A 72,089-nucleotide genomic window follows, 5' to 3' on the forward strand; every position below is an offset into this window, starting at 1 on the left:
TAGACACATTTATGTGAACAAGGAGTGAAAAACGCATTTTAAAATGGGTGATTGCAAGCTATAAATATCAGGATCAGAGTAAATGGGCAATCATCTGTAAAACTACTAATCAGTCAAAATACAGCATTTATCCTGAGCTAACACCAAGAAAGATTCAAGTTAGGTGAACAAATCACAAATCGCTGTTTTTCTTCTTTTTCTTTCTTTTATTTCACGTGGTGAAAATGGTGAAAATCTTTGATTTTTTGATTAGGCGCCTTGATGCCTTCGGGCTTAGTTGCGCGTTTATAAATCCCATTTCATTTCATTTCATTTCATTTCATTTCGAATGTTCATAACATTTCTCTAGCCAATTCTCTAGCCGACACGTGTTTCGTCTGAAATGGTGTTTATCCACAGACTTCTTCAAGGCTAGAACAATGTAATTTTATAATTAAAATCATCAAACATATGTATATAAATGTGATATTATCATAAAGGAGAGCTCTAATTATACAAAGTCCCATTTAAATTGTTTAAACGATTTTAACACTTTTCAACTGATTCGTTTGCACCCAAGTATGAGGTGCTTAGGACAAAAAGGAGGATTTTAACTCCTCAAGAAACAAGGTGTAGAAGTAAAGAGAGAGAAAAAAACCCCATCACCGTGAAACTTCTTTCTTGTCACCCCTACTGCAATGTAGGGGTGACAAGAAAGAAGTTTCACAGGTTGAACTGAGGAAGAAAAGGTACAAATTATTAACATAGCTTTCACCTAACATTATGACCTCTGACGTGGAACACTATTTAATTCGAGCACTTTCTTTACATTTAATTCACATCTTGTCGACTCTAAATTGTGACAGGGCAGACTCACATAATGTCAGCATGTTTAGATGACACGACAAAAATCCGGTGATGGGGTTTTTTTTCTCTCTCTTTACTTCTACACCTTGTTTCTTGAGGAGTCAGAATCCTCCTTTTTGTCCTAAGCACCTCATACTTGGGTGCAAACGAATCAGTTGAAAAGTGTTAAAATCGTTTAAACAATTTAAATGGGACTTTGTATAATTAGAGCTCTCCTTAATGATAATATCACATTTATATACATATGTTTGATGATTTTAATTATAAAATTACATTGTTCTAGCCTTGAAGAAGTCTGTGGATAAACACCATTTCAGACGAAACACGTGTCGGCTAGAGAATTGGCTAGAGAAATTTTATGAACATTCACCACGTGAAATAAAAGAAAGAAAAAGAAGAAAAACAGCGATTTGTGATTTGTTCACCTAACTTGAATCTTTCTTGGTGTTAGCTCAGGATAAATGCTGTATTTTGACAAAAGGGCATTGATTTGATCATGCCTGTTGGGTTTAGAGAGATGGCCTAAACCGTGTCCTTGGAGCTTTCCAGATTGTTCGTATCTTGATTGATATCACTGTGACCCAGCGCAAGTGTAACCCAGCCATCATTTCTTGTATTTACTAATCAGTCAAGAACCCTACAATGATACCAGCTGCTCCCTAGCTGTTTGCCCTCAGAGTGTGATTCTCTAGCCCAGAGGATCCACAATAATCGGTCGAGAGGCTGCTTGACTTTTTTCTTCACGAAGTGTAAACCAAGCTCTTTCGGTGGCATGCTTGAGTAGTTTTTTAGAGTATCCTCTGCATATCATTTGTTTACAGAATGTAGGCGCATGAATTTCAAAATCCTCTTTTCAGGAACAATTTCTACAAATCCGTAGTAGCTGGCCATAAGGCAGAGTGTCCTCCGTATTTTTTTCTGTTGTCTGTTACATATCATGAACTTACAAGTACGCTACATCGAAAAGCAACAGACAAAAATACGATTCGGCACCATAAGAGCTCACACCCTAGAAATCTGAAGGACAGGAACTCAGTAGTGCACCCCAGTAATACCGCTACCAGGTGTGTACATCACCTTAAGGCCTTGCGCCCTTTCACCATCGTACCTATGACCCCAGGCCAACTGGCCTTCTCGCAGGGCTCAAATGCCCTACGTCCTGCAAAGTCAGGGCTTGTGGCTGGCAATCCAGCAACATCACAAGGTGCGCTGTTGCGCAGATCTAAACGGTGCAGCTGACACCAATTGCTGTGCAGCTGTGATCATCACGGGCACTCACTGTGCCCTCCTCTCCCACTCAGGCACTCAATCCCCACTGGAAATTAGGCACGGGCACCACTGGCCCTTGGAACCTCCACCAGGGCCCTAAAACGACTGTGCCCCTTGTTGGAGAAACACGGGCTCTCGAAGCAAAAAATGACCCACTGTGGGGGGCGGGCACCGATAATGTGCCCAACATTCCCCCATCGTAGGAGCGGCCCTCTGTCATGCGGGGCCGCTCAGAGACTGACCATCGACACTGGGAAAAGCACGGGCCCTTCTGGGCCCTCTAGACCCCCACGGGGGCTCTAAAAACAAACAGGCCTCCTCGTCGGAGCGGCCCGCAACAGTGGGACCGCTCAGGACACGGGCACTCACAAGGTGCCAGCATGCAGCCCCACTCACCAGGCTACTCGTGCAGACTCCGTCTCCTCCGTGCGGTTTGCTCCGGAGAGCCACCACTCCTTGGGGACTCTCTCTCCTGCGCTGGACTCCCTCAGCCTGTGCAGCTACACGCGGGGCTCTCCCTCTGCCACGGAAGCTCCGCCGAACCTGCCTCAGCACTTCTCTTCCTTCAGGCTCTTCTTGTGGACGCGAGGGCTTCACTTGAGGAGGCAGAAGTCCTGCCCCACGTCAGGCCTCACGCTGCCCGACTTCCTGCCTGGGCCGGCGGCGGTGATTTTCTCTGCAAACGCGGGGTGGGCACCCGCAAAACTCGATTTCCATAAAGCGGGGTAGGCTTCTGCTTTAGACACAGCATAAGCGGGGTGGGCACCCACATTTTAAGGCACCGATGCGAGGTGGACTCCTGCTCGGTTTTTAAGGCATAAATCAGTGGGGTAGGCTCCCGCTCGATCCCTGCGTCGTGCAGGGGAATCCCCACACCGGGATTCCCTCAGGACACCTCTGCAACCCAGCACTGCGGAGGCCAGGCGCCCCTCTTCTCTGGGCAGATAAGAAATAAAGCACAGCACTCACAAGGCGCTAGAAGTTCGAAATGTCTCCTAAAGTCCTGGAAAGTGAAAAGCGCTCCTAGGGCGCAAGGACCCTCCAGGGTCCAGGGGGCATAGCTGGGCCCAGGGAGGCCAGCACACAGGTCTCTCCAGGAGGGACTTAAGCCCCCATGGTGGTTCCTCCTGGGCCCCAGCAACAGCCCGCCCTCCCAGTCATGAACAGCACACCAGCACATAACTGAACAATTCCATGGGGTCACAACCCCTACATTTATACCACAGAATCTCTGTCTGTAGTGCAGGGCATGGGGGAACCAGATGCAACTGGTTCAGGGTGGATCTGGAGCACTTTGTTTTCCAAGCTCCTCTTCACCTTTGTCAGGTGGGGGCTCGTCATCAGGCACACCACAGGGGGGCGGAGCTAGCATTTACTAGGGTAGGCTCCATTCTATTCAGAGTCAGGAGATTACCCCCCCACTACTCCCAGCACAGATGTCCCATTCAGCCTAGGTCTGACTCACCAAGCCCCTCCTGGAGCCACACACACCTCCCAGCCCCTGTCACTCACAAGTCAGACATGCAATTCACATCAGGCAGGCTGACACATAGCACACAGATATGCCAACTTCTAAAAGTGATATTCCTCCCATAGTCATAATCATAATAAATCTACACCCACCATTGCACAGCATTTATTCTCACCATTTTATACATACTAAACTCGACCACTCTGCTCCTCCCATACCATAATTTACCACTGACACACTCTGCATAGGGAATCCCCAATGCATTCCTATAGGAGGGCAGGCCAATCTCACCACACATACACCGAGAGCGCACGCGCTTTACACTGGACCACAGTGCTAAAGTGCCCAGAGGCCTAAAACCACCAACACCAAGTTACAGACAAGGCAAAATGTTTAGGGGTGAACCTGCCAAAAAGAGCCAAGTCCAACACTCTTGCTATCTCATCCCAGTAATTTCAGAGTGACCAGCATGTTGGATATTTTCTAAAGAGAAGCGGTCCTAATGCAGAAAATATCAAGCCAACCCAAGTTAACTATGTTTGCAAACTTCTGAGTAATTTATATTGGAGTGACTTTTGGGTCAGTGACCTGGAAGGGATGAGGGAATGGAGGGATGTCACATTAGCCCTACATGTAACCCAATATTTACTGACCTATGTTTAATAGCTCAATGCAAAACTAGTAAGATTCCATTGCAACATAAAACAATGTTTATCATTTTTATTTCAGAAGCATATAAGTTCAAATAACCAATTTTCATAATTTGCATTTATACCAACAAACGCAGATGTCATAAAACAAACAATTAAAACTAATACATAGAAGAAAAAAACCAGTCTCTGGTCAACAACAGTTTACAACACAACGTCAAGAAATTATATTACAAAATGGTAACAGCAGAATGTTCAATAAACTTTTGTAAATAACAGGATTATGATCTCCTAGATAGCTTGACGTTCTCGAAACCGGAAACAATCATCATCCTTTCAGGAGATATTTCTTCAACATAATGAAGATTTCTTAATTTTGTGGAACCTTCGTTTTTTTCAAAATTCTTTTTCAAACCATTATGCCCATTTTTAAAAGCAACTGTTTCACTTTACTCTAAACTACAGAATATTCAAGTTCACTCCCCTTTTTTCACAGGGAAACTTACAATGATAAAATTGTCAACGCCCTCTTTTCACTGGAGGAGCTGTGCAGAAAACTTGTTGAACAGTATGTTTAACTCGTTTGTAATGTTACCAAGTGTTTTGCTGTTTTGGAAATGAAGCGGACGGGTTAACTTCATCATTCTCATTGTTGCTAGATCAATGTGACTGCTCTCTTTAATGAAGGTTGAGATATGGAATCCAAGTAAGGGTACAATCTTGTAGTACAAAGACGTAAAACTGTTCACTTGATTCGAAACAATGCAATATGTCCTGCACCACTTTCATTTTTTTCCACTGAGTTAATCACTAGCCGGACACATCTGCTGGTCTTCAAGTTTTCTTTTAAGGGTTGCAACTTCAGCCTCAAGTTTTTTTACATAATCTTTGCTTGCTTTCAATTCCTTCTTCAGACTCTTCAACTCACACTCATAGTCATCCACTTTCGATTGTAGAGCATTCATTGCAACTCTGAAATAAAATTAAGCATTTATCGTTTTGGTGTTAGTATCTTATCAGGCAAGTCACTTTGTAATCCATTCAGTGAAGTACAGGTATGCCCACAGTAACAATAAGTAACACATAACCCTATCAGCTTTTTTAAAACTATGGTTGTCCTAACATATTTCTTGTGCTGTAATCATAAGTACAACCCATGATTTAATGTTTTAAAAAGAATGGGGTACATCTAGTGATAAAAATAAACCAACACTTTAAAATCAAACCAATAAACAAGAAGTAAATGGCAAATTAAACTCATACCAAAATAATATATAAACAATTGTTAAACTGTATAAGACAAAAATACATCAATTAACTCCTTTACTTACTGTAAAATGACAAAATCCTTTTATGACTCTCGGGTGTTCCAGGGTGCTCTATGTAGGAGCTGCCCTCCACCTAAATTTGGGAACTACAATATATATATCCCCCCCCAAAAAATGTTTCAAGGACATTATAGTTAGGAAATAGAATTACAAACCGGCATTAGAAATTCATTGACAAAATGAAAGGTTACAGGTACGCCTTAGTTAGGCTCATATTTCACTCCTACAAAACCACTGAAATTAAGTAGTTATAATTACGATAGCTATCTGTCACTTACGCCCAGCAATGCACTGCTTATGACCTCACATATTACATCACTCACAACATGGTCAATGACATCACTGATGTCCTCTAAAATGACCCCCCAAGCAGTCCCGCACTCAAGAGGTGGTTGCCTGTCTGCCTAAACCAAAAGGTTTTACCAAACAGAACGAGAAAAGTGACCATCTCTACTCACATCGGAGTTTAAGCAATAGGGCTTCACAAATGTGTGGAGGTTGGCCCAAGTTGCTGCTTTAAAGAGGTCAACTACAGCGACACCTCTAGCTAAAGCAGAAGTAGCAGACTTGCCTCTTGTGAAATGAACTTGAATACCTTCTGGAGGTTCTATATGAGCCATGGCGTAGCAGATTTTTATGCACAAGGTGACCCATTTGGATAATGTTCTTTTATTCACCGCTTTTCCTTTAAACTTGCACACATAGCTAACAAACTGCTGAATGTCCTGCCAAATATCACAAGTTCTGTCCACATAAAAGCTAACCGCCCTTTTGGGGTCCAATTGATGAAGCCGTTCTTCCTCTTTAGATGGATGTGGAGAAGGATAGCAAGTAGGAAAAGTGATAGACTGGCCCAGGTGGAAGGGAGTAACAACCTTTGACAGGAGAGCAGACCTGATTCTCAATACCAATTTATCTGCATAGAAAGACATTAAGGAATCTTTCACACTTAATGCCTGCCACCCACTAACACTTCTAGCAGATGTTATGGCAACCAGAAAAATTGTCTTAAAGGTAAGTAGTCTGACAGGACAACTATGTAAGGGTTCAAACGGAGAACACATAAGGTAAGTTAGTACAAAATTAAGATCCCACTGAGTCATGATAAACAGAGTGGGAGGGTATTTGTTAATAAGTACCTTAATAAACCTTAACACTATGGGGGACTTAAACAAGGAAGGTTGATCAGGTAAACAAAGAAATGCTAAAAAAACAAAGAAATGCTAAAAGGGTGGTCAAATATCCCTTAAATGTCGCAACTTCACAACCTTGCTGCGCTAGGTAAAGCGCAAAATGTAAAATATATGACAAATGGGCTTTTAAAGGGTCAATAGAATTTTCTTCACACCACTTTACAAACTTACCTCATCTGCCAGCATAAACAGAAAAGGGGGAGAGAAAAAGAACTCAGGTTGCCCGGTTCAATCTCCAAGCATATAGGTGCAGGTTCTGGAGGTTGGGGGTAGAACCTGCCCCTGTGAGAAGGCCTGCCATGTGAGAGAGACGGAGTGGAGGGCACAGTGAGAGGTGAATAGGGTCTGTGTACCACACCCTTTGCAGCCAATCTGGGGCTAATAATATGACAGGCCCAGTCTTTGCACATTTTCCTCAGAACCTGAAGAATCAAGGGAATTGAGGGAACTCGTGAAACAGCTGGGAGCACCAACTCAATCGAAACAATTCCCCCACTGCTCCCTCCATCGGATACTGGAGGCTGCAGAATGACGGACAGTGCATGTTCGCTTGAGTGACAAAAAGGGCTATCTTAGAGGTCCCCCATAGCCATAAAATGTGATGAACCCCTTCTGGATGGAGAAGCCACTCGTGATCAGCTGAAAAATGCTGTCTGAGACTGTCCTCACGCAGGTTTAGGACTCCGGCTAAGGGATTTGCAATGATGAAAACCTGACGGTCTTGAGCCCAGGACCAGAGTCATAGAGCTTCTCTGCAGAAAGGATACAACCATATTCCTCACTGATTGTTTATATAACACATCGCAGAAGTACTGTATGTTAAGACTTGTACTGACTGACCGCAAATGGAAGGGAGGAAGGCCTTGAGAGCCAGACTTATCACCCTAAACTATGCAACACTCGTTCTTCTGGAGACCAAACTCCTTTGATCTTCAGGTCCCACAGATGAGCTCCCCATCCTAGAGTGGAGGCATCCATTATCACTGTGGCAACCTGAGGAAGAATCTGAAACAGCTTTCCTTGAGACAGATTGCTGGACACACCTTGTGATAAGTTGGCCTGTATATGATGTCCACTATTCTAGTGGGCACCCTGCACCAGTCCAAACAACCCTTATGGTGGTGGTTGTAAAGTCAACCTCATAGACCAGCTATCCTAGTGGTAGCATGGACAAAGCAGTCTTAGGCTAATACTTCAGAGAGCATGTGAAGCCAATTGTTTGACCAATTATAATCCCTTGAATACCAAATGATAGGACACCACACAAGGTGTATAGCAAATATATATGTATTTATTACTAACACAACCCCTCTGCACTCTTTATGAGGTCAGAGTTCGAGATACAGCACAAGTTACTCAATAAGCATACTATAAGTTGCACAACTACAATTCTGCCCTAGGGGCCTCACGAACCATATACTAAGTAAGTGGTATAAGAACCACTCAGAAAAGGTGAGTAGGCCTAGGGCCTAGGAAATCGCTGGGGCTACACTGAACAACCAAGGGATTGGAAGTAGGAGGCCCACGGGAGGCGTGTGCAGTGTCTAAACACACACGCGGGTTTCCATAGAGTTTCAATAGGAACGTAAATGTTACGAAGTCGTAGATTTTAGACACTTCCGGATGGACTACGGGAAAACCCTGTTAAACTAGGACACTTGGATAGTTAATACCCATGGGAGCACCGGAGTACTCGAGTAACCTCAACCCAGGGAAGCCGGGTGCATAGGTGTTCTTTCGTGTCGGGTTTCGTCGCTGTTTCCTGTGGAGCTGCAGGAAAGTGCTGCAGGCGACCTTAAGAAAAGTGTCTGGGTGGATCGGAGTCGAGAAGAACCTGAAAGCAGAGGGGACAGACTCTGGGTCACTAGCCAGTGACCAGGCAGGAACCAGGCGATGTCGAGATGCAATCAGGTGAAGAAGTGAAGCTTGTCTCTGCAGCCACGTGGACCAGGAGGCGTCGATGACGACCAGGCGCTGGATACGAGCTGTCCCACGAAGGATCTAGGTGACTGCGGTGTCGGTATTCGGATTGGACCCAACAAGCCTTGGTAACCGCAACCCACACAGGAAGTGAAGATGGGCTTCTGTTCAGACCAGCAAGGTCTGGGGCGCTTCTCCTACACAGGGAAGCTGGAGCAAAGCTGGAGCAACTAGGCAAGCGTTGTAAATTCAAAGGTTCGTCTTCGTAGGGCTCACTAGCCAACGGGCTAGCAACCGGGAAGACGCGCTGAGCTGAAATGCATGCGCAGGCCCCACGCGGCACTCGTGAGCTTCGGTGCAAATTTCAGGATGTCCGGTCCCACGTCTCTCGTGTCCGCCACGGGTCTCAGCTTTGCTGTGGATGTGGGTCGGAGTCAGAGAAGTCTGGAAGTCCAGTTCCTGTGTCGCTAAGTCTTCGGGTTCTGGCGGGAGCGTCGACAAAGCAAACCGGCAAGTTACTGATGGTGCCTGTTTGCACAGGGTGGTCCCTCCTTGACCACAAGGGAGATGTCTTCAGTCTTCCAGTCGAAATGGAACGTCGAAGGTCCAAGAGTTTGTTTCAGAGTTTCTTTCCAGGATAATCGAACGTCTCTAGCTAGACACAGCTCCTAACTTTATACCAAACTAAGGGGCTGGATTACTTGCTAGTGTAACCACCCCCTGCTAGGCAGGGGGTGGTTACACCCCTTTCTCTTTGTCCACTTTCGCGCCAGAGCTGGGGCAGGAGTGCCCCAGCAACTGGTTTGAACCGGGCTATGCACGGAGCACCTTGTGTGCCCCAGGCAGTGTCTGGAAAAGCATCTTTCCATTGAACCCACCCTGCCCCAATCCACTACAGGCTGTCTGGGGAGGTGCTAGCACCTCCTTCGACAGGAAACCTATTGTCCAGGCCTCCCCTGCCGGAGTTTCGTCCAGCAGCAGGAGGTCAGACTCGTGTCTGTGGCAGCAGCATCCATTTTGTGATGCTGAGGCTCTGTTTAACTTTAACCGGGTAAAGCAGTAACTACATGTCTTCTACCTCTAGCAGGGTGGAATGCTACCCCTGCCGCCAGAACTGGTGGGGGGGAGGGTAGTATTCCAAAGTGTTTGACACCTTACACGACATGTTTTGATAAAGCCAAACCAAAGTTAGCATTAACGAACAAGTTACTTACCTTCGGTAACGATATATCTGTAAGAAACAGTAGTTAGTATTAGATTCCTTACCTTAGAATATCCCCAGGCGTCAGTCTGGATCCGGAAACTTTTGCGTAGCAGTACCCCTGCGCGTCGGTAGGCGTCGTCTGCAGGCGTCCCCTGCGGCTCCGCGTCGTCGGCGTCGTGCGCCGTGATGACGTCGCTGGAGTATATAGACGCCGCCTCCGCGCGCTGACGTCAGTTCTTTGCACACAGCTTTTCCGCGCCAGAACACGCAGAGCCATGTGAGAACCAACACTGGTGCCATTTGAAACTAGGGCCCTGAAAGGGATGTCCTTAACCCTAGGTATCAGTTCGCAGAACGGGGAGGATGGGCGGGGCGGTAAGGAATCTAATACTAACTACTGTTTCTTACAGATATATCGTTACCGAAGGTAAGTAACTTGTTCATCTGAAAGGAACAGGTTAGTATTAGATTCCTTACCTTAGAATAGATACCCCAGCAATACCAACCCCGGAGGTGGGTCTGCGAACCAATACAACCTACACCAGAAAGTCCTGGAGGACCGAACGGCCAAAGAAGCCGTCCCTCCGGACTGGACTGTCCAGGCAGTAATGCCTCGCAAAGGTGTGCAGCGAGGCCCATGTAGCCGCCTGGCAAATGTCCTGCAAAGGGACTCCCCGGCCCAGGGCAGTAGTAGCCGCCGTGGCCCGAGTGGAATGGGCCCTCAGCCCAACAGGAGGCTCCTTCCGAGCCAAAGAGTAGCATGCCTTGATGCAGAGGACGACCCACCGAGAGATGGTTCGTTTCTGTACCGCCCTTCCCTTCTTCTCACCCACGTAGCCAACAAACAGTTGGTCATCCACCCGGAACTGGCGTGTGCGATCCATGTAAAATGAAAGCGCACGTTTTGGGTCCAGACGATGGAGCCGCTCTTCATCCTTCGAAGGATGCGGAGGCGGGAAGAAGGAGGGCAAGGTGATGGACTGCCCAATGTGAAAAGCAGAGACTACCTTGGGCAGGAAAGAAGGTCTAGTCCGAAGAACCACCTTATCAGGATGAACAGACAAGAAAGGAGGTTGAATAGAAAGAGCCTGGAGCTCACTCACTCTCCTGGCAGAGGTGATGGCCACCAGGAAGGCCGTCTTTAAAGTGAGAAGACGGAGAGGACAGGAATGAAGGGGCTCAAAGGGAGCGCACATCTGGAAAGTCAGAACCAGGTTCAAGTCCCACTGAGGCATCACGAACGGAGTTGGAGGATACATGTGCGTGATGCCCTTCAAGAATCTTAACACAATAGGGGACTTGAATAAAGATGGCTGATCAGGTAGCCTCAAGAAGGCGGAAAGGGCAGAAAGATAGCCCTTGATAGTGCCCAGAGCAGAGCCCTGCTGGGCAAGGGAAAGGAGGAAGAGGAGAACCTCAGACAGAGGGGCAGAAAGGGGATCCACAGCCTTTGCTGTGCACCATGCCACAAATCTGTTCCACCGGCAGGCGTATACCGACTTTGTGGAGGGACGCCTGGCTGCCAGAATGACATCACAGACTTCAGGAGGCAAGTCAAATGGCCTCAACTGTGGCCGCTCAATCTCCACGCATGGAGGTGGAGACTGGACAGGTTCGGGTGGAGGACCGTCCCCTGCTGCTGCGACAGAAGGTCCTCCTGAAGGGGCAGACGGATCGAGGGACCGACTGTCATGCTGAGTAGCTCGGGATACCAGTATCTTCGAGCCCAGTCCGGAGCCACAAGGATAACTTGGGCCCGGTCGCGCCTGATCTTCTTCAGCACTCTGGGCAGAAGTGGTATAGGCGGAAAGGCGTACAACAGACCGCAACTCCACTCGCGCCGAAAGGCGTCGCCGAGCGAGTGCCGTCTTGGAAACTCCAACGCGCAAAACTGATGACATTGCGCGTTCTCTTCTGTGGCGAATAGATCTAACCAAGGCTCTCCCCATTGCTGAAAGAGGCCTCTCGCCACGTCCGAGTTCAGACGCCATTCGTGATCCACCGAGCACCGACGGCTGAGTTCGTCCGCCCTGGCGTTCAGAGAACCTGCCAGGTGTTGAACCGTCAGAGTCACGCCCTGACGTTCCAGCCATTGCCAGAGACGCAGAGCCTCCTGGCAAAGGGTCCACGACCCCACACCGCCCTGTTTGTTGCAGTACCACATGGCGGTGGTGTTGTCCGTGAACACCTGCACTACACTCCCGTTGACAAAGGGGAGGAATGCCTTCAGTGCTAGGCGAATCGCCCGCAGCTCCAACAGGTTGATATGGAGCCGGGACTCCGCCGGAGACCAGATGCCTCTGATCTCCGCCTCTCCCAAGTGGCCACCCCAGCCCTGGAGGGACGCGTCCGTCACAACCACGTGCTCCGGTTGGGGAAGGGAGAGGGATCTGCCTCTGACCCAATCGCGGTCCGTAAGCCACCACTGCAACTGTCTCGCAGTGCCCTCCGAGATCAGGACATGGTCGGATAGGTTGCCCTGATGCTGGGCCCACTGAAACTTCAGGTCCCACTGCAGAGCCCGCATCCGCCACCTGGCGTGATGCACCAGTAGGATGCAGGAGGCCATCAGCCCCAGAAGCCGCAGCGTCAACCTGACCGAAACCCGGGATAACGGCTGAAAAATGGGAATCAGAGCCTGAATATCCCGGACCCGCCGTTCCGGGGGATAAACCCGAAACTGCGCCGAGTCGAGAACCGCTCCGATGAAAAGGAGCTTTTGAGAGGGACACAGGTGTGATTTCGGCACATTGATGGAAAACCCCAGCTCGTGCAGGAGGTCTGCCGTCATCTGAAGGTGGTGGACGACTGTCTGGGGCGAGCCCGCCTTCAACAACCAGTCGTCGAGGTAGGGGAAGACTGAAACCCCTAACCGGCGCAGATGAGCTGCGACCACCGCCATCACTTTCGTGAACACCCGTGGGGCGCTGGTAAGGCCGAATGGGAGCACGATAAACTGAAAGTGCTCGTGGCCTACCGTGAACCGCAGGTAACGCCGGTGGGCCGGCAGGACGGGGATGTGAAAATACGCATCCTGCAAGTCCAACGCTACCATCCAGTCTTGTGGGTCTAGAGCAGCCAAGACCTGAGCCAAAGTCAACATCTTGAACTTCTCCTTCCGGAGGAAGCCGTTGACGTTCCGCAGGTCCAAGATGGGACGCAGGCCTCCCTTGTCCTTCTTGGGTACCAGAAAGTAGTGGGAGTAGCAACCACACCCTACTTCTGGCCCAGGAACGCGCTCGATGGCCCCCTTGGCCAAGAGGGCCGTAACTTCCTCCTGCAGAAGTGTCAAGTGGTCCCCCGACACACGGTGGTTCTGCGGTGGCATGGCTGGAGGAGTGGACTCGAAGGGGAGGGCGTAGCCCCTGCGAACGAGCTGCAGCACCCACCTGTCCGATGTTATCGCGCGCCAGCGGGAGTGGTGATGGCGAACCCTGCCACCCACTGGCGTCACGTGAGCCCGAAAGCTCGGACTAGGAAAGCTTGGACGCAGCAGCGGGGGGAGGCGTGGACTGACCTCGCCGCTGGCCTCTACCGCCACCACGGCGGAAACCACGGCCGCCACCGCGCTGGGGAGCGTTCTGCGGCGCGTGGCTGGCAGCACGTGTGGGACTGCCCCTCCCTTGGCCACGAAAGGGGCGAAACGAACCCGTCTGCTGGCGCTGGGTCGAAAGACCCAAGGACTTGGCCGTGACCCTGGAGTCCTTGAAGCGCTCCAGCGCGTGGTCCGCTTTGTCACCAAACAGGCGACTGCCATCAAATGGCATGTCCATGAGTGTATTTTGGACGTCTGGCGAGAAGTTGGCAGATCTCAGCCAAGCATGGCGACGAATCGCCACCGTCGTGGACATGGCCCGTCCCAGTGAGTCGGTCGTGTCCAGACCACAACGGATCGAGTATCGCGCCGCATCCCGGACTTCAACCAAGGCCCGGGTGAGCTTGTCCCGCACTTCCTGGGGGCATTGCGGCAAACACTCTTCGACCGTATCCCACAGGGAGTGGGTGTAGCGGCCCAAGAGGCACGCGGTGTTACAAGACCGCAGTCCAGCGCTCAAAGAGGAAAAGACCTTTTTACCAAATTGGTCATACCGCTTTGATTCCCGATCGGGCGGAGCCGACGGGAATGCGGACTGTGAAGTGGAGGCCTGGATCACCAGACTCTCCGGGGAGGGATGGGTGGATAGGAAGGCAGGGTCGTCCGAGCACGGACGGTGACGCCTGGCAACGTTCCGGTCAACCGGTGCACCAGAAGCGGGCCTGGACCAGGTGCCCAAAAGGACATCCGTCAGGGCCTCATTAAACGGCAGCAGAGGCTCCTGGGGGCATGACTGCGGTTTAAACACCTCGGTCAGAATGTTCGGCTTGACTTTCGCGACGGGGAGCTCAAGGCTCAGGGCCTTGGCAGCCCTCATCAGGACCACCGAATAGGCAGCACCTGCCTCAGACGCCACAGGGCTCGGGGAGACAAACCCAGGGTTGGGCGACTCGTCCAGACCACTGGCATCACCCAGATCACCTACCCAGTCCACATCATACTGGCAGGCACGGGATAAAGGGTCCTCAGACCCCCCCCCAACCCTCTCCATACTCGTCCTCATCGTCGTATTCTGGATCGACGATATAGACCTCGGGGTCAATGGGCCCCATCGGCGCCGGATCCGGCGTCGGACGACGCCGGTCCGACTCCGCGTCAGGAGTCAGAGGAGGAATGGGGGTGGCGCCGCGTGGCGTCGGCACAGGGGACCCGACGCCGGCCGGAACCGACGGCGGAGTCGCTGCACCGCGCGGAGGCGGTACCACGGGTTGGCCCAAAGGAACCGACGCCGGAGAGGCCGGCAGACCAGCCGGCGTCGAACCTGAGGGGCCCAGCGGCGCCGTGGCCGGAGCCACCGGCGGCGCCGTGGCCGGAGCCACCGGCGGCGTCGGGGCAGGAGCACCCGAACCGCTCGGGCCCCCAGACGGGACCGACGGGCCCGCAGGCGCCGTAGGCCCCGCCGGAGGAGACCTCGCCCTCATAGCTATGAGGAAGGCCTCGATCTCCTCACGCGACGCGCCTTCCCCAGGGACCGACGGGTATGGGGCAGACGGCGTCGGCGACCCACGCGGGCCCGCGGGGGTGGGGCCACCCGAACCCCCGGCCGCATCACGCGGGCGTCGGGGGGAGTCGGGGGTGCGATGACGACGCCCCGACTTCTTACGCTTACCTGACGAACCGGAGGAATGATGGCGACTCCCGGAGCGCTCATGGCGGCTCCGCGATCGTTCCTGCGACCGCTCCCTCGACCTCCGACCGGACCGGGACCGCTCTCGACGCGGGGCCGACACTCGGAGCTCGAGAAGCTTGCGGGACCGCTCCCGCCTAGCTTTACCAGTCAAGGCCCGACAGTCGACGCAGGACTCCACGTCGTGGTCCGCGCCCAGACACCGGAGGCAGAGTCGATGGTGGTCGGTGACCGACATCAGGCGGTCGCACCCGTCACAACTCTTGAAACCGGGCATCCTACCAGCACCGTAGAAGATTAAGTAGTTAACAAAAAACTTGGTCAAAAGACCGGAGTACTGCTCTTCGGATCTGCGCTAACTGGCGCGGAAAAAAGAAGAACTGACGTCAGCGCGCGGAGGCGGCGTCTATATACTCCAGCGACGTCATCACGACGCCGACGACGCGGAGCCGCAGGGGACGCCTGCAGACGACGCCTACCGACGCGCAGGGGTACTGCTACGCAAAAGTTTCCGGATCCAGACTGACGCCTGGGGATATTCTAAGGTAAGGAATCTAATACTAACCTGTTTCTTTCAGATCACTAGGATTATAATGCACTTAAGAGTATATGGTATGGCTATATCATAGAACAGCTATAAGGACTTGGTTCCGAAAGCTGCAGACAGGCTCAGCTCATGCTAGAGCACCATCTCACATAAAACCAAGCACTCTGCATTCAGGATTGTCAAGGCCTGCCAAAGGAGTGACTTATAGGTATATACGTGTCTATATATAAGGGTAGATATAGGAATACTATATCTAAGCAAGGGGTGATTACACGAACTTGCCCAAGCTGAGTGATCAGCCTGTGGTGTCAGTTTGGATGGCCAGCCAGGGGTGGCAAGATTCATGCTATAGCCCCTGGTAGGCCTTGGATGCACCTATGCCCTGGGTACCTATGGTACACTATACAGGGGCTCACAAGGTGACCCAATATCCAATTAGATATGTACCTAAAGTACACGGAGTCCATTTTACAGAGAGAGCAGATAGCCTGGGGCCCTGAATAGCAGGATCTCAGGCCAACTAAGTCAACAAGCATTTACAATGCAATGGTCTCGGCATTATTAAAGGGAGAGCTATTGGCATTGCACTCCCTCCTGTCTTCCCTCTTCTCTCCTCCCTTCCTCCCTCCCCCCATCACCTCAACCCTCACTTGTCCCTCTCTCTCAGTCTGTTTCAGTGCTCCGAATGAAGTCTCCCACGTTCGCTCCATCTGTCGCTGTCATTAGAGTGCCGGCCTTATGTGCGCATTTATGTGGCGCTGCCGCCAGACACATACAAACACATACAAACACAAACACACACACACTTCTTACACCCAGAAAAACACAAACAGGGCAACAGAGTGCGAAACACAAAACGAGAAACGTGAGGGAAGTAGCAACAAAAACACAGGCAAACAGTGGCATTTTTCTCTGTTATTGAGAAAGAAAAGCTAGTAATGCATAAAAGTCATACACACAGATAAAGCAGGGCTCGCATGGCATCAACATAGGAATTACACAGTAAAAGGTAAAGGAACACTGCCTAATCTTACCCAAGCAAGCACCGCACGCTAGCATGAGGGAACAGGGTGACAGCAACGATGTATATTCAGGGCTTAGCGTTGGAGAGACAGGGCACTGCATGGATAGAAAGTAGGGACTGGACGGGACGCGAAAAGTGCAGCTTTTAAGGGAGATGGATGGATTAGAAGGATGATGGATTTGTGCATTTCTTTGTTACTGTCATTATGAAATGAGGCATTCATTCCTCCTCAGAGACAGTAATCTCTGCAGATTTCTGTGTACTGTTGACTATGAATGCAGGCGGTATATCTACTGTGACGGTGAGGGAGCCGCCTGCATATCAGGGGAGACGGTATGGATGCTTATAGGGCCCTCGCTCCTTACGTTGCCTAGAACAGTGTTTATTTACATTAGCAGCTGTGCAGGGCTTCCCACTGTGCTCTGTGGATGGGAAATGCTTCCTGCAGTCAGGAGAGAATTACTGAGTCCGCGTACTCGGAGGCACAGAGACCAAAGCCGGCTCCCAAGGTTTTGTGCATTCAGGAGTGCAGCTTTATTTTCCTTGCAGCTGGTTCTGTTAATCACTACACGCTTTTTTCTGTTTTTACCAGACTTTTCTTTCCGAGAGGCCTCAGAGGTAGGCATGGCTCACTGAGTCACCCTTGGTCTGTGTCATCGCTATAGTATTTCTTGTGTCTGAGTTTATCCTTAAAAGCATGATGACAAGAAGAGCAGAAACAATGTATTCAGTTTCTCTCGTTTGGCCATGTCAGAATTTTGCGAGCTGCTGCTGCAGGGTGTGAGCACCTTGAAGAGCATGGTCGAGCAGCTCAGTTCAGCTCCCAGGCTGGGGCCCCATAGATGCAGGGGCCCCAGAGATTAAATGCAGACGGCTCGACACCCTGCCGTGGTACCCCCCGAGAAAGCCTGCCAAGGACAGCTTCCATTCGGGTCACAGTGGTGAAGGCTCATCTGTTGCTTACTGTGGCATAGGGCAGGCAAGCAAGCTGCGCCCTGGAGAATGAATGGACTCTGGCGGAGCCAGAGGATGCAGCAACCCTGCTTCCTATATATCAACTGCCCTCTCCTAGACTCCGGAAATGTCTAAGAACTAAGACACACACTAGTCATGCCTGCAGCGTAAGTGTTTGCATCAGCCAAGCATGTGCCTCTTCCAAACTAATCATGCCACATGTGTGATTACACGCTGTAGTTCAGCAGTTACCAGAATGGACTCCAGGACTTTGCCATTCAGAGGCAGGATACTTGAAGCAGCAGCGTTGGAACTCTTCAGTGTCTACACTTTTGCTTCCTGGGTCTCGCGCTGCATGTGGATGTACACCGGTGTCTCCATGGACGCATCAACGTCACAGCACGGAGTGGCAGAACATTAAGATGGCTGCTAGTTTAGACCCATCAATGTGGAGGTGGCGTAACGGTTATGTGGCCGACTTTTAAACTGAGCACCGGGTTCGAATCTCTGCAGGATGCTCAACCCTTTGTGTGAATGCTAGGAAGAACAAATAAATAAAGATCAATTATGGTGTGCCGCGCTTTATAACAAAACTGAGAAAATAAGTGCAAAACAACTGCATTTATTGTGTATTAACCGGGTTCAAGTTTCTGCGGGATGCTCAACATCGCGTGTGATTGCTATGCCGCGCTTGGAGCACAAATAAACGTACAATTAACACTATAATAAAAAAGCTGGTATCAACAGCAAAGAACAAAAAGAAAACCTGTTTTTATACTCCGTCTCCGGCCAGCCTGTCAAACCCTGAACAAAAGGGCCCGCATCGCTGCCATCACTGCACGCCAGCCCCGGGGGTGGGGGAGGCGGAAGGGGGCAGGAGAAGCATTCCCTGGGTACAATGAAGGGGACGGGGAGGATCCGGGGGCAGCCTGTAGCCGGAGCTCCCACATGAAATAGCTCGCAGGAGGGCGGGAGTGGGGGAACGGGGGCCGAGCCGGCTCCGGTGAGGGGGGTGGCACCTCACACCTGGAATCCCGAAATGAAGACTGCCCTGTCCGCCCGCGTCCTTCCAGGACCTCGTTACAATGCAATGGTCTCGGCATTATTTTAAAGGGAGAGCTATTGGCATTGCACTCCCTCCTGTCTTCCCTCTTCTCTCCTCCCTTCCTCCCTCCCTCACCCCAGCACCTCAGTCCTCACTTGTCCCTCTCTCTCAGTCTGTTTCAGTGCTCCGAATGAAGTCTCCCACGTTCGCTCCATCTGTCGCTGTCCTTAGAGTGCCGGCCTTATGTGCGCATTTATGTGGCGCTGCCGCCAGACACATACAAAAACACACAAACACATACACACTTCTTATACCCAGAAAAACACAAACAGGGCAACAGAGTATAATGAAGGGGACGGGGAGGATCCGGGGGCAGCCTGCAGCCGGAGCTCCCACGTGAAATAGCTCCCGGGTAGGCAGGAGTGGGGGAACAGGGGGCCGAGCCGGCTCCGGTGAGGGGGGTGGCACCTCACACCTGAAATCCCGAAATGAAGACTGCCCTGTCCGCCCGCGTCCTTACAGGACCTCGTTAAACAGAGAGACCAGAATCCAACAACCCGAGGAAGCATGGCCGCTGGAGAGGGAGGGAGGGGTGGGGGCCCGGGGGAGCGGCAGAGCGGAGTCAAAAGCGCGACAGAGGAGATATGTGGCAGAGGGAGGTGCGGGGAGGCGAGAGCGCGACTGAGGAGGGCAGATGAAGGGGGGGAGGCGAGCAGAGCCGAGCAGCTCCTGAAAGCAGAAGGGAGGCCAGCAGCTCAGGAAACACCACCACGTTTCTCCGAGGCGAGGCGGAAATGCCTCGAAGAAACACACAGCCTTTTTCCGGTTCGGGGGCGTGTTTTTGCAGTTGAGTGACCGATGATGTCACTGATTAAAAAATGTTAAAAAACACGCCCCCGAATCTGCTCAAGCCGGGGCTAGAACCGAGTGACGCCCCTCTTCTCCAATGGCTGGCCAGCATTTACGAGGCCAGCCAATGGAGAAGAGGGGCGGGTTCAAGCCCCCATACTGCAACATAAAATCTCGGACTCCGCCTACTGCTTGGGACGCTAGTCCGAGATCTAAAAACCAGCTAAACACTAGGCAAAAAGTTGGGGTAACCATATAGTCAGATATCCACCTTCCTACACACCTGACCATTGACAATCCGCTTCAGTGTCTCTGGATAGCTTGAGTGACTCTGAGATCCCCGTTGTGTTGAAACCACTGCCTGCGGAGCCACCACTGGAGGGCTCTCATGTACCCACATGCATTCGTGACCAACAGAATGCAGGATGCTATTGGACCTAGCAGCCGCAAGACCTTCAGGACTGGAACCATAGCTCCATTCTGAAGCATCGGAATCATAGTCTGAATATCCAAAATCCTGTAAGACGGGTAGGCGCGATTCACTGTATTGTCCAGTACTGCTCCTCTGAACATGGTGCGCTGAAAGGGCTCAAGGTGGGACTTGGGCTTGCTGATGGAAAAGCCCAGGTTAAACAACAACTGAGTTTTCAACTGCAGGTGATGCAACACCAACTCTGGAGAATTGGCTTTGATCAGCAAAGTCCAGCTAAAGGAATACTACTATTCCTCCCCTTCTGATGTGCTGCGACAAACGCCATCACGTTCTTGAAGACTCAAGTAAGGCAACTGGAAGGGATGCAAACAGGTAATGCTGAGACCCCATCATGAAGATGAGAAACTTCATGTGTGATTTCAGAATGGGGATGTGAAAATACGCATCCTGCAAATTGATCAAAATCACCAAGTCTTCCCTTTCCAAAGCAAGAAGCACTTGGGCTGGTCAGCATTTTGAACATTGCTTGACGAACCAGTTCAAAATCCTGATGTCTAGGCTTGGCCGCAATCTACCGTCCTTTTTGGGAATCAGGAAGTACCAGGAATAGCATCCCTGACCCTGCTCCTTCTGTGGAACCAACTCTAGCGCACCCTTTTGAAGTATTGATTTTACCTCATGTTGGAGGAGCAGCAGGTGGTTTTCTGAACAAAAACCTTGTTGAGGAGGAAAGGCTGGGGGGAATTTTTAGAACGATAGGGCATAACTACCAAGGTTTCAGATTGCTATGTATGACATTTTCATAATTAAAGTGAAATTATGAGTGACATTTCAATGACTAGGAGTGATTCTTTCTTGCGAGCGAAATCAAGCAATGAAGACGAGGGTAACATAAATATCAGAAAATGACACCCATTAAGGCAACAAGGTACTCTGAGAACATCTTAAAATTGCTGCAAAGCACCAGAAATGGAAGGGCACAGGTTCGGGGGAAGGGGGTTACGAGTTTCGGCAGATGTAAGAGGACTGCGGATCAACAAGCAGCTGCTTAGGCTTATTTATGCTGGGGCTGAATGAACTAGAAGACTTAACAAAAGTAGTAGAGCGTCTTATTCACAAAACTGTATTTAAAAAACTACTGACTCAACCCTAATAGAAATCATTAACCCTGAGCGGTCCGCTACGGTAGGCACGCCACTAGCCCAGCCTAGCCCAGCCCCAGCCCTGCAGCAAGCAGCACAGATCACCCCACCAGCAGGCTGTCGCAGAACTACACCAGGATTTGCTTACTTAGTGATGCCACTGAAAAAGTAATAGAATCGGCACCGGCCACCACACAGGGTCAGTCACAATGGCAAGGATCCCCCCGACCGGCCCAAAACGAGTTAGTCGTCGCTGAAAACTATAGTGACTCACACACATTAAGACTATGTGTGACTCGGACTGCAGAACTTCAGCTGTAGCAGGTGACAGTAGCTGAAGATGACCGATGGTTCAGGCTCAGCAGCAGAGTTGTTTGGAATCCAGCAGCCGCCGCGGTCCGTGGGGTTGGGTTGATTCCGGTCCCGACATAGGGTCGGAGAGATCAAATTTTTTTAAATAATTACTTCGGTGGAAGTAACGCTCATTGCCACTGCAGCTGCCCACAACTTTATTATCTAAGGAACTGCAGTAACCTGCTCACGCCGCCTCGGGCGGTAGCAGGACGTCCCATGGGCCGCCTAGTAACCTTTGTGTCACAAAACCTCATGTACTGACCAGACATCTGGCTGGTATCTTGGAAGTAGCCATTGGGCGCTGACTCTCCTGATGTGCGTTGTCGGGAATTGAATGATTGTTACATTGTAGCAGTTCAGCCCCCAAGCCTGCCGGGAGCAGTGCGCATGGCGTGCTGCCACTCCAACTTTTGTTATTGTTTCAATGGTGCATGATTAGCAGCGCTAGTACGCTTGACAGCGAGGGAGGCACTATGCCTATTATGTGTAGTTAGTCTAATGACTGATGGGTGGTACTTGGCAGAACTGGTCGGGCCTACCCATTTTCTTTGATGTTCAAAACCTATTGATTTGTTATCGATCTCCATTGTGGTAGAAAATGGGACAACTGTCCTCCCACCAGTAAAGCAAGCTCCAAGATGGTGAAACTATGGCTGCTTTCCTGTGACGCTGGCCGGGTAGGAAGAGGAGGAATATGGCTGATGGGTGGCTCCTCATTGTCTACCTCTGTCCAGCCCTCTATAAAACCTATACAGTGGATTGGATGGCTACTGGAACTGCTAGTATTACTGCCTTCCACGAAGTGTGAAGTTCCAGCCAAACTTGCGGAACCTCTGAAACTGCTGTAATCTCTGGGCTGCGAATGAAGGCCCAAATATCTTTCCATCACCTTGAATCTCTGCGAGGCAGAATCAGCTTTGGAGCAAAATAGTCTCAAACCATCAAATGGCAAATCCATCAGGGTAGCCTGCATGTCCGGCGAGAAACCAGACCCTCTCCCTCAGGTGTGCCTCCTTGTAGCGACTCAAGTCCCTATTGCTCTTGCTACCAAATTAGCTGTTCCCAGGCCTGACTAAATACCCCATCGAGCAGTGGCCTGACTGTTCTTCAGCAGTTCTGAAAGTGCCCCTGAACATCCACAGGTAATTTCGGGACCATTGTTTTGGCAGATGCCGTCACAGCATGAATGTACCAACCCAACAAACAGGTTGCGTTGGTTGACTTTAAAGCCATGCTATTAGAGGAAAACACTTTTTTTCACAGATTGTTCCGTTTTCTTTTGATTTATTGTCTGCTGGGATTTCGAAACAATGTTGCAAGACTCCTAACACTATGGAGAGCCTAGGAAAGAAAAGTAATGTGTCGAAGGCGTGAAAAAAAGGGAACAGACGTCAGCACTCCAAAGAGGGCCTCTTATGGCTCCAATGACATGGTGTGGAGCCATGGGCATTGTGATGTTGATGCGGGAGAGAAGAAAAGTTTCAGTGGAATGCTGGTGCATTGGGGTGTTCAAAAGGTGAGGAATCGACAGTGTATCCATCAGAAGTTTCTGTTTGTGGCATGTAGTGCTTTAGATTCATATGCTTAGCATATGAGCGCTATCTGTTGTGTTGGGCTCGGAAGCATGCAAGTTGAAGAAGTTATTCGAGTCACAAGGTTCAATGACTCCTCCTGCTTGCAATGTGTAAGGTCCTCTACTTCACTGTTAGATTGTTTTCCGTTTGGCGGGTTAAGATTAAGTATAAAGGATGATGTATCCTAGTCAGATGACCATGGAAATATAATGTAAGTACGATAAGTGCAACCCCGCAGGTTTCCTGGGAGGATGGTGGGCGCATATGAATCTAACATTCACCGTTTGATGGCATGTGTGGCTGTAGGTATACATGCTTAGCATAGACTGTAAAGCAGTTTTCCTCCCAAAGGAGTGGATCACCTGTTAGTGGTGCATTTGCTAAAAAAATAATGTGCGTAGAACGGCTTGGTCTACATTGGCTTTTGATGGCCCATGACATCTACACTAATGTTTGATAAATGTGTGCAGTGTGGTCCATGTAACTGCCTTACATATGTCAGCCATGGGTATATTTCCTAGGAAAGCCACAGTAGTTCCTGTTTTGCGATTAAAGCTTGCTTTTGGATGATAGGGCAAGCTAGTTTAGCTTTTGCATAACAGATTTGGATACAATTTACAATCCAAAGTGCTATGCCCGATTTAGAAATTGCTCTTCCTTTGTGTGGGTTGTTGAATGCAAGAAAGAGTTGTTGAATGGTTGAATTCGATCAATATAGTACAGAACTGCCCTTTTTACATCTAGTGTGTGTAAAGCTCTTTCAATAAGTGAATTGGGATGAGGACAGAATACGTGCAACTCAATACATTGATTCAAGTGGAATTGAGATACTACTTTTGGAAGGAATTTAATGGCGGCACGTAGTACCAACTTGTCTTTATGAAGCTGGAACAATGGTTATTCTGAAGTTAATGCCTGAAACTCACTGAAACTTCTGAGTGAAGTGACCACAATGAGAAATGCAACTCTTCATGCAAGGAATTGGAAAGGTCATTTGTGGAGAGGTTTGAATGGGGTTTCTCTTAACCTTGTTAACACAATGCTGAGATTCCAAGCTGGAGTGGGAGAGACTCTGGGTGGGATAACTCTTTTTATGCCTTGTGAAAAAGCTTTTATTACAGGGACCCTGAAGATAGAGGAGTGTTCTCCGTTTTGTAGATACGGACACTGCAGCTAAATGTATGTTGTAATTTCAAATATTCAAATTCTAGGAACTCAGAAGCCAGATTGCAAGACTGAAATCTGGGGTTTGGATGCCTTACTGCTCCCTGGTTTTGTGTTAGAAGGTCCATGCCAGTTAGGAAGTATCTGGTGTGGAACCACTGAGAGTTCTAATAGTGTGGTGAACCATGGTAGTCTGGCTCATGTGGGGGTAATTAAGATGAGGGTTAAAGATATCTGCTATAGTTTGTGAACCACATACAGAAGTAGTGGGAAAGGAGGAAACGTGTAAACAAATATCCATGACCAACACATCCATAGTGCGTTGCCCTTGGACTGTGGGTGTTGGAACCTGGAAGTGTAGAGTGGCCATTTGGCCCTTTCTGCTGTGGCGAAGAGGTCTATGTCTGGGTGACCCCACTGTTGGAAGAATGGGTGTAGGACTAGTGGGTTGAGCTCCCACTCGTGTACTTGCTGCTGTCTCTTGCTAAGGAGATCTGCAAAATCACTGTCCACCCCTAGAATGTACTCCACTAAGAAGTGAATGTTGTGCTGGAGAGCCTATCTCCAGATGGTTTGGGATAGTTGAGATAGCGGAGGTGAATTGGTGCCCCCGTTTTTGCAGATAGGACATGACAGTCAAGTTGTCTGTTCTGATAAGAATCAACTTGCCTTTGAGGTGAGGCAGGAATGCATTCAGCACTAAATGATCAGCTAGCAGCTCTAGTTGAATGATGTGGAGATGAGTTTGGCTGGTTGTTCTCGTTGTCCAGTGACACTGCACAGCTAGCTCCTGTTAGTACACTTCCAACCAATATTCCCTCTAATTTTCTTTCTGTTTGTACGGCAATGAAGGTTCTCTGTGCACTGCAGCTGATATTGTGTGCACCGAAGACATGCATTGTTATACTATGCAAACGCACAAGCTATGAAAATTAGTGGTTTAGATAGCAGCAAGAGGGAGATATTCCGTAATTCCTTCCCAGTCAATTTACTCATCTTCCCACTATGTGTCCCCTTTTTTCATACTTCTGCTTCCTTTCCGTCTACACTGTGTCCCCTTACCTTTACACATATTGCAGTATTCTACTGCTTGGCCTACGTTTCTGCTTTTCTTTGCATCTTTTTACACATTTCCTCTACCCTGTTCCTCTGTCTTACCCACTATCCCGTTGCTATTTGCATTCTTTCCCTCGCCATTTACATGTCTCTTACTAGTCTTCTTGTCTTCAGTTCTCTCTGTTTAAATGCGTCCCACTATCGTGCTACTGTCTTACACACTGTTCCATGAACACATTGCATTATCTATAGGCAATTCTGCTAATTCAGAGCATGAATGCTATTGTGCTTAAAAATATATTCAGAATAGGGACCATTCAAACTCTGCTCTCATTCAGGGCTTGACTTCTTAGCTGTGGGAGGACAACTGTAATATTTTACCCAAGGCTTCAGAAGTAGGTAGCATAAAGTATCAATGCTAAAAATCTGTAATTCTGGCTCAAAATAACTGAGCATCAATTCGAAGGTATTGGGAAAGGCTGCTGGTGCTAGAGCTGCCTACCTCAATTGGTACAACTGTTGAAAGGTTTGGCAGTGTAGTTTCCCCAAGGAATACAAGGTGCACACTGGGTAATGGGACAGGTGGTGTAGGCCATAGCTTCTTGCTCCATGTTTCTGTTGCTGAGAGTCCACACTTGTATGGCCACTCTGACAGGGCCTTTGAAGAACTTACACATTCACACCAACAGGTTCTCATATGAACCCAGTGCCCCACCCACACAGTACCAGAGAAGAGGAGCATTTACATATTTGCCTGGTTGTTTTGCTTTGTAATGTGGCATTCATATAGCGTCCCTACCCCTGAAAAGGCTGCAAAGTGCTCTGAGTTTCAATAGGATTTCCTTTTGAAGCGCATAGTTAAATAAAACATTCAAAATAGTTTGGCCTAGCTGTTGAGTTAGGTGTGTCAGAATTTTGGAATATTGCCATTGGTATAGAGAGTGCTTTAGGCTTTGCTGTGCATAGTGAGGCATACAGTGCTATGCACAGCAATATGGCTCAAAGCTTTATTTTTCGACATACAGTTTTCAGTCACATTTCGTAGATAAGCCTCCTCCCTCTCTAAAGACTGAAATACATTGTTAAAATTTGTAAATAAACCCACAGGAGCCTCTTCCCCTGTCCTTGATTAAGAAAAAAAGACATACAATGCTCATTTACAACCCGAGACTGCTAAAAAATAAATGTAAAGTGAATATATATATATATATATATATATATATATTCACTAAAAAAAACATAGGGTTCAGGGACGTTCTAGTTAGCTGGACATTTCACTCTTATAAAACCATAGAAATTCCACCGTTATAGATAGTTCAGCTAACTATAACTTACGCACCCACAATGCACTGCTTATGACGTCACATATTACATCATTCATGACATCACTGATGACATCATCAAGGGACTGTGTGTTTCTGTAAAGTTTAAATATGTTATGTTATATATATATATATATATATATATATATATATATATATATATATATATATATATATATATATATATATATTCCAAGGTGTATTGAAGAATGAGTGGGTGTATAAGTGTCTGGATGGAGGATTTAGTAGGTGTGTGACTGACTGTATAAGTGAGTGATTAAATGTGTCTTACTGAAAGCATGGGTTAGTGACTAAACTGTGTGAATGTCTGTATCAGTCTGTCTGTTGTGCAAGCTGCTGCACGGGTTGGTCAGTAGCTACACGAGTGTCTATATAGGTTATTGATTGCTTGTCTGAGTATTATTTTGGGAGATTGGGTGTGCGTGTGGATGGGTAAGTAGGAGGTGTGTGACTGTACAGACTGTGACTATGGTCCCGGCGGGACCGTAGGCAGCGGTCTAGCTGGGGGAGGGGCTTGGGCATAAATTGCACATGTCTGTCTGGACGCGTAACGGGTGCGCCGCCGGCGCGCTAAAGGCAAGCCCGTCTGCGCCCGTCCGCGCCCCGGAAGCAACTAGCGCCAGCCACTCTGGTCGGGCGGTGCCTGATCTTGCCTATAGGAATAATGTTTACACACGCGATGAACTGCTAAAGCTAAAGGGCACTAGCTGTGGTGGTGGTATGCAGTGGGATGTCTGCCACAGTCCCTTTAGAACCTGCCCGTTCTGTAAATTCCGCTTTCACACCAATCTGACCTACTCCTCTATCTCGGACTCTGGTGAACCTAGGTTTTTGGTAGCGCTCAATGCTCGCTCGATGGTTAAGCATGCATCGGACATCTATGAGCTATTGTCTGACACCAACCTGGACCTTCTCTTCATCACGGAGACTTGGCTCAATGAGTCTTGTGCTCCGGTAGTGGAGTTCGCAATCACGAGGGGTTATAAAATTGCCAGAGGTGATCACGGTACCGGGAGAGGAGGGGGGACGGCAGTGGTGTTTAGGGATACATGGTCTTTAACCAGTGCAGCCATAGGTGACTGGGCGGAGGGGGAAGTCTTGGACTTCGCCTTCACCCTTTCCCCTCACTTCACATTGGGCGGTACTCTGGTTTATCGTCCTCCGGGTCCTCCCGGAGCGTTCCTTAAGGCTTTTGACGATATCATTATACCACGCGCCCTCCGCTACACTACGTTTCTTCTTCTGGGGGACTTAATATTCATTTGGATACCCCAGCCGCTTGGGATGCGGTGTGTCTTTTGGACTCTTTGGGCCTAGCGCAGCTGACACAATATGTGAAATCGCCTTCCCACTCGGGCGGCCACCTCATTAATGTGGTCTGTACTAATTTTTCTATTAAGGCAGAGGAGCCCGAGCCTGTGACGTGGTCTGACCACCACCTGATGAGGTTCTCCTGGTCCTCGGGCAGGCCTGCTAGAAGCCCAGTCCTGCCGCCCGACCTACACCCTAGGAAGATTAATCTTCCTGCTCTTCAGTCCCATCCGACCACTGCCTCTGATTAGGAAGGGGCGGTGGATAGCTTTGATCGCTGGATTAGTCAGGGGGTCAGCGCCAGCTCTAAAGCTACTTGAGGTCGTAACCGGCGCTCTCTCCCCTCGCAGCCCTGGTACTCTAATCAGCTCAGGGATCTGAAACTGGGGTGCAAAAAGCTGGAGCATAGTTGGGGTCAAAAGTAGTGCCTGTCGGCCAAGAGGGCCCTGCGCTTGGCACAGAGGGAGTACTATATGGCCATTAAGATAGCTAAAAAGCGACTATTTTGCCGGGAGGATTGCGCTGGCTCAGAACAATAGTAAGGAGATCTTTGCTATCATCAAGAGCTTTTTATCCCCCTGCGCAGAACAAAGGGCGCTTCCTGTCTCTCAACAATGGTGTGAAGAGCTGTCCACCTTCTTTGTGGACAAGATATTAAGGATTCAGGACAGTGTCGGCTCGCATTTCAGAACTGTGGAGCCCCCTTCCCCAGGGTCCCCCTCCATTTCATGTGCGGTCACCCCTCAGCTCACCTCATTTGCGCCTGCGGCCGAGACAGACATTCTGGCCATTCTTAGCTCCCTTAAGTCTGGCTCACCCTCTGATCCATGCCCGGTGCGGGTATTAGCTGGGGTAGCCAAGGAGGTTTGCACAGCAGTGGTAGACATTGTAAATCTCTCCCTTCAAACCGCCTTGGTTCCATCTCAATGGAAACAGGCTAAATTGCTACCCCTTCTTAAGAAACCCTCACAGGACCCTTCGGTCCCCGCCAATTACCGGCCTATTTCGCTACTACCAGCTTTGGCCAAGGTTTGTGAAAAAGTGGCTTTTCTGCAGCTCGAGACTTTTGTGGAATCTTCAGGTGCTTTGCATCCAACTCAGTCGGGGTTTAGAGCTGCCTATAGCACGGAGACTGCTCTGGTGGAGATGTCGGAGGTGATTAGGGAGTGTCTTGACGGGGGCGGCAGGGCGGCTCTGATTTTACCTGACCTCTCTGCCGCCTTCGATACGGTGCCTCACCAGCTGCTTCTGGCCCGGCTATCTGCCATTGGTATTTCAGGCCTGGTCTGGGAGTGGGTCAAATCTTTCTTGGATTCCCCCTCACAGCAAGTCTGCATGGCTCCCTGCTCTTCCTCTGTTAGGAACCTTGCTACGGGGGTCCCGCAGGGCTCTACTTTGAGCCCCCTGCTATTTAATATATACGTAACCCTTCTGGTTTATCTAGCAGAGGAGCTTAGAGCAAAAGTGATAGCGTATACGGACGATACTCTGCTGATATTTACCTGGAGGGGCTCGGATCTGGACACCAACACCGCCCAGTCGTGCCTAGCATCGGTATTCTGCTGGCTGGCCCAGGCCTCTCTGAAGCGCAACGAGGACAAATCTGAGGTTCTCTTGTACGGTCAGTTTCCCTTGGATTTCAGACAATCTTTATGGCCGCCAAAATTCCCCTGCCCTTGTTCTGAGGGTGGACCTGTAAAAAATTTGGGAGGTGTGGTTTAGTGAGGACCTTCGGTATATCGACCACGTTAAAAAACTGACTGGGGTCTGCTTTGGCACCCTCAAAGTACTCTGAAGGATCTTCCCTCTGCTCCCGAGAGTGGCCAAAGAGACAGTTGCTCGTGCTCTGATCTTCTCGTGGCTAGACTATGCCAATGCTCTGTTCATAGGCATGCCGGCTATTTGCTGCAAAAACTACAAACTATACAAAATGCCACGGCTAGACTCTTGTTTAATGCCGCGAGGAGATCCAGTGCTCGACAATATTAAGGGGATCTGCATTGGCTGCCGGTGGCGCAGTGAGTACAGTTTAAAGCCATTACTCTGGCTCACCGGGCCCTACACGGACACGGTCCCATCTATCCTAGGAAGCGTTTTGTCTTCTATGTGCCGAATCGACCTCTGCGATCTGCTTCCTTCCTCCGGATGATTATCCTGCGCTTCCGCAGAGTTTGTATGGGAGGCCAGCCGCTTTCTGTCAAAGCTTCAGCAGCCTGGAATTCGCTCCCTGCGGACCTTCAGCTTATCCAAGATTTTCAACCTTTTAAAAAACACCTGAAAACACATCTGTTTAGTCTGACCATCTAACTGACTCACACTTCTACCCCCAGCCCACTTCCGCGCCAGGACACTCTAGAGTATTAGTGTGCGATACAAATCCTCTATAACATAACATGTGAGTGGTTGATTAACTGGGTGTATGCGTTCAAGAGTGCATGTGGAAACAGCTGTATTGGTGCATCAGTGTGTGTATGGGTGAGTGAATGGATGTCTCAATGGTACATGTCCCAGTAACTACATATGTAAAAGGCAGTGTATGTGAAAGTTGAAGTACATAAATGACTCTACATGATAGTCAGTGATTGTGAGCCTGGCTGTAAGGATGAGTGTGTGCTTCTATCACTGATTATATAAGAGAGTAAGTATGCGTTAGTATCTGTATGAATAAGTGAGGTGGTGTGTGTATAATTGTATAGGTGAGTAAATGGGAGTGTGATTGATTCTTAGCATGACTGAGTAGGTGTGTGAGTAACTGCATGGATGAGTGGCAGTGTGTGAGTGTCTGTATAGGTGTATGAGTGCATATGATAGTGTTTTATTGATGATTGACTGCATGTATGAGTGATTGTATGTGTATGTTGACCTAGGAATCAGTGAGTGTGTATGTAGTAACTGGTATTGGTGTGTCAATGATTTCGAAAATGGTAGTCTGTATTTTACAGTGGGTGTATCAAAGGTTATATTAGAGTGTGAGGAGGTGCATCAGATTTTCATGTGGATGAGGTCATCGATGAGGTCATCAGTGATGTCACTGGCCATGTCATGAATGATGTAATATGTGACGTCATGAGTGGTGCATTGCGGGTGCGCGAGTTATAGTTAGTTGAACTAACTAGAACGGTGGAATTTCTATGGTTTTGTAAGAGTGAAATGTCCAGCTAACTATAACGTCCCTTAAACCTATGGTTTTTTCAGTGAATTTCTAAAGTTTTTTAATTGCTAATTTCTAACTATGAAATCCCTATTAAGTCCCCTTGAATCCTGAAGGTCCCTGGTGGCCAAGTAGCCCACCAGGTACATCCAGTAAGTGCCACAGACCTGCGTTTTAGAGAGGTGCTCTGAGGCCATGCTCCTTTTTACACCACGCTGCCAACGCAGCATCTAGTACACTGCTGCTCAGAGGATGAAGTCCACTTGTGTCTTGAGGTCCTCGGGACACAAGAGGACCTCATTTCCCCACCAGCAGTGCACCAGAAGCCGTGTTTGCGGGGTGGTGTAAAAAGGGGCGTGGCCTCAGAGCACCTCAAAAAAAGAATCTAAACGGGAAGGGGGCCGCATGGGTCCCCCTCCCGTGGCCAACTCCGGCCCCAGGGACCCCATCCCCTGGGGCATGGCCACATATATTTATTTTTTTAAGGAGGCGTGGCTGTGTGGCCCCCCTCCTGAGGCCTCTATTGGCCACGGGGACCCCATCCCCCGGGCCGGCCGTTATTTATTTTTTATTATTTTTGGGTGGGGGGGCGCGTGGTTGGGTGGGGGGCCGCGTGGCCCCCTCTCCCGGGCCACTTCTAGCCCTGGGGACCTCTTCCCCCGGGCCGGTCCTATCCGTTGGGGACCGTGAGGGAAGCCCCAATGCCCCCACGGTCCCGCCGGCTTCCTGTCTCCTGCGGGAGCCGGCATTACTTTTCCACAAGGGGAGCTGCTAACATGCAGTTCCCCGTGTGGAAAAGCAATCTGCTTTGGATTCTGGAAGCGAGAGCTTCCAAAATCCAAACCAGAGTTTGCGATGACAGGACAGGAGCCACATGGCTCCCACCCTGTCATTGTAAACAGCAGTGTCCCGGGGGTGGGCACCCCAGGACACTCCAGGAGCTGGCCCTGGGGGGTGGCGGTCCCCAGGAGGGGGTCCGCGCTGCCCCCCTCCCAACTAGTGCATAGCACCATGGAGGTGGTGGTCCCCAGGGCTCGGGGGTCCGTACCCCCGAATTTACATGATTAGTGCCACGGGTAAGTGGTGGTCCCCGGGGCGTGGGTGGGGGGGGCTTGAGACCCCTCCCACAGTTTAATATTTATAAAAAAAAAAAAGAAGCCCCAGGGATGGCGGTCCCTGGGGCTGCGGCGGGGCCTTGGAGGCCCCCCTCAAATTAAACAAGCCCTGGGGGGGGGGGCGGTCCCTGGGGCTGCTGGAGGGCCGCATGCCCTGCGCATATTATAAACATAGACCCGGGGAGGTGGCGGTCCCTGGGGCTGCTGGAGCCCCCGCTAATATTTTTGGGCAATGCCCCTGGGACCTGGCCCACCCAGGGGCCTCAATTGAATGAAGCGCGGGAGCCCGAGCTTCAGTTTTAAAAAAATTACAGTGGGTTTCGCGACCCCAGCACAAATTTTGCTTTTTTTGGACCTGAGGGTCCTTGTGGGACCCCCTCAGCAGGCCTAGGGATTCAGGGTGTTTCTACCCTGCCCCCTTTTCTTGTTTGTCAACTTTGTTTTACTGTTTTCTTGTGACTCAGTTCTACCGAGTCACAAGATGGCTGCCAACACATCCTGGTTTGGAGTATTGGCAGCCAATTAGAATGAAGCTCGTGGTCGGGAGGGGTCGTGAATCCACTGAGTCCCTAAATATCGAAACTTTTATTTTTGAATTTCTCAGCAACTTCTGAACGGATTTACACCATTTAAAGAAAAGGATGCTTTCTAAACCAAGCACTTCCTTTTTTCCAAATTTGGTGTTAATCCGTTCAGCAGTTCGGGCTGTAGCCGGGTCTAAAGTTTCCTATGGAAAATAACAGAGAAAACACATTTTGGGACCCCCCCTTTTTCCTCGGCTCATGCTTGGCGAATCACCCCGAAACTTTCCAAGACAGGAGCGGGCCACTAGTATTGAAAATTTCACAAAGATTCATCAACCGGCGCCAAAGTTATTGGGAAAAGAAAAAATGCTTTTCCTATGGAAAATAGGTCCTAACTATAACTACCTACTGGCGACCGCCAGTAGGTAATATAGGTTAGAGAGACGTTATAGTAAGGCTCAGATTTCACAAAACCATAGAAATTTAGCAGTTATAGTTACCTGAGCTAACCAGAACTGACATCCCTGCACTAAATAAAAAGAATTGCACCAAATCCTGGGTTTGCATCGTCTTTTTCCCGGAGTGTACAAGAGACAATATATATATATCTATATTAGAGAGATGTTATAGTAAGGCTCAGATTTCACTTGTACAAAACCATAGAAATTCACCCGTTATAGTTACCTGAGCTAACTATCACTGACATCCCCGCAATGCACTGAATGTTACATATAAACTAAGGTACCACAAAAGTTAAATTAGTATGTTTTTGTAATACTAATGAGTGATAGAATTTCTAATATATGCCATGTAAGTGGCTGTGTGACTGTCTGTATCAATGTGGGTGGGTGTCTCAGTGCATGTATGAGTCTGTGAGTGGCTGTATGGATGTGTTAGTGGGTGTGTGAGCTGCTGTATGGGTGAGTTAGTGGCTGTGTCATTGGCTGTACTGGAGAGTGGGAGTGTGAGTGGCTACATGGACAACTGAGTGGATGTGTGGGTGGCTATATGGGTAACTGAGTAGCTGTATAGGTGAGGGAATGGATGTGAAAGTGGATGTATGGGTGAGTGAGTAGTTGTTTAAGTGTGTGTATAGATACATGAGTGGGTGTCTCTGGCTGTGTTGGAGAGTGACAGTGTGTGTGAGTGGCTGTAAGGGTGAGTGAGTGGGCGGGTTTATGAGTAGCTGTATGCACATGTGAATAGGTATGTAGGTGGTTCTGTGGGTATCTGTGAGTGTTTGTATGGATGAATGAATGGCTGTAGGGGTAAATAAGTGAATGTGTGAGTAGCTGTATCGGTGAGTGAGTGGTTGTATAGGTTAGTGCGTAGGTGTGAGTACCTGTATGTGTGGCTGAGTAGTTGTGTGAGTGAGTGGCTGTATGGGTAAGTGGCTGGGTATATGAGTAGTTGAATGAGTTTGAATGAGTGTGTGACTGATTGTGTGGGGAGTGGGTGTATGAGAGGCTGTATGGGATGAGAGTGGGTGTGTGAGAGATTCTGTGGATAATGTCATCAGTGATGTCACTGACCATGTCGTGAATGATGTAATATGTAAGGTCATTAGCAGTGCATTGCGGGTGCATACGTTATAGTTAGCTCAGGTAACTACAACTCCTGAATTTCAATTTTTTTTTAGAAGTGAAATCTGAGCCTAACTATAACATTCTTGTAATCTTTGCTTTTGTCAGCGAATTTCTAAGGTTTTTAAATTCTATTTCCTACCTATAACCTCACCGTAACCTTTGTTTTTTTTAAGTGAATTTCTAAAGTTTTCTTTAATAAAAATGTCTAACTATAACCAGTAACCTTTGACAGTGAGTGTGTGAGTGAGTGCATGAGTATCTCAGTAGGTCTGTCAGTGGGTGTGAGAGTCTGAATGGTACTGTCAGCGGGTGTGTAAGTGTCTGAGTCGGTCTGGGAGTGGGTAAGTGAATGTTTGGGAGTGTGTGAGTAGGCACCCCAGGACATAGCAGAATCCAGCCCTGAGGGGTGGCAGTCCCCAGGCCCAATAATGGCTCAGTGTGCCCCTCCCCCTTCTGTTTTCACGGGTATTTTAATAGCTGGCCCCGGGAAGGTGGTGGTCCCCGGGGAGCGGGGAGTCTGTGTGGCCCCCTGCTAACTATTCCTGCAAAGCCTCTGGGAGGGTGGTTGTTCCCAGGGCTCTAAGCTCTAAAGAGCCAATTGAGAGGGGTCTTCTCGGCCCCCTTCCATTATTTTAATAAAAGCCCCGGGCGGTGGTGGTCTCCTGGCTCAAAAAGGCTTAGAAGGGAGGCCCCTCCCTCCCTTTTTTTTTTTTTTTTTTAAACAAAACCACCAGGACCTGACCCACCTGAGGCATCTTTTCAAAACAGGTAGAGAAGCCTGCACTTTTACAAAACATTTTTTTTTGCAAGAGTCACGAGTCCGTTGCGATTTTTGGTGAAAATGTAAAAAAAAAACAACAAGTACAATGCTTTTTTGCCCTGGCCGGTACGAGAGCTAAGGGGTCAGGGACTTCCTATTCTGCCCCCTTTTCTTTATTTAATGTTTTTTCTGGTACTCCGCTGAAGCCAAGTCCCAAGGTGGCTGCCAATACTTCCTGCTTGCAAATTATTTTTTTCTTTATTATCATCCACATTACTGAACAGATTTAAACCAAATTACAAAAAGGGCTCTTTTCTGAACCAAGATTTAGCTTTCTGCCAAATTTGGTGTAATTTCGTCCAGCTGTTCTGGCTGAAGTCAAGTCTAAAATCCTGATGGGAATTAATAAAGGGCAACTCACTTTTTTGACTCCCCCTTTTTCTCAGCCCCCACTTGACGGCTAGCCCTACAACTTTCCATGCACAACTAGAATCACACGGGCACTTTTTTTGAAATATTTCACGACGATTCATCAAATGGCGCCAAAGATTGAGGCAAGTCCAAAAAACGTTTGCTATGGAAACATGGCCCTAAGTACAACTACTTGCGACCGCCAGTAGGGAAATATACATAGGCAGACAGAGCAAGAGAGAGACCGACACATTCAATGATAAAGTTAAAGTAATATTATAGTTAGGTCTGGTGATAATATCTTATTTTACGCAAAAAACAAAAACCTTGAAAAACATTTAAGTTAAAGTGGAAAAAACATTGAAACTCACCAGCTCAATGCTTGACTTGCTCTCCCTTCAGACACTACTTTTGGCCTCATATATTACTTCATTCATGACATGGTAACTGACATTAAAGATGACATCTCAAATGACATCATTGATCATCACTGATGACATCATCCAATGAGTGTGACAGTTTGCTATATACTTCTGCCACTGAAAGATATTTGAAGAGCTACATCGAGAACATTTTGAATACCTTCTGTAGTGCTAAGTGTAAACCTTTGTACAATGCTTGGCCTTTAAGGGTGCCTGCATGTATCAAAGGTGTGGGCTCTCTGAAAAGAGTTTTGCACAACCCAAACATTGTATGTAGTAGTGCCTTCACCATCATAGGGTTTGAAAGTCTAAGTAGAATGTTCTCCGTGAAATGTTTTGCACAGAAAGACAGCTGTGCATAGTAGGGGTATGGCAATCTAATTGGCTTGGTTGTCTGGAGGGAGTGAACTCTCCATGAAGGCTTGATGCTGCTTCAGGCAGGTCGCTCCCCACTCTGCAACAGCACAACCTGTTGTGCCTGTGCTCCCTGTCAGTGCTACTGCTACTATCTCTGCCGCAAGTTCGAGGCAGTGGCGGGCCGTAGGTCTGCTCTTGCCTGTACTGTATTGCTTATGTTGCTTCTGCTTGTACGGTATTGCCCCTGTTTTACTGTTTAATTGTTTAATTTCTCTCCTCCTTTTGTTGGATTATTAATTTGCTCCGTTTTTTGCCTCCTTGTTCCCTCTTTATTCTGTGCCCTTTTTTACCTTCTGTTCCCTCGCCGCTCCTTGACCCCCGTTTTCCCGTCGTTGCGTTCCCTGCGGCCCCGCTCCCCTACTTCGTACTGTATTTCCTGTTTTTCACTGCTTAATTGACTCTTGTTTTCTCCTTCCCGTTGTATTCTGTGCCCTGTGCCCCGTTTTCCTTCTGTTCCCTCGCCGTTCCTCCCCCCGTTTTCCCGCCGCTGCATCCCCGCCCTCGTTCGTCCGATCCCTCCTCCCAGCTGCTCCTCCCACCCCTTCTTATGGCAGCCACTGCACGGCTGCGCGCAGCGGGCGCGCCGATGGCGGGCCTAAGGCAAGCCCGTCTGCACCCGTCCGCGCCTGGACCGCGCCCAGCACCAGAACCCCTGGCCCTTACGACCACCACGCCGCCCGGCTCCGCTACGATGCCAGTACCCACCACGCGCTCAACACCGGACGATCACACACCTGCTTCCTGGCCACCCCGAAGCGCACCCAAGGACCCTTCTCCCGCTGGAACTGCAGCTTCACCAGCACCTGACCCGCCAACCCGCCCACCAGGAAAGAAGAACCCAACTACCTCAGATGCATTCCTCTCAAAACGCGCTCCCCATGCAAACACCGAGAACCCAGTCCCCACAACCACCATTCGCACCGTCCGCCTGCTCTCCTGGACCAACATAAACGACAACAACACCATCAAAATCCTGAATACCATCCAATCCAGATCTCCGTAAGACCAATGCCCACACCACATCTTCAACAAAGCCAGCACCACCATCGCACCCCATCTCCGGAAAGCCATCAACATCTCCTTCGAGACTGCAACCTTCCCGGAGAGCTGGAAGCACACAGAGATCAACGCCTTACTCAAGAAACCCAAGGCGGACCCCAAGGACCTCAAGAACTTCCGGCCCATCTCCCAGCTCCTGTTCCTGGCGAAGGTCATCGAGAAGACCGTCAACAAACAACTGACCCGCTACCTCGAGGAGAACAGCATCCTGGACCCATCCCAGTCTGGGTTCCGCAGCAACCACAGCACCATAACTGCCCTCATCACCGCCACCGATGACATCAGGGCCCTGCTAAAAGACACGTGGTCACCCCTACTATAGCTTCCAAACAGGCAAGTGGTGCACGCAGGGGGGGGGGGTGGCACTGGAACTGCGGCGAACCTCCTGACCGAGGCTACAACTAAGCCAAGTGGGCTTTATTATCTGAGGTAGCAGGATTGGTTTCTTTTTGGCCTGAACTATGTATTAATCTAGATCTATTTAATGCCTGACCCTAAGATGGCCGCCATTCGGGACACTCCATATTCAACCTACTGGGAAAACCCATGATACAGCATATGCCATATGCCCTGAACATCCTGAAAGCAGCAAAGAGGGGCTAGAGGAGAGTGCCAAGACCATAATACTAAGCGGCCGGCTTGTTGTGAAGGGAGAAACTGAGTACGGCGACGCACTAAACCAGTCATCAAAGAACTAGCGCACCAGGTCGCAAGAACCCCGACCACCGAAGCATCCAGAAAAATCGGTACCCCCCCTTCAGCAGCAGCGCCTTCGACCAGCTGAGAACGTAAGGCGGCCAGTGGCTGACCCGGCGGCGCCCGCCTTATGCAGCTCAAAAAGACCACAAACAAGACCACGTGCCCGTGCACGCCGATCACTACTGCGGGGCCCACTGGTACCTTAATCCTCGCTGAGACGGACTCCAGGACCGTCCTTTTTCCCGGGCTTCACTGTCGCATTCCAATCTGCGCGGCGGGAGTTGGGTGCTGTTAAAAAATTCCTTCAGTCCGAAAACATTCCATACGCTATGTAGTATCCTGCGCGTCTGCTTGTGGGATCGGAGGGGAATTTCAGAATCTTCACAACCCCAAAGGCAGTGTGTGATGGTGTGAACATGTACTCTAGTATTTTTGTACTAGAGCATGTGATTCTATCTGTGCTCGTGTTGGTGCACGCAGATATTTCTGTATGTATGCTTATGTATGTGCGTGTGATGGTGTGTGCATGTACTTGAGTGTTTTTGTACTAAAGCATGTGATTGTATGTGTGCTTGTGCATATGAATGCTTCTGTATGCGTGCTCTGTTCGCGTATGAGTGTGCGCGCACATTTGTTTGTGCTTGTGCATGTCTGTGCGTGTGATTGTGTGTGTGTGCATGTACCTGTGTGTACGTCCTTGGGTATTTTTGTTCTGGAGCTTGTGATTGTATGTGTGCTTGTGTTTTTAGTAGTTTCTGTATGTGTGCGTCTGTGCGTGTTTGAGAGTGTGAGCGCATTTGTGTGTGCTTGTGTATGTCTGTGCATGTGATGGTGTTTGCGTGTGCATGTACTTGGGTGTTTTGTACTAGAGCATGGTATTTTATGTGTGCTTGTGTTTTTGGATGTCTATGTGCTTGTGTGTGTGCGCATATGAGAGTGTGTACCCACATGTGTATATGCTTGTGCATGTCTGTGCATGTGATGGTGTGTGCACGCTGGATTTGTTATTCTCTGGCAGCCACTGTCCTGGAAATTGACTCCAACTGCCAGATGCCTGACCTTAAGATGGCCACCTGTGTACATTACAGTCTCCTGCCTGACCCCAAGATGGCTTCCATAGTGGTCCCCTCCACATTGTTTTACTTCCCCGGGGCAACAATTGGACATTGATCAGACCTTGAACCTATCCCCTAACCTGCTTACACATCAGAACTTGGAATCTGTGGAACTTACCCCAGACTGTAGAGACCAAGTGATTTGGCCGATTCCCGGTGGAGCTACCATATAGCTAAAGAGGAGATGGGTTGTGGACTCCCCCCCCTGCCATCACCTACCCAGCCGGACCTTGGGCAGATCTTCCCCTCGTCTCTATGTCCTATCTTCCTCCTACCCCTTTACCCTATCCCCTTACCCTTCCTTGCGCCATTCACCTTGTCCCCTATGTTCTTTTGTTGATACTTATGTAATTTTTAACTGATGTAAATTGCAACATTATTATTCCTCATGTATAGCGCTCTGTTTCCTTCGGGTCTAGCCAGCGCTATAAAATAACGCATTTATTTAAAGTTGTTCCCATTTAGTACTCTTTCTCTCTTTGTCTACTTCCCTAGCTCCTATCCCCTCTCCCCTGAATCTCTCACCTTGCCTGCTAGTCTGCCTAGCCCCCTGTCCTTTGTGCCCTTTGACTAAGCACTCCTTCTCCCCTTTTTGGGGAAAGATCCAATATTTATACTCTGGAGTCTCAGCAAACCCGCTGAGAGAGTCCACTGTGCCAAGTGAGCTACTCACAGCTGAGGTATGGTATGGCACCCCTTGACAAAGCACTCCCTCTCCCTCTCCCCTTTTCGGGGAAAGATCCAGTAAGTAGGCCTTGGAGTCACAGAGTCCCCTCTGAGAGAGTCCACTGCGTAAAGGGAACCTCCCACAACAGAGATAGAGAAGTGATACCACTTCCCCTGGGAGCACAGCTTACTGGACTTTGGAAGTTGCTTTGACTTGTCTACCGGTTTGTGTCCCTGTCGCCCTTCCCCTCCTCTTTCCATGCTGTGTCCGTCACCCTCCTCTTCTCTTTCCCCCCCTCATTACCCCTCCCCTGAATCTTTCCCCTTGCCTGCTTTTCTCCTTACGTATTTGTGCTTATTTTATCTCGACCTTACAAGTAACTATGTTGCCATGCTCTAATAACTGTGTAACCTTTGTAACGATGTAACCTGTAACTATGATCTGATGCTCATGTAAAGCGCTCCAATACCTTCGGGTCTAGCCAGCGCTACATAAAACCTTTAAAATAAAATAATAAAAAAATAAAAATAAATAATCGCTTTGCGAGGCATGCAGAATATACTGTAGCGTGGCAGCTTCATGGAAGCTCTGCCCACTCTCTGCCAATTGGCTTTTGTCTTAAATGCTGCCTTCTGATTCGTTTGAGGCTTGTTAATCCCTCCTCATTCATCATTTGTATCCTTCCACGGCTATTGGCCCCATTACTCCTAACACTATTTTCTTCCCTGTCTCTCCCCCCCCCTAAATCTGTGACTTCTCTCCCCCCCCACCCCGACTCCCGTTCGTGTCTTCTTGCGGGCCGGCACTTCCGTTTTCAATGGAATAGGTCTCGCGTAAATGGGAGTCCTATTGCATTGCCAATGTTTGCTATTTATTCTTGTAGCACTATTTCAGTAAATGTCACGACGTGCTTTGCTTACGTTTAGCGCGCTTTCACTTTTAGCCTTGTAGTGCCTAGTTCTCAATTAGAGAAATACTCCTTAGCAAAGATGAAATCACGTGCACAGACGTCACCTCAGCCTTCTGTGCGTCATCCGTAGCATTGGTCATTCATGTCTCAAGCAGAGCCAGCCATCCAAAAGCAAAAGTTGAGGGAACGAGTCTTGTGAAGTTACTGTACCTGATATCCATACAGCGGTACGGGCGCTTTGTTCGCGGGGGTAATCCTGCCTGAGAAAAGTGTTTGGCTGCACGGAGATTGGGAAGTTTAGACAAAGCCACAGAAGATAAAGAGAGTGGCATAACAGTGATGGTGATCAAAACCTATAATAAACCTATCGGATTGAGATCCCAGTTAGGCCCAGGCACCCCCTAAAAAGTGGCCCACGTTCCCAAATCGTTAGCATTTTTTGGTTTTGTATAGCGTGAACCCGGCACAAAAGACATTGGAGCAAGTATCCTGAGAGCCAGCAATAGTGCACAAGATCAAGTTCGCTTTTATTTGAGGTAGAGAGAATAAGTGATTTGCCCTTTGTCCGGTAAGTACCTTTCGTTCAGTCACACAAATGCATGACTGCTTGGAAAACATTGCCGGGAAGATCGCTTAGAAAAGTACCCGGTCAAACTATTACAATTATATTAAATGCTAACAAAGTCACTCTCTACTCCGTTTCTAGATTTTGTGTATGTTTCTTTATTAACACAACAACCGAGAGCTTAACGTGACATGTTATAAATCCACTTTTCCAATAAAGAAATTCACAGCATTCATTAACGCAGGCCGCCTGCTTCCCATTTGCTAGCAGTAAGGCATTCTAATGTGCACTGACGCTGTAATGTCACACAACGACTTTACCAACCAGTTAAATGATGAAGGCTATATATACATCAAGGGCAGCAATCTAGTAGTATGTGTGAACCTCTCTAGGCGTTACAGACTCAAGTGATCTAAAACACCTTCTAAAACGCGCAAGCTGCACAAAACAAGAGCACTGCTCCACTCCGGTGTGCGCAGCCACCTGAGCTCTCGGCTAGTGTTACCTGCGACCTGCCAACATTCGCATCAGGCGCGCAACACCCATTGGGCTCACGGGGCTTCAGCTAACTCCCCCCCTCCCCCTCGTGTGTGTTAGCCCGGGCTGAGACAGCTTCGTGGGGTGACGAGCATTTAATTGCAGCCGCACCTGAGTACTTAACAGGTCTTTAAAAGACCATTTACGTGTAAATGAGGCTTTTGTTGTGTGTCCTCCCTTCTTCCAGCCTCTCTGTCTATGTTTGGAAGAATTAGCCCCCCTCCCGAAATATGTTCCTTCGTGGAACTTATGAAAGAACAGAGCAACCAGTTGAAGGCGGCAGATGACTGGTGGAGGATGCCAGCAAAATATGTTTTTTGAAACCTCTGGTTACACAAGCTGGAGCGAGCACAAGAGAAACCGTCCGCCTTCGACATACTACTACTCACGTCATCACATCGCCACAACACCCTCAGCTCCTCTCGGGTGGGTATGTTTCTTACATTAGTATATCAGTAAATAACTGTGTTTGCATACATAGGTGGCTATGTGTAATCCTGAGTTAAAACGAGAAAAAAAACGATAGCACCTTGATTGAGCTGACATATTAGCATTTTATTTTCTCATTATTTTTCTCTCCCGTCTAAGGATTGTTAATACTTTTCCATTCAACTACTGCTTTCTGTTTGCGCGAGTTGTCATGGAGTTAAAACGCTAAAGCTCAGGATGACGTGCAAAAGATTGTAAGGTTCCACTTAGTCGAAATAAAACGAACATGTAATTAAACAAATTATTAAATCTACTCAACTGTACGTGTGATTTGGTTAAGTGATCCGTACAAAAGAGAAACATCTCACCGGAAGCATCTGCACTTCAAATGTGATTTTTTAAAATTGTATTTAATGGGTTCAATAGCACTCCTGCAAGTGCGGACTACATAGCAGCAGACATGGTACATAAGGGCATCACAATTTTCTTTAACAGTTCCATAGCACCACACAGGAAGTATTGTATCAATCAATCAAAGCATTTGTATAGCGCGCTACTCACCCGGAGGGTCTCAAGGCGCTTGGAGGAGGGGGGTCCTCTACTGCTCGAACAGCCAGGTCTTGAGTTGCTTCCTGAAGGAGAGGTGCTCTTGGGTCAGGCGGAGGTGGATGGGGAGGGAGTTTCACGTCTTGGCAGCCAGGAAGGAGAAGGATCTTCCTCCTTATGTGGCTCTTCGGATGCGGGGAACGGCGGCGAGGGCGTGGCTGGTCGATTGTAGCTGGCGGGTGGGAGTGTAGAAGGTCAGGCGGTCGTTGAGGTATCTGGGGCCTTGGTTGTGGAGAGCTTTGTGTGCGTGGGTGAGGAGTCGGAACGTGATTCTCTGGTTGACGGGGAGCCAGTGCAGGTCTCTCAGGTGTCCGGCGATGTGGCTGTGTCGGGGGATGTCCATGATGAGTCGTGCTGAGGCGTTCTGAATGCGCTGGAGTCTTTTCTGGAGTTTGGCTGTGGTTCCGGCGTAGAGGGAGTTGCCGTAGTCCAGTCGGCTGGTGACGAGGGCCTGGGTGACCGTCTTCCTGGTTCCGGTGGGGATCCACCGGAAGATCTTGCGTAGCATGCGTAGGATGTTGAAGCATGACGAGGAGATGGCGCTGACTTGTCTGGTCATCGAGAGGGAGGAGTCCAGGATGAAGCCCAGGTTGCGTGCGTGGTCCGTTGGTTTGGGTGCGCTGCCCAGGGCAGGGGGCCACCAGGAGTCGTCCCAGGCGGAGGGTGATGATCCCAGGATGAGGACTTCCGTCTTATCTGAGTTCAGTTTCAGGCGGCTGTTCATCATCCACTCGGCTACGTCTTTCATCCCTTCGTGTAGGTTGGTTCTGGCGGTTGCGGGGTTGTTGGTGAGGGAGAGGATCAGCTGGGTGTCGTCGGCGTAGGAGAGGATGTTGAGGTTGTGTTGGCGTGCGATGGCCGCGAGGGGGCTCATGTAGATGTTGAACAGCGTGGGGCTGAGTGATGAACCTTGTGGTACGCCGCAGATGACTTCGGTGGCCTCGGATCTGAACGGGGGAGGTGGACTCTCTGTGTTCTTCCAGCGAGGAAGGAGATGATCCACTCCAGTGCCTTCTCCTGGATTCCGAAGTTGTTCAGGCGCTGCACTAGGGTGCGGTGGCAGACAGTGTCGAACGCTGCAGAGAGGTCCAGGAGGATGAGGGCCGCTGTTTCCCCGTTGTCGAGCAGGGCTCGGATGTCGTCGGTGGCTGCCATGAGGGCGGTCTCGGTGCTGTGGTTGGCCCGGAAGCCGGACTGTGAGTGGCCGAGGGATCCATTCGTCTCGAGGAAGGCGGCCAGCTGTCTGTTGACGGTCTTCTCGATGACTTTGGCAGGAAAAGGAAGGAGCGAGATGGGGCGGTAGTTTTTGAGGTCGGTGGGGTCCGCTGATGGTTTCTTCAGTAGGGCGCTGAGTTCGGCATGCTTCCAGCTCTCTGGGAAGGTGGCGGTGTCGAAGGAGGTGTTGATGATGTCCCGGAGATGGGGTGCGATGACGGAGTCGGCCTTGTTGAAGACGTGGTGAGGGCAGAGGTCGGCTGGTGATCCGGATTGGATTGAGTTCATCGTGCGGATGGTGTCTTCGGTGTTGACCGGGGTCCAGGCGCAGAGGGTGGTGGTGGGGGGCGTTGGTACGGTTGTAGGGTGCGTCGGCTGTGTGCTGAAACTGTTGTGTATGTCTGCGATCTTGCTGTGGAAGAACGAGGCGAGCGAGTTGCAGAGGTCTTGCGAGGGAGTGATGTCGTTGTTTCCGGCACTGGGCTTCGAGAGCTCTTTGACGATGTTGAAGAGTTCCTTGCTGTTGTGGGCGTTTTAGTCCAGTCGATTCCTTGAATGCGGTTTTCTTGGTGGTGTGGATCAGCTGGTGGTGTTTTCGGGTGGCGTGCTTGAGGGTGGTCATGTTGTCTGTAGTCGGGTCTCTGCGCCAGGCTTTCTCGAGGGCCCGGCAGTTCTTCTTGGAGCTCTTGAGTTCGTCGGTGAACCAGGATGCTTTCTTGCTGCCGGGTCTGACGGGGGGGTCTTCAGTGGAGCGAGGTCGTCTGCGCAGTTGGTGATCTATCTTGTGAGGTTGTCGGCGGCTTGGTTGGGGTTCGTTGAGCTGGCGGGAGGGTTCTTTCTGGCTCAGGGATGTGGTGAGTTGGTCGGTGGTGATCTTGTTTCAGCTTCTGCGGGGAACCTGTTGTGGGTGGTGGTCCTACTGAAGCTGAAGTGGACGCAGCTGTGGTCTGTCCAGTGGAGTCCGGTGGTGTGGCTGAAGGAGATGTCCTTGCTGGCGGAGAAGACGGGGTCAAGCGTGTTGTCGGCGTAGTGGGTGGGGGTGGTCACCAGTTGCTTGAGTCCGAGGTTGGCGAGGTTGTCCAGCAGGGTGGTGGTGTTGCGGTCGTTGTTGTCTAGGTGGAAGTTGAGGTCCCCTAGGAGGATGTAGTCAGCGGAGGGGAGGGCGTGCGGGCTGATGAAGTCGGCGATGTCTTCGCTGAACTGTGTGCGTGGTCCTGGGGGTCTGTAGATGAGGGTGCCTCTGAGGGTGGTCTTGGGGTCGGTGTGTATCTGGAAGTGCAGGTGTTCGGCGGCTGTGAGGGTGTCGTCGGAGTTGGTCGTGATGCGGATGGTGTTCTTGTGGACGATGGCGATGCCTCCTCCGGTCTGGTTGACGCGGTCCCTCCGGGTGATCTTGTATCCGTCCGAGATGGCGATGTCGATGTCGGGCGCTGAGGAGGCGTTCATCCATGTTTCCGTGAGGAAGGCGACGTCTGCAGATGTGGAGTCGAGGAGGTTCCAGAGTTCGACGGTGTGTCTGTGGACGGAGCGGGTGTTGAGCAGGATGCACTTCAGGTGGTTGCTGCTGGTGCTCGGCTTGGCGGGTGCGGTGCAGGTCCGGGTGCAGGAGAACTTGCAGGATTGGCAGGTGAAGGGTCCGTGGGTGCGTCCTGGGGTGGCTCGGTTTTGGGAATTTGTATAGTGCACCGTCTGCCATTAGTATGTACTTATAGCTCGCCGTCTGTTAGATGGCGCCTTAGCACACCATTCCGGGGCTTCCTTTGCAAACCAGACCCTGAGTCTTCCTGTAATATTATGTTGATAATATGTTCTGGGTACTGTGTTCTGGTTCATCTTTGGTAGGTCTCGGTGTCATGATCAGCTGTCTCCCAGGCAAGTAGCTTTTCCTTTGTGCCGCAGGTAGAAGTAGTCTAGTTCTAGTGTTGCTGGCTGTACAGGTGTCTGAGTTGAGGGCACCATGATATACCATCAACTGGCATTGTGTTGGCGCTGTGGGATGTACATGGATATTGGGTCTAAATATTCACTGTAGGGTGTGTGTGATTTTTTAGCAGAGTGTTTGGATTTCTTCTGTCAGGTTTTTTTTGTTCTCTTTATTGGGTGTGCTATGGCTGTACCTAAAGACCAGTTATGCACTCAGAAGGTATTGCTTGTTTTGTTGTATTGCTCGCTTTTATGCACTCTGTTTCCTTTGTATGTGTTTTAATGTACTTGAAAAATAGTAAAGATCTAAAAAAAATGGTGCGGTACGCCAGAGCATAAAACGTCTTTTTGTAGATTCCTCAGACACAGGCAGCTTGTGATCTCCTCTGGATTGTCTTACCCCTGAAGGCTGCTGGGGAGTGTAGTATTAAATCACATTTAGTACACTTGGAATTAAATAAAAATGTGTACTTATTTCTAGTAGGCTCTGGGTTGGCTACGAAAATGACAATTTTCTCAGATTAATGAACTGGATCATTTGTGACTTGAAGATTCCTGTTAAGTAACTCTTTTCTCAGCATCTGCGGCTGCTCAAGACCTGGCAGATGTACACATATTATCAGTTTCAGAAATCTATGACATACATGCCACCTGTGCCCTGCTATCAACAGATATCCCCTAGGAAGCAACATTATCCTGCAGTGCAGCCACTCTCCGCGCTCGCCCCCACCCATCCACATCACAAACTCCTATGCAGCACTGTTGGGTTGAGAAAGGTTTTTCATGGTTGCTGATATAAATGGATGCAAATAACCTTCATGTGCATGTAGCACTAATGCCACAATACATGGAGAGGTGCCTAACTCCCTGACTGCCAGCGGTGCAAGTATATCCATCTTCACACCCTTCCTCCATATCCTAACACTCTGTGGCCTAATGCGGAAATTCCAGTGTAACTTCAAGAATACACCAGTCTAGATGTTAATAAGCAGGCAGTTGGCACTAAAAAAGGTACATTTACTGTGTAAGATTATTTACATACATTTGCCACATAATTCTAGTAGACCTTACAATGGGAAGTCTGTACAGAGTGGTTTGTGGGCTGTAATTTTTAATAACAGAACTTAAACACATTGGCAGAGCCAATAGCCCTGGGTAAACACTTACAAGGTCCCAATGGTGAGACCGATTGCATTGCAAATGCTTGTTATTAGGATGAGCGCTCTAAGTAAATGCTGTAAGTTCTGACTGCACTACTGACAGTGGTTCCAGTATAAAAATGTTTACACACATTTTCAAAGTTTATCAGTATGAAGCTCTGTATAATGCTCGCAGAATGCTCTCTGGTTTGGTGCAAATATTTGCAGAAGCTTGAAAGCAAGATTGATGATTCTTTGCTTTCAAAATAAAATGTTCATCACAAATGAAAGCAGGAAAAAAACATATCGCTTAACTACGGTAACATTTCAGGTACCATTTCTTTGCAGCATCATTTATTCATAATGGAAAGTCAGTGTAATCAGTTTCAATAAGATGATAGGAAACACAAATAAACAAGCATTGGCAAAGCCAGTAGGTCTGAAATTGGGTGGTCAGCTTTTTAGTTTTGTCAATGTGTGAATTGTTTTGGCATGGTTTTTGTAAAACCTTATTGGTGTGGGAGATGCCGGGCCCTCACCATTATAACAAACATTGGCAAAACCAAAAATTGTTTGTGGTCTAAAAAAGCAAACATTGCCACAGTAGTTACTGGCACTGAACAAAACTACTTTGTGTGCCGATATGCTCCTTGTGAAAGACCAGAATGCTGTCACTAACATTGAAGCCAGCCGATGCAGAGTGAGAGACAGAATTTTAATAAACACAACAGGTCATGGTCTACACCAGACCAAATGAGGGTCCCAATTATTAGAGAAAGTCTCAAAAGTGCACCCATGGTATATGTCCTTGAATTAAGTACAGCTATACGGCTTTCGTGAATTCCCAAGAATTTGTGCATTTAATTTCGGCAATATGATTGTTCCTCGAGGTTCTTGGTCCACAAATCTGTGATAACATGAATCCTCATCTAGAGAATAGTACAAGACTACAAAGAGGGGATTTCCACCAAACCAGAGTACTTCCTACTAACTATATGAACTTAGTGATTCATTGCTCGGTGGAGATGTCCTCAAAATTCCCCTGCATCAAGAAGGACTCCTCAAAATCAGCGAGAAATGGGCTTGGGGCCTTTTGGTAAACTGTACATCAATGTGAGAAAAAGGGGGGGCAGACCGTTGCATACTACTAAGGTAAATGGGGCGGTCTAAATGACCAGAGCTTGCAGATGATTTTGGGAATATGCTTACTCAGGGTAATTAAAAGGGAGAACCATGGATTCTTTACAATTATAGAAGTGGAGGGGAGGGGGCCACGCGGTCCCTCTCCCATGGCTAATATCAGGCCCGGTGACCCCATCCCCCGGCCTCCTGGAGCCCACCCACAGTACCCAGTATCCATGTCGGCTCCCCGCCTCCAGCGGGAGCTGGCATTAATTCCGCACACGTGAAACTGCCAAAAATAAACTAGAACTCGTGCCCTAAGGTAACTATAACTTGTGACTCCGCCATGCACAGTCTTCGAATCAATAATTTCATAGCAAATGTTGCAGTGATATTATTAATGATGTCATAGAAGATGTCATGAGTGACGTAATATGAAGGATAATTAGCAGTGCATGATGAGGGCGTAGGTTATAATTACCTTAGGACACGAGTTATAGTTACTAAAGATGACTATAACTGGTTAATTTCAATGGGTTTTAGAGTCTAAAATGTTACGTTGTTACTGAACATTTCACCTTAATATGATGTTCCTTTAACCTTTGTTTTTTTCAGTGAATTTCTAAGGCCTTTTTAATGTTTTTTTTTTCTTACCGTTACATTCTCAAGTGTTTTTTTTTTTTTTTTTTTTAAACATAAATTTACGTTGCTTGTAATAAAGGGTTAGGTTGTTGGCATAAGAAAAACAATAATAAGAAAGAAGTAAGTGAAACAACCTTAAGACGGCCCTATCAAAAAAAGGAGATATTTCCCAAAAACGGATAATGATAGTTCAGTTAAATCTCACAAGTGTCTTCATATATCAGCACTATTCCACAGTTTTTATATTTCAAAAAATTGCTTCCATATTTTTTCTTTTCTAGCTAAGGTTTTTAGTCCTCTATGTTTTGCGAGTGTAAGTTCCATGGTTCTGATTTCTATGACTAATGTTAACCAATCAGCTACAGTTGGGGTGTTCTTAGATATCCAAGCTCTTGCTATGATTAGTCTTGCACAGGCTAATAAGATTGTTATGAGATCTTGATTGAGACAGTGAGTCTCATAAATATCAAGTAAAACCAGTTGGGGTGATAAATCCGGTACTTTAATCTGACTGTCTTGAAGATGTTTTATAATTCCCATCCAGTAGCTGGAGTACGCCGGGCAAGAATAGAGCATATGTTCTATATCAGCAGCGTAAGTGTTGCACTTCATACATTTTGTTTTTTCTGAAGTTTGGTTCCCTTGAGCCCAAGCGGATATTCTCTCTGGAGTGTAGTATAATTCTGTAATAGTCCTGTATGATTGTAGTCTTAAGTTGGAGGAATGTACAACATCATTTATATGAGTTAAAGCTTTACTGATCTGTTCTGAATTTATGTCCCGATTTAGCCGGTGAGACCATTTAGTAGCTAAGTTGGTGGTATTTTCAGTTTTATCCTTGGTTAGAAGTTGATATCCCAACTTTATAAGTGATTTAATTTTATCGGAATATATACACTCTATAATTTCAGACTGGGTAATTGATGTTAATTTCATTTTATTAATAAAGAAGTCTCTCAGCTGGCGATATCGGTAGTGCATATCATTTGTCACACCATTTAAAATTTTCAAGGTGTCAAAATCTAACATGCCATTATGTCCAAATATGTCGCCTAGTGTGTTAAGACCACAATTAATCCAACGATACCCAGTCCCATCTGAAAAAATTCCTGGAAGACCCGGGTTGTCCCATAGCCTGAGTTCCGTATTATAAAATGAAATCTGACTGATATGCATAATCTTCTTCCAGATATTTATAGCATGCTTAGCAGTCTTAAATCTCACCCGTTTGTAGTAATTTGGGTCGTGTGTGCGGAGCAAAAATTGGTTGGAGTCAGTGCCTAACAAATATTGATAAAAAAAAATGCATGACTCTTTCTTAAGTAAGCTCCGAATTCTAAAAAAAAAAGTTGCCAGAAAGTATAATTTAAAATCTGGAAAAACAAGTCCCCCTTTTGAGATTGGTAGTTTCAAAAATTTTATAGCCCTACGTGCCTTTTTGTATCCCCAAATAAAACTGCTACAAACGGAATCTAGTTTTTTAAAGAAAGATTGGTTCGGTTGTAGTGGTATGGCTCTAAACAAATAGAGTAGCTTGGGGAGTATTTTCATTTTGATCAGATTTATCCGACCTACCAGACTAAGAGGGATTTTGTGCCAATTTTTAAGTGTTGTGGAGGTTTCTTTTAAAAAAGTATCATAGTTTGTTTCCAGTATTTTCCCTACTTTAGCCATTAACTTGATACCTAGATAAGTAGCTTCTTTGCAGGTGTCATAGACATGTATATCGGGAGTATAATTAGCTATGATTTGAGTTTTACTCACGTTCAGTTTGTAGCCTGAAACTAGACCATATATATGGGCCTCATTAATAATTTCAGGCATAGCGCTGTTAAAGTCGCTCGTATAAATAGCTATGTCTTCGGCATAAGCCGTTAGTTTCAGAACAGTTCCTCCATGACTCACTGGAATAATGTTTACTTGATCATTTAGTGCATTTAGAAAAGGTTCTAGAGATAGGGCAAAAAGTAAGGGGGAAAGGGGGCAGCCCTGTCTCGTGCCTCTTAGTATTTTAAAGTTTGCTGATTCTTTATCTCCATAACTAACCAAAGCTAAAGGTTCATCATAGAGGGACATAACCCAATCCAGGTAAGATCCGGAAAGACCCAATTTCCTTAATACTTCCCACAAATAATTCCACCCCACTCGGTCAAAAGCCTTTTCTGCGTCTAACAAAATCATACCGAGTGGGGTGTGTGTAACTTCAGCAACGTCAAAGGCAATTATAGAGGTGTTAACGTGTGTAGTAGTATCCCTTCCCATGACAAAACCGTGTTGTTGTAGATTAACCAAGGAAGGCATACTAGGGGCCAGCCGATTTGCCAGTATCTTAGAAAAGATTTTAGCATCAGTGTTAAGTAAAGAAATCGGTCGGTAAGACCCACATTCTTTTTCCGGTTTCCCTTTTTTCAAAAAAAATATTATTTTCGCTATTTTCCATGAAGGAGGTGCTTTTTTGGTTACACTAATTGAGTTTATTACTTTCTCTAATAGAGGTAGCAGTTCTTGTGCGCAAAGTTTATAAAGTTCTCCTGGTAGGCTATCTTCTCCGACCGCTTTCCCTGATGGTAAACTATCTATGGCCCGTTTTATTTCATCTAGTGTTATTACAGAGTTGAGTTGTTCAATGGTTTCTATACTGAGTGTTTGAGATGTAGTTAAGTTTTTATCTAAATATTGTGTTATGGCTGGTTTTGCAGGTGATGTCTCTGGAGTGTACAATTGTTGGTAAAATTTAACAAACTGGTTTAATATTTGATCCGTTCTGTCGTATGTATTTAAGTCAGTCCCTACTATTTCTTTAATTTTTGTTTTAGCTTTCCTGTCCGCGGTTTTAAAGGCCAGTAATTTCCCAATGCGATCGCCACCCTCATATTGTCTGAATTTATATTTTTGTAATTGTGAAGTGTATCTTTCTCTCAGTGTTTTTAGTAAACCTGCTTGTGATTTCGCCAGTTTTAGCCTAAAACTCTCAATGTTATCCCTTGCATATTTCGTTGCCTCTGCCAAGCTTATTTCCAAATTTCGTATCTCGTCTATTATTTGTTTCTTCTCATGGCGAATCTCAGCATTTTGCCTAAATATGTATTGTTGGGCAAAACCTCTGATACTGCATTTACATGAGTCCCAAACCATATTAATATTAGCAGTATTAATATTAATTGAGATAAATTCCTGAATATGTTGCTTGAGTAAGGTTGAGAATCTTGTATCTGTTAATAAATGTCTCGGGAAAGAGAACTTTCGTGTTTCTTTAATTTGGTCAGGAAACATAACCTCAAGTAATAGTGGGTTGTGGTCAGAAGTAATTTTAGGGCAGATATCTATCGAGCAGTTATCTAAAATTTGTTCTGTGGCCCAAATCATGTCAATTCTTGAACAAGATCTATGCGGTATAGAGTAATATGTGTATCCTGCCTGAAGAGGATATTTTGATCTCCATATGTCTCTGACATTATTCAATCTAGCTAATTCCAAGATAGCAGTTCTAACTTTATTCATTCTTTTAAGTTTACTTTGCCCGGTGGAATCAATTTTATAATTGATAGTACAATTAAAATCCCCAGCTAATACTAATTCTCCTTCCCAATCCAGTAAGTATAAACTTAATTCTTCAAAAACCCTAGGGTCGTCGATATTTGGTCCATATATTACACATAATACTATCTTGCAGTTATCACATTGTATCTGTGCAATTGCCCACCTCCCACGAACATCTGATGCAGTTTTTGTTGTTACATATCTAGCACCTCGTTGTATTAAAATAGCTACCCCTCTTATGGTCTCATCTAAAGTAGAGCATACCACCAAATTGTAATTCAATTGTGAAAGCAACTTACGGTCTTGATATTTAATATGTGTTTCTGACAGTAGAACTATATTCGGGTTATACATCTTAATCTCCTCTTTTACTAAGTTTCTCTTATTTTTACTATTCAGGCCGTCCACATTCCAACTTAATATTCTTAATTTAGACATATTACTATCCTATTGGTTATCCAGTACAAATTTCTCCCGACTGCCTTTGCCCTTTTCATATATATTCCATTTTCTTTATTTAAACTTAAAGCGACAATCGAATCCTGCGATCCATTTTTTACACACATTTTTCCCCCCCACCCCTGACCAGAATGGTCAGACCCTCCCCTGCCTGGACCCAAGCGAGGCCCACGCACCCACCCGTCCCTTAGGGGGGAGCACCCCTCTATCTAGTGCTGCCGCTGAAAAGGCAGCAGAGAGAGAAAGCCATCATGATAATCTGCTCATGCTCATGCCACAATTACTTAATTTCGTAGCAGTTACATAGCTCCTTGTTTGCTCGTTCTTTTTTAACCTACAACAGTTTAGCCGATATACTATTTAGTTTTCATTCTGTTTTTCTCTTTCATTTTCCCTAGAGAGTTTTTCCAGAGCTTGTTCGGCATCTTCTAAATCTGTAAAAAAAAACACCTTGCCATTTCGTATAATTTTGAGACGAGCAGGTTCTTGGAGATAGGCCATGCACCCCAAATTTTTGAAAGGATCTATCAACTTCCTAAGCTCCCAACGTTTATCCATGGTGCCCTTGCTAAGATCTGATTTCACAAAAAATGTTAAATTATCAACAGTCACGGGATTGTTCGGTCTTGCTTTCAGTGATACAGCTTGCCGCAAAAGAAAATTACCAAAATAAATCAGAAGCGGTCGAGGAAATTTACTATTAGTGTTCTTTTGTATCAGAGGCAGTCTATGGACTCTTTGCAACTGTGAGTCCCAGTCCCAGTCCGCAAGATCAGAAAAGGATCTGTGGAAGAGTTTCACCACAAATGTCCTAGGGTCGGACCCCTCCATTCCTTCCGGTATACCAAATAGGCGGAGATTTTGCCTTCGAGCGCGATTTTCCAAATCCGCCACCTTGGCCTCTAATTTAGTAACTCTTAAAGAATTTTGTTTTGTGGTTGCTGAGGTCTTATTAATATCTCCTTCAACTTCTACAATGCGTTGTTTAATATCCTCAATCTCTTTAGTCGCGCCTCCCAGGCCTTGGCAGATGGTACTCATTGTTTCTTGCATCTTAGTGTTGTCTTCTCTAAGTTGCAGATACTGTTGTTGAGTCTCCGCTCTCTGCTCAAGGAGAGTCTGCATTATTGATTTCATGAACATCCTTGTTGGATCTGGAGTCTCATGAGTATTAAGAAAGCTAAAAAGACTAGCCGGGTTAGTATTAGCGGAGTCATAAGATTCATGTGGTACCTTTACTTGAGCACATGTTTCAGTTAGCACTCCAGAACCTGTTAGTATATCTTGTATCTTACTATGAGAGTCATCTGATCTCGTTTCTTTGACCTTTTCTCCACAACTATTGGCTATATTCTCGATAGGAGTTTCTGTAATCGGTATCTGTGTTTGTTTCAGTTTCGAGATTATAGTCTGATTTTCCTCATTTACCTCATTTAGTTGACCTGAGCTGATGGTAACAAGATCCAAATCTTGATCATCTGATTCAAGTGTCTCATTATTAAATTCCGTGAGAGTTGAAACATTATTATCAGTTAAAATAGGCGGGGGGATTGTACCTGTTACGCGTGCCCCAGATGCAAGCACTGAGTCAATCGTGGCTAAGGCAGATTGTTGCAGGGACTCTTGATTGATAGAGGCATCATCTTGAATATGTTCGCTAGTAATGTCTATAAAATTAGTTTTGCGAGCCCCCTGAGTATTAAGGGCCTCGTCTGGGCTGGCACCTGACAATCTTAGAGCCATGCTCTTGACTCCCCCCTTCGCCTCAATCCACCTTCTCAGAGGACTATCGTCGATTAAGCGACTTTTCTTATTTCCAACAGCTTCCTTGCTGACTATTTTAAGTAGGACATTTTTTTGTTTAGTTCTAGCTTTCATTTTAATTTTCTTCACGGTGGTTTTTTTAATTGCTGGGTTCTTAAGTGCTCCTTCAGCTCCCTCGTCTTCTGTTAACTCCTCGTACTCTAAATTCGAGTCATCATTGTCAGCTACAGACGTGCAATCCAGCACTGTGCTCTCGCCATTTCCTTTCTCCCTTAATTCGGTTATTTCGACTGGGGCATTATTAGTATTTTCGGTAGCGAAGATGGACTGCTCCACGCTGCTTTTTGGTTTATCTTGGGGTTGAGCTTTAGTTTTTGCACTCTCGGGGTCTTCTACCCCTTCTGTGGATTCAGCGGTTCTGCTGTTCGCTGCCTGTGTCTCCAGAGTAGCTTCTAACACATCTGTACAAGAGAGATTAGCGGTAGCAGAGAGTTCTTTAACATTTTCCGCATCCGAGTTTACCACCATTATTGAGTTAGATCTGTTATTTCCTAGTTTTTCAGCTTCCTTCTCAGTATTGTTCAATGTTTGAATTTTGAGCTCTTTAGCCGGTATACCATTTTTCTCTTTTGCTTTTGGCCCACCGTTTTTATCCACTCCGTTGTTTTCCTGGGCAAACTGAACAGACTGAGTCTCTTTACTGCTGTTAGGCCCCCCCACAACTGCAGCCCCAGCTATCCCTGATTGCAGCCATTGTACTTGCGTTTAGTGGTCTACCAGCTGGGGCGGTCTTCTTGCTCCGTGTAGTCCGCTGCCGTCCGGACATCGATTCCCCTGATTCCTCCGCTTCTGCTCGCTGTAGCTGCCGCTGAGCACCTGTGAAGGCTGTTTCCAGGTACAGGTGTGCAGTCCGCTGAGGTGAACCAGCTCCGCCTCTCCCTCTGTCTCCCGGCGTGGTGACCGGTCGAACTACCGCATAGAACCAGATGCGGAAGGTACGAGAGGTATTATTGCTTAACTGTAACAGTGCCCTTATCATTGAGCTTCTTTATCTTTCCAGCCAGAGACTGAACACACGTAATCCCATATAATTGTGCGTCTCTCCGCTTCTCTGCTTCTCCGCTTCTCTCTACTTCACCAGCTCTGAATGTCTGTAGTTTCCTCAGCTCTCCGACACAGAACGCCAAGCGCCGCACGAAACAGACTCTCGGCAACTCTGAAAATCTGTAGTTTCTCCGCTCTCTGCTCACTGGTCTCAAATATCACGCAGCTCAAAACAAGGTCTCGGTGCCTCTGAATATCTGTAGTTTTCTCCACTCCCCGATCTCACACATCTCCCTGCTCGCAAGAACGCTGACCCCTCAAGGCAGAATCTCGGCGGAGCAGAGCAGAATCATGTAGCGTCCTCACTCGGCGGTTTCAGCCCGCCATCTTGACTCCTCCCCTCTCAGGCCTTTTTAATGTAAAGTAATATTAAATTACCATACTTAAATCCAACTACCCGCTGTGCACGCCAACCAGGCCCTGTGGCCAACCCTTTGCATGCAGTGTGCGGTGGGGGTTGGCCCTGTGGCCAACCCCACACTGGGCAGGGCCTTCAGTCATACACGATGAGGGGGTTGGCCACAGGGCATTGCTTGCGGCCAGGCTATGCGGCCACCCCCGCATGCAGCCAATCCCACAATACCTTCCGCTTGGCTTCCACCCATCTGCAGAGCTGAGCTCTCTATGCCAGTTTGCTATTTGTCTTGAATTTTCACTTTTCCAAGGAAATATCAGCTGTCTATAAGCCAGCATGAGGCATGGTCAGCTAATGTACATCCCTTTCTGCTACATTTAGGTCAGGAGTGTAGCAAGGATTCCATGGACAATGGCGCAAGAAAGTTGCCAGGGTTCATTAGGTCCCCAGGGCTTTGGCCCCCGCTGCCACTGCACCTGCTGAATCAATGGTAGCTTCATCCGATTTAGGAATATTTGAGAGTCTCAATATGCAGGTATTGGGATTAGGATCTTTTTTTACTGTCCGCAAATCGGCCCTTGTAGCTCAGTACAGAACTCCAATACAAGTGAACAGTGGGACATGACATAAAATGCGCATATGGTTAGTATTCTCCATGGGGAATTTAGGGCATGCATCCAGCACTGAAGGAACTATCCTTTGTAAATTGGCTAGGAGCCAAATAGGTGTGATGCAGTATACCACATTGTATTAACTTAAATCTGGCATTTCTGGAAATCCCCTGCTGCCAATTCCAGTGTTAGCTCATCCACTATGCTGGAATCTCATTTTGGCCTTAAAGTTGCAAAGTCTGCTTTGGTTGTACCCAACAGCACCGGGCATCATCGTGTCACCGCTTTCCCTAACAGCAGCATCATAGACTGTGCCACATTTACCTGTTATAATCCCTGGTCAGTGTTCTATGTCTGCTAGAACACATTTACCAGAGCATTAAATGTTGGGGACTGTCCAAAGGGACATAGTGCACCCGTTCATCCACCGGTCTGCATCCGCTGTCCTCCTCGTCGCAGCGATTTCCTCAAGCACCCCCAGCAGCAGAAGCCTGAGTTAATCTAATCTTGAGTCAGTTTTGGCACCTTCTGCGTTGTGTAGCAGTCTGTGCACCGAAGCACTAGCTCCCACGAGCCGTGGCATCTACTGACTACACTACTCTCCTTCCTCCTGTTCATTCCGGCTCTTTGGGATCGCAAAGTCAATTCCATCCCATGCCCACAACCAACAACCTCTCACAAGTAGTTCACATGTGTCCAGCAGCTCCAGATGGCAGGAAGATGTGTCAGAGTCCAAATACTCCTCAGACAGGTCACCAGCTGTCTAATCAGCAACGGTACTTGGCCAAACCACCCTCCAGCTGCAGTTTGGTTGATGGCTCCAGGTATTAAAGGTTTCACCACTGAAACACGATCTCCCTATGACCAGAACATATTACGTTCATAGATGGCCCTTCAATGCAAAACAGTTGTACATGAAAACATAGTAGCCCCTTTCTCTTTTTCCTGCATACTTGCACTATATCTTTTATTTATTTCAAGGATCAGTTCATTTATAAATAACCTTGAGGAAGCTCTACAAGCTACGCCTTGGTGATATCCGGTTCCAGAAATCGCCCATGGATTTCACACTTGTTCCCCGCAAACTGTAAGTAGTTAGAAACTGCAAAACTGTAAATATTTCAGCTCCTGATGCAGAACGTAATAAAAGCTAAATTGGAACTTTCATGAGAATCTGACCTGGGATGTGAATGGTCCATCTCTTTCTGGGACAAACTATGGTCCCGTTCTCTAAAAATCTCCAGATCTGCTTCTCTAACCCAATCTATGTTTTTTCTCTACCACAGACTCTATTTTACCCCTACAGCTAGGTTTTCCCATTCTACGATTACAAATTGTTGGACATGTGGTTCTTTTAATGCTGATCTTATACACCTTCTCTTCCTCTGTTCTTCGGTTTCTAACTTTAGGAGGAAAATCTGGTCCTATATTTCTCGCTTGTTTAATATTTTCATTCCTTACTCTACTCCTCTTCTTTTTTCTGGTAGTTTTTCTGATTCCTTAGATCTTCCCTCCCATCAACATGGTCTTTTTGATCTTATGTTAGCTTTAGCTTTTCAGCACATAACTCTTAATTGGAAAAACCTTACAAAACGTTCTATTCAACACTGGTGGAATAGTCTCTGCCATTTTCATCGACTTGATATTGCTTTCGCCTCCTCCTGTATACCAATGGTTAATGACACCTTTTCTGGTTGCCACTTACTACTTATTTAGATAAGCTAGTGCTAACAGATAACTCTCGTTTAAATTCTTAAAATGTTAAACCTCCTTGAACGTTTATTTTCTCTGTTCTTTTTCTACCTATCTTTGTTGGCTTGTTGTATTTTTTGATTATATTTTAATTATTGCTCACATTCTTTGTAGATATGCTTTATTCTATTTTACCAATTTGTAAGAGGTCCCCCCTCTCCCTGCCCTCCCTAAAAATAAAAATTAAACAGCTTTCTTTTTGGATCTTGTACTAGCCATTTTCTTGTTATATTTCTCTTTTAACCGCATGCGTGCGGCGCGAATTCCCCGCCCATGCTGACTCCGCCTTGCGCGGGCGGAGTCATGACGGAACGGTTCCGTCATGAGCACACCTCAACCGACGCTCATGACGGAACCGTTCCGTCATGAGCATGTGAGGGGTTAAGATGACTTTATTTGTACTGCTGGTCTTCTGTATTTTTTGTTATTTTCAAATAAAGCTTTTAAACATAAAAAAAAAGAAACTGCAACACTGGAGAATGTGACCACCACACTTAGAAGTTAGAAAAAACTATAGTGAAATAGCCCCCTTCCCTCGCCTCACACTGTTGATGACGTTTAAAAAAAAAAAAAAACATACTTTCTTGCACAGCTCCAGCTCCTTGTTAAAAAAGAAAACAATGTTATGGCTATTTTCACAAGCCTCTCCAGAGAAATCACAAATACTAGATACCTTTACAATAACCATCAGGAGGGACAAAAAGGTCTTGATATCTTTTGGTGGAAAAAAAGTTATCGGGCTTAATATCCCATCACCTTTTGTGTGTTTAGTATATAGTGTGCCATGCTCTAAAGAACAAAGAAAAATCAAAAGGCACGTAAACGCAATTCAAAATGCATAGCATTATGTGTTTGAGTGCCTGGGTTAAAAACAACAGGTCGGTAGAGCACAATCTGCCCTATTCATAAGAGGGTTTTGGAACATTAAAATGGTCCTAGCCCTTCCCTGAGCCCAGTTCTTCCAGGATCTTCACGCACGATTCCGTGAGTGTTGTGTTTAAGGCATTTACTGAGATTTTTGGAAACAAACAATCAATCTGGATTTGTAAAGCATGGCTAATCACCCATGAGGGTTTCCAGGCGCTGCGGGTGTTACAGCTGGGGGCTCAGTCAAACATCCACGTTTCGAGTCCTTTTCTGAATTCCAGCCGACAGGAGGAGGCCTATAGATGGAGTGGGATGTCGCTCCATGCCTTTGCGGCGAGGTAGGAGAGAAATAAGACAAAAAAGGAAGGAGGAAAACAAACCGGATTGAATTACACTTGTATAAGACATCATAGTACTGTAAAGTTTATATTTATCATGGTTTCGACCCTCTACTTCCCCAATACCCCAAATACACCTCTTCAGACATGAGCTTACGAGCCACCAAAATGTGATCCACCACAGACAACGCCTCTGCACTAAAGTCGCGAAGCCCAAATAAAACCACCACCTGTCTTTTCTTGCAAGGGATACACCAAACATATTCTACTCAGCACTTCTTTGAAGAATCCCCTTTAATCTAGTCACATTCACCAGACATGCAAGGTCAAACACACCTAAAACTTACATCTCTGGGAGTTAACAGACATGTTGGGGTATACAGACCACAATTTAATTGATTTTAAATACCAATCGTACGTTGATTTAGAACATGGTTTTCAATGCAGTACTCTCCTAACTGAATTTTCAACATTTTGTGGCATAAGATGAACGGTGAAGAAGATCAGTTGATGCAATCGAGATACATTTCTTTTTAAACTTGAATCTAAGTGTATTACTGATCAGGACATCTAAAAGGTCCTTCAAATCATGACAGCACTCAGGATGAGTTTGAGTGATTTATTGTGCAGATAAGCATAGTACGACCGGCAGAGCAGGCAGCAGCCATCGACTGTTGATAACCCCTCAACTCATTCTACATTCCACCTTAGCAGTAGTAGCCAAGGTGGCACATGCTCCAGGTACTGAGCACAAAACCTAACACATCTCCTCCCTTATAAATAAAATAACTTAGACATATTTACATAAAGCATTAACTTCCAGACTGATATGGAAAACGAAAAAGGAAAAGAAAAACCAGAATAAAAGCCACATTCGTCTATAAACAAATAAGAATACATAAAATACAAACTTTTGCACCCACACTTGCACCTCAAAGCAAAACGGTGCAAACTGACTCCCACAGGTTAAAATGGAAGACCAATCTTTGAATTGTGCAGGTGCTCTCTTCACCCTTTCAGATCTTCCTGTACTAGGATCTTTCTGGTCCAAGGAACATTTGTTTTGTCCACTGAAATCAATTTCTTTCCTATTCTGTTTGGACCACCTCTCTTTAATCCACCGTTTCCCGTCACTTAACTTCCCACTGTCTTAACCGTCACAATTTCCATTGGCTGGGAGAATTTGAAATGACGCTTGGCAATTATCCCTGCTAACCGACCCATAACCCAATCTGCTGTTTTAAAAGTAACTTGACGTCTCCCCTTTGTTGCCTCTTTATGTACTTCCCTTCAGCCTTTTCACAGCTGTCCTTCACCTGCTCACGTTTCGCATCCCACACCTTTACGTCACTCACCCAAGGTCTAACTAGTTTCGTGGCAGTCATCCTACCTTTCAACAAAGCATATGGTGATACACTGGGAGTGGTGTGTAATGTCCAACATAAATACTTTAGCTCTTTCTCCCAATCCAAACCATTATCTGCAGACAACTGAATAGTATCCTTGATGACCCTGTTGCAGCCTTCCAAAAGCCGATATCTGCGGGCATGATACAAGAAGATGTAATATGCTTTATACCCCATTGGGACATGAACATTTGGAACTCTTTGGATGCAAATTGCACCCTATTGTGCGTAATTAGCTCAACAGGGGCACATTCTTTGAGTAACAAAGACTGCAAAAACGTCATCCCCTCCTCTGTGTTGGCTGACTTCACAAACTGCACCTCAGGCCAACGTGTGTCGTAATAAAACCTTTCTTTTTGTAAACATACCTATTCCATTCGTTCAAAACATGCATAGATCTAATGATGTCCAGGCCCAACTTGAACCAACGTTCATCTGGAAGAGTTATGGCTTCAACTGAACCTGGGAAAAAATCATTTGAGTCTTGTCACTCACCCCACAAGCCACATAATCCCTGACATAATGCTCCACCCCTCTATCCATTCCAGGCCGCCAACAGATCTCCCTGATACTTCTCTTCATGGCTCTAATGTCCATGTGTCCTTCCTGAGCCCAAACCAAAACCGTACTGCATTTTTAATGGAACCCAACAAATTAGTCCTTCTCACCACACCCTCCTTCATACTCCATTCCGGAAACACTTGCTTAACGGACCTTACATCTGTGCCGTGTTCTTTGGGCATTAATCCTTTGCCCAACATACTAGGCACCTCTTGAATCACATCATCCTCAAACACAGTCCTTTTCCATTCTTGCTCCGAGATGCACCAAAATCTTCCAATGATGACACCATGCAATCTTCCTCACATTCAACACTTGTTTCCTCATTCTTTGTGTGGCTAGCTGGACGAACTGCCTGCAAAGACATTTTTGCACCAGGAATATATTCCAACCTGAATTTAAATTCCATCATTCTGTAATGCCACTGTGTTATGCAAGGACTGTCCTTGCTGGCCCCCTTTGTGGTAAATAGATTTACAGAAGGTTTGTGGTCCATCTGTATAACAAATTCAGAACCCCACAAACAGTTTCAGTAATGGCCCACCCACCACCAGCAGGCCAAAGCAACCTGCTCGATTACTAAGTAGATTCCGCTCCCCACAACACTAGAAACAAAAGCTACTACTTCCTCACTGCACTTTCTGGTCTGTAGCAGAGCAGCCCCCAACCCATGTTGACTCACATCAGTCACCACAATTGAGGGACCATGTGTGTCAAAAGGCTGGAGAAGAATGGCATTCCCTAACTCATGTCGGACCTCTTGAAACTCCTGCTCCTGCTCTGCAGACCAGACAAACTGCTTATTTTTTTCATTAGGACCCTGATATTATGTGTCTTTCCACTGCCGTTGGGAACGAACAGAACTCCAACATACCAAAACTTGATCTTAGATGATCCTTATTCTGTGGAACAGGAAATTCCTTAATGGCCCTGACTAAATTCTTCTTTGGTTCCACACCCCGAGCAGACAACTGGTAGCCCAAATAGTCTACAGCATCCACAGCAAACCTACACTTTTCTGCCTTCAAAGTAACGCCTCTTTCTGGCTAATGTCTTGTCATGGCACTCCATGTTTTCCCCATGCACCAGAATGTCGTCCCGGAAACAACTCACATGTGGAACCCCCATGACCATAGGCTTCACCACTCTGGAAAACCGTAGAGGCCGACGTCAAACAAAATGGCATTCTCTTAAATCTATAAGCTCCAGATTGAGTTACAAATTATGTAAAATGGTGGCTTTCCTTCTGCAAAGTGATTTGGCGGTAGGCAGATGACATGTCCAACATGGTAAAAACCTTGGCTCCCTTCAGTGAACCGAACATCTTAGTAATATTGGGTAGGGGGATCTCTGTGCAAACATAGCCTTTAATTCAAATCCCTCAAATCTATATACATTCTGAGAGTACCATTTGCCTTCCTGGCCAAAACCACAAGGGACAACCACTCCAAGCACTCAATAGGCTCGATGATACCTTGTTGACACAGACTCCAGCTCCTGATTGAATTTCTTCCTTATGGCGAAAGTACTCTTCTAGGTTTATGAACCACTGGCTGGACACCGTCCTTCAAAATTATGTGGTGAGAAAACCTGTTAATCCTACCAAAGTTTTGGCTAAAAACCTCAGGGAAGGATGCTCTCCACCCTCCTACATATACTGCCCATACTGATTTGCACTCTTCCTTGAGCAACACTAGCTCCGTGCTGTTCGGGTGTAAAATGTGGCCTAAATTCCTTTGCTACAAACACCCCAGTAAACAAGATCCATCTTTTTCAAGTAGACTGTGGCAGGTGTAATATGGCCTTTAAAATTCAAAACACTGCCAAATTCCCCCAAAACCTCCACTAGCTTAACACATAGGCAATGGGTTTAACTTGTGACTTCTTCAATATGACATTTTCAAATTTGCACCACTCTTCTGGACCTATAAGGGTAAAATAATTATCCAGAATCTGCCATCATGGTAATCGAAATTGAAATACCGGCAACCCCAATAGTCCTGCCAAATGTCTGAATCATAATTGCCTTCAGATGTACACTCAACAGAGACAACATGTTTGGACTTAAGGTTAAAATGTTTTTTAGGATACCCTTGCAAAGTGTCCCTTCTTACACTTTGTGCAATTCTTATCTACAGCTGGACACAAAAAAGCATTGCCTAAGTGGATTTTGCTGCCACATCTTTAACACTCAAAAGTGGTTTTCTGTTTGGTGTCCATTTTCTTCTCTCCTTTCTTCACTATGTTGTCAGAAACAACAGCGCGGACTCATCTCTCAAAAGCCATCCGATCCATGTACATTGCAGTAGCCATCACACTTTTCACTATATCCAAAAATGTATCCAAAGTTAGGTTCTTAGCAGTCAAAAGTTTCTCCTGAATTTTCTTGTTGCTGTTTTTTTCCACCAACTGATCTCTTAGCATCTCGTCCTCAAATGTTTAGTAATAACAATTTGCGGCTAAAACCCTGAAGTCACTCATGAAACTCTCCACTGTTTCCCCAGGCAGTTGCTTCCTCATGTAAAAGTTGTGCCTTTCCTTACTGATGTTACGCTTCTTCTTGAACCGGGAATTCAACATTTTGATAACTAAAGCACAGTCAACAGAATCACCCTCCTGTAGCACAACAGCTACAGGTAAGCGCTTTAGAACTTTCCTACCTTTAGTGCCCAAAGAATGGTGTAGAAAAGCAAGCTTTTTCTTTTGAGTAAAAATGTTCCCTTCTATGGACTCCAAATACGCTTCAAATCCTGCTAACTAGACTTCCCATTCTACTGAAAGGTTACCCGGTGTAAACCAAAAATGGCAAGGCGGTAGTACCGATTGCTGAATTCCCCCGCCCCTAGTTTTGAATGCTTGTACTATATAATGACAGTAATTCACCAATGATGCAATACAATTCACAACAGCTAATGTTAAAATTGCAATTCGCAAAAATACTAGCATATGCATTTGTCACAAATACAATATTACATGGAAATGAAGCATGAGACAGAATAGAAAAGTAACTGTGATGGTGTGCACATCACCAAAGAATAGATCGCCAAAATTTAGGACTTCCTGGACACTGTACTGCACTGAAAGAACCACAAGATGCACATTTAAAACACCCCTTTGGAGGTAGTTAAACAACAGAGTAATTTAAAGGTGTGTGGAATCACTGAAAGATATATGTCAATATGCATTAAGCTCAAAAGTACTCACAATAAAATGGAGTGTGTATAACCAATGCTCTTAAACAGCACATTTGGACCTGAATACTGATTAGAGACACGATAATACTAAGGTGTGCTTACCACCGATAATGTCGCTGAGAATTGCAAAATTTTCATCAGGACCACGAGATGATCCCTAGACCCACTTCTATCGGTGAACGACTCATGTGAGTCTCCTTAATGAATGGAAATCAATATATATACACAATGCAATTCCCAATCCGTAGTGTTTCTTTCAGATATGTATTTTGCCACAATTAGGCCACATGAGCTCAGACAGGGGAAGGGACGCTTCTAGTCAGACTTTCCTCAAAGCTACTTCCTTGCCAGCGGAGATAGCCTGCCCGCGGCTCCGACGATTCATCTGGTGGTCCTGACGAAAAGCCTTGGTTTAATGGCTTGAAACATGTAGTCCTCTGAAATACTAGAGGTCTGAATAAATCATTTTTTCCTACTTAGAGAGGTATTTTTAACTCTAGTTCCTCATTAGATAAGACCCTCCCACTCTTATACCTCCCAACTCGTCATAGTATGTGATCAAAAGAGCTCCCACGTATTCTTCGGTCGCAGCACACCTCGTTCGGCAGCCGGAAGGAAAGAATCCTATGACGAAGCATGCCACCAAAGGAAATCTTGGTAGGTAAGGGTTATTTTATGAAAACATACTGTTTTCTATCTAAAAGAAAGAGTGGAAAGATTGTCCAAACAACACAGGCGGACTCTTTTTGATAATTACAGTACGCATAGGAGGCTGAGTTCTCCGTTTCCTGACCTCTGTCCCCCTTTACACCTCACCACTTTCAAATGTCACCAGCCGCCACTGCAACAGTCATCCTACACAGAATAAAGGAACAAGTCGATGCTCAGTTGGGAGACCAGCAGGTTAGCTTTCACAACAATAGATCCTGCACAGACCAGATTGCAACAGCGCACATCCTCATTGAGCAGTTGACACAGTGGGGCAGTTCCATTCCATCAACTTCGACTATGGGAAGGCAATTGGCAGCGTGGACATAGAGACACTTTGGAAAACTCTTTGCCACTAAGGTGTGCGAGATAAGCTCGTAAGAATCACCAGGAACTCTTATGAGGGAATGACCTGCAGGATAGTCCATGGAGGACAACTCACAGAAGCCTTCCAAGTGAGGACCGGAGTCCGCCAGGGTTGGTTGCTCTCGCCTTTTCTGTTCCTGCTGGCCATAGACTGGATCATGAAGACAGCCACAGCAAGAAGAAGAAATGGGGTCCAGTGAACATCTTGGATGCAGCTCGATGATCTGGACTTTGCAAACGACCTACCCCTATTCTCCCATACCCATCTGCAGATGCAAAAGAAGACCCACAACGTTGCAGCTACATCAGCACAACTCCGCCTCAACATCCACAGGGAAAAAAAGGAGGATCCTGAAGGCTAACACGGCCAGCACAACTGCAGTCACTCTTGTAGGTGATGCACTGGAAGAGATTGGGCATTATCACAGACAAGCAGGGCGGCACAGACGCAATGTCAAAGCAAGAATCGTCAAAGCAAGGGTTATCTTCATTCAGATGAAGATCTGGAGCTCCAAGGACCCAACTCTGCCAACCAAAATCAGGCTTTTTAACAGCAACGTAAAATCGGTCCTTCTGTATGGAGCAGAAACTTGGAGGACAACTCTGCCCACCACCTACAAAGTCCAGACATTCATCAACACCTGTATGAGGAAAATCCTCCAAATCCGCTGGCTAAACAGCATCAGCAACAATGATCTATGGCAGCAGACTCAACTCCCTGCTCATGAAGAAATCATGAAAAGATGCTTGGGCTGGATAGGCCACACCCTTCACAAGCCCGCATCAAACATCACAAGACAAGAACTGACCTAGAACCCTCAATGGAAAAGGAAAATAGAAAGGCCAAGAAATACCTGGCGCTGACGCGGACAGCAAAAAGATGGGTGACACCTGGAGTCAGATTGGAAGAAAAGCCCAAGACAGAGATGGCTGGAGAGTCCGTGTTGATGGCATACCCCACAGGAGGGGCTTAGTAGTAATAAAAAAATAAGTGCTATAAACTAATTAAAGGAATTTGAAAATGGCTGTAAACTGAAGATTCAGATGAAAAGCACATTCCAGAATGCATAGTTAAGATTTAAGGATCAATCTGGAAAAGGGCTAAAACACTTAGTATTAGGTAGGCATCTATGGATGAAGTCTGGTGGAAAGTACAGTTTAGAGCCAACTGTGCAGCTCGCTGCTAGAAGGAATTTGGAGGGTAGGTATGTTATTGTATGTAATATGGGATTTACTCAACTGAAGAGGTTTTGGGGAAGTGCTTGATACTTTGAATAAACTCCGTGACTGCACTGCTCAGGACACTAGTGGTGGCTCTGATGGATGTTTCAGTTGTGGTAAAGGTGCTCTTGCACTAAAGTTGAGGGAAATGCATGTCAGAGCTTTTACCAACAAATAGGTAACAATGCCCACTTCTGCGGGGGAAGAGATGGTCCCACATTAGTTATACGATTATGTATTTACCATAACATCTACGGAAAACATTGCATGTAACATCAATAACAGGAAAATAATGTAAAGATAAATAGGAGCCAGTACTAGCCTTCCAGGTCACAAAATTCTGGAAGCTCATGTGCTTGATAAATGAAATAAACTGCGGAAACTCAGGTGGGAGGCAGATCACAGGTATATGACATTTGAGATGTGGTCATATTGAAGATGTGTTACCAGTAAGTCCCAGAAAAGTACACTCGCCAACACTTGGTGATATATGTACAATGTTGCTGATACCACTATGTTCAGCTATGTGGATTTTTTATGGGTGTAGGTGGGGCTAGTGGCGAATTCTTGTCAATAGGTTTGTTTGCATTTAACTTTTAAAACCTAAAAAAACTAAAATAAAATAAATATATTGAGTGCTTAACCCCTTCGATGTTTGTGACGGAACCGTTCCGTCATCAGTCACGGCTGAGCTGTGCTGATGACGGAACGGTTCCGTCACGACCGCACCCTGTTCTGGAATGCCCAGCACAGGGGCGGAATCGGCGCCGCACGGAAGCGGTTAAAGAGCTATTAGGCTCCCAACACAGGCCTGGAAATTTGAAAGGGATGGGTTTGCGTCAGTAAAAAGAAAGATCCTATATACCGTCCAGATAACCATTTTCTTCCCTAACCAAGGTCCTTTAACAACGCCAAAGAGGAAAGAAATGTCAAAAGTCCCAAGATTTTTTTGGGAGGGGCTGGGTTGACAGCAACCATCACTGTCTTGCCCAGCACAATTGTTATTGATAACGGAGGCCGACATTGATCCTGAAAAAACCTTAATTGGTAATTACTGGAGGAGAAGCAGTGAAGCAATGGATGAAAACCAACTAACAGGTGTGTACATGTGGGAAAAGGGATGCCACAAGTCATCCTACCTGGTAAGTACATTGCATGTACTTTTTGAAGTCAAGTTTGATCAGAAGAGATTATAAATTCAGTTCCCATTTCTTTGCATTGATTACAGGCACAAATGTATAATTAAGACTTTTAAATCATACATAACAAGCATTTGCAATGCAATCGGTGCACAAGTTACTACTTGTGTAACGATATATCTGTAAGAGACATTAGTTAGTATTAGATTCCTTACCTTAGAATATCCCCAGGAGTCAGACTGGATCCGGAAACTTTTGCGTAGCAGTACCCTTGCGCGTCGGTAGGCGTCGTCTGCGGCTCCGAGTCCGTCGTCGGCACCGTGATGACGTCGTCGGAGTACTTAGACGCCGCCTCCGCGTGCTGACGTCAGTTCTTAAACACAGCTTTTCCGCGCCAGAAACGCAGAGCCATGTTAAAAAACCAACACTGGTGCCATTGAAACTAGGGCCCTGAAAGGGGATAACCCTAACCCTAGATATCGGATCGCAGAACGGGGAGGATGGGTGGGTCGGTAAGGAATCTAATACTAACTAATGTCTCTTACAGATATATCGTTACACAAGTAGTAACTTGTGCATCTGAAAGAGACACGTTAGTATTAGATTCCTTACCTTAGAATAGATACCCCAGCAATACCAACCCCGGTGGTGGGTCTGCGAACCAATAATCACACCAGAAAGTCCTGGAGGACGGAACGGCCAAAGAAGCCATCCCTCCGGACTTGGCTGTCCAGGCAGTAGTGTCTTGCAAACGTGTGCAGCGATGCCCACGTAGCTGCCTGACAGATATCCTGTAAGGGCACACCCCGGCCCAGGGCAGTTGTAGTCGCCGTGGCTCGGGTGGAATGAGCCCGTAATTCAACAGGGGGCTCCTTTCTAGCCAAGGAGTAGCATGCCTGGATACACAAGATGATCCACCGGGAGATGGTCCTCTTGTGCACCGCTTTCCCCTTCTTAGCGCCCACGTAACCAACAAAGAGTTGGTCATCCACCCGGAACTGGCCTTGTGCGATCCAAGTAAAATGAGAGCGCACGTTTTGGGTCCAGACGGTGGAGCCGCTCTTCCTCTTTAGAGGGATGTGGTGGCGGGAAGAAGGTTGGCAAGGTGATAGACTGCCCGATGTGGAAGGCCGTGACAACCGTGGGCAGGAAAGATGGCTTAGTACGCAAAACCACTTTGTCCGGATGAACAGAAAGGAAAGGTGGAGTACAAGAAAGGGCCTGGAGCTCACTCACTCTCCTGGCAGAGGTGATGGCAACCAGGAAAGCAGTCTTCAGAGTAAGAAGGCGGAGAGAACAGTTGTGAAGTGGCTCAAAAGGAGCGCACATCAGAAACGTAAGAACCAGGTTCAAGTCCCACTGAGGCATCACAAACGGAACAGGAGGAAATGTGTGTGTGATGCCTTTTAGAAATCTATTTACAATAGGGGACTTGAACAAAGTAGGTTGATCAGGCAGCCTCAGAAAGGCAGAAAGGGCAGAAAGGTAGCCCTTGATAGTGCCCAGAGCAGAGCCCTGCTGGGCAAGAGAAAGAAGGAAGAGAAGAACCTCAGAGAGAGGGGCAGCAAGAGGATCCACAGCCTTTGTTGTGCACCATGCCACAAATCTGTTCCACCTGCAGGCGTATACCGACTTTGTAGAGGGACGCCTGGCTGCCAGAATGACGTTACAGACTTCAGGAGGCAAGTCAAATGGCCTCAACTGTCGCCGCTCAATCTCCAAGCATGGAGGTGGAGACTGGACAGGTTCGGGTGGAGGACCGTCCCCTGCTGCTGCGACAGAAGGTCCTCCTGAAGAGGCAGACGAACCGGGGGATCGACTGACATACTGAGTAGCTCTGGATACCAGTACCTTCTCCCCCAGTCCGGAGCCTCAAGGATGACTTGGGCCCGGTCGCGCTTGATCTTCTTCAGCACTCTGGGCAGAAGTGGTATAGGCGGAAAGGCGTACAACAGACCGCAACTCCACTCGCGACGAAAAGCGTCTCCGAGCGAGTGTCGCCTTGGAAATTCCAACGCGCAGAACTGATGACATTGCGCGTTCTCTTCGGTGGCGAATAGATCTAACCAAGGCTCTCCCCATTGCCGAAAGAGGCCTTGCGCCACGTCCGAGTTCTGGCGCCATTCGTGATCCATCATGCACCGACGGCTGAGCTCGTCCGCCCTGGCGTTCAGAGAACCTGCCAGGTGTTGAGCCACCAGGGTCACGCCCTGGCGTTCCAGCCATTGCCAGAGGCGCAGAGCCTCCTGGCAAAGGGTCCACGACCCCACCCCGCCCTGTTTGTTGCAGTACCACATGGCGGTGGTGTTGTCCGTGAACACCTGCACTACAATCCCCCGGACAGAGGGGAGGAATGCCTTCAGTGCTAGACGAATCGCCCGTAACTCCAACAGGTTGATGTGGAGCCGGGCCTCCGCCGGAGACCAGAGGCCTCTGATCTCCGCCTCTCCCATGTGGCCTCCCCAGCCCAGGAGGGACGCGTCCGTCACAACTACGTGCTCCGGTTGGGGAAGGGAGAGGGATCTGCCGCTGACCCAATCGCGGTCCGTTAGCCACCACTGCAGCTGTCTCGCAGTGCCCTCCGAGATCAGGACGTGGTCGGACAGGTTGCCTGATGCTGGGCCCACTGAAACTTCAGGTCCCACTGCAGAGCCCGCATCCGCCACCTGGCGTGATGCACCAGTAGGATGCAGGAGGCCATCAGCCCCAGAAGCCGCAGCGTCAACCTGACCGAGACCCGGGATAACGGCTGAAAGATGGGAATCAGAGCCTGAACATCCCGGACCCGCTGTTCGGGTGGATAAACCAGACACCGCGCCGAGAACCGCTCCGATGAAAAGGAGCTTCTGAGAGGGACACAGGTGTGACTTCGGCACATTGATGGAGAACCCCAGCCGGTGCAGGAGATCTGCCGTAGTCTGGAGGTGGCTGACGACTGTCTGGGGCGAGCCCGCCTTCAACAACCAGTCGTCGAAGTAGGGGAAGACTGAAACCCCTAACCTGCGCAGATGAGCTGCGACCACCGCCATCACCTTTGTGAACACCCGTGGGGTGCTGGTAAGGCCGAAGGGGAGCACGGTATACTGAAAGTGCTCGTGGCCAACCGTGAACCGCAGGTAGCGCCGGTGGGCCGGCAGGACGGGGATGTGGAAATAAGCGTCCTGCAAGTCCAACGCTACCATCCAGTCTCCTGGGTCCAGGGCAGCTAGGACCTGAGCCAGTGTCAGCATTTTGAACTTCTCCTTCCGGAGGAAGCCGTTGACGTTCATTAGGTCCAAGTGAGGGCGTAGGCCCCCCTTGCCCGTCTTGGGTACCAGAAAGTAGTGGGAGTAGCAACCACACCCTACTTCTGGCCCAGGAACGCGCTCGATGGCCCCCTTGGCTAAGAGGGCCCTAACTTCCTCCTGCAGAAGTCGCAAATGATCCCCGGTGGTTCTGCGGTGGCATGGCTGGAGGAGTCGCCTCGAAGGGGAGGGAGTAGCCCCTTCGGACGATCTGCAGCACCCACCTGTCCGATGTGACAGTGCGCCAGCGGAGGAGGTGATGGCGAACCCTGCCCCCCCACTGGCGTCACATGGGCCCGAAAGCACAGACTAGGAGGGTTTTGAGGCGGATGCTGCGGGGGAAGGTGTGGACTGACCTCGCCGTTGACCCCTACCACCAGGACGGCGGTTCCCACGGCCGCCACCGCGTTAGGACTTACCCTGTGGAGCGTGGCTGGCAGCACGTGTGGGTACACCCCTTCCGTGGCCACGAAAGGAGTGAAAAGCAGCCGATTGCTGGCGCGGGGC

Source organism: Lissotriton helveticus, chromosome 8, assembly GCF_964261635.1.
Source record: "Lissotriton helveticus chromosome 8, aLisHel1.1, whole genome shotgun sequence".
Classification (NCBI taxonomy): Eukaryota; Metazoa; Chordata; class Amphibia; order Caudata; family Salamandridae; genus Lissotriton; species Lissotriton helveticus.